Source organism: Pyxicephalus adspersus, chromosome 3 (assembly GCF_032062135.1).
Source record: "Pyxicephalus adspersus chromosome 3, UCB_Pads_2.0, whole genome shotgun sequence".
Taxonomy (NCBI): Eukaryota; Metazoa; Chordata; class Amphibia; order Anura; family Pyxicephalidae; genus Pyxicephalus; species Pyxicephalus adspersus.
In genome coordinates this window covers 117,324,751-117,381,932 of record NC_092860.1, presented here as the reverse complement: position 1 = coordinate 117,381,932, position 57,182 = coordinate 117,324,751, and the positions used below count along the sequence as shown (strand labels likewise).

General features: G+C 39.4%; 1 protein-coding gene and 1 long non-coding RNA gene across 5 annotated transcripts; both read left to right on the top strand.

Moving 5' to 3' along the window:
- The first annotated feature begins 562 nt into the window (after positions 1-562).
- Positions 563-17,033, top strand: DCTD (dCMP deaminase). 4 transcript variants are annotated; one of them, XM_072406105.1, is made up of 7 exons: positions 563-655; positions 1,193-1,304; positions 3,017-3,145; positions 4,723-4,858; positions 12,531-12,647; positions 14,365-14,461; positions 15,852-17,033. In XM_072406105.1, the coding sequence occupies exons 1-7, from the start codon at positions 633-635 to the stop codon at positions 15,931-15,933; spliced, it is 696 nt and encodes a 231-aa protein (XP_072262206.1). In that variant the 5' UTR covers positions 563-632; the 3' UTR covers positions 15,934-17,033. The 4 variants fall into 4 exon arrangements, with proteins under 4 accessions (XP_072262206.1, XP_072262208.1, XP_072262207.1 ...); XM_072406106.1 differs by lacking the exon at positions 563-655 and adding an exon at positions 680-1,115; XM_072406107.1 differs by lacking the exon at positions 3,017-3,145.
- Positions 17,034-34,138: 17,105 nt separating this feature from the next.
- On the top strand, positions 34,139-43,063 carry LOC140327794 (uncharacterized). Its single transcript, XR_011920131.1, has 4 exons — positions 34,139-34,262; positions 36,033-36,134; positions 40,696-40,729; positions 41,615-43,063. It is a non-coding gene; the product is annotated as an uncharacterized lncRNA (long non-coding RNA).
- Positions 43,064-57,182: the final 14,119 nt, after the last annotated feature.

Sequence of the window (57,182 nt, the reverse complement as noted above, 5' to 3'; positions counted from 1 at the left end):
ACGCGCCTCTCCACTACGACCAGAACAACGTGCCTTTCCACTACGACCAAAAAAACGCACCTCCGCGCTACGACCAGAACAACGCGCCTCTCCGATACGACCAGAACCATGCGCCTCCCCACTACGACCAGAACAACGCGCCTCTCCGCTACAACCAGAACATATCACTCAGCTTACATTGCTCCTTACCCTGTTACCACAAAACATCTCTCAGTGGGCCCTACTATCACACTGATCCCCAGAACACTTCATGCTAATCTTCAATAGCAGTAACATATCAAGCTGACACTTTGCACCTTTCTACCAGGATGTATTTTACACTCACCCTGCACCAAAATAGACTAAACTACACTTTACCATGTAGCCCACATTGCACCGCAGCCTACACCCTCACTATAGCCGCCTTCATGTCACACTGCCCTCATTACATCTGCCAGATGTTCTCCTCCCTCACTTCTAATATTCTTGGCTGAACGCTTCTAGCCCCGCCCCTTCACCTCACCGTCTGGTCACATGACGCCACCATCACCACTGTCCTGTTACTAAGTAGGATGTAGGAGGAGGCAGCGGCACACAGGGAAGAGAGGTCACGTGTTGTGTGCGCGGAAACTTGGAAGTGTGCTTGTGACAGCATGAGCGAGAATTGTGCAGCCGGGTAATGAGCTCTCTGTATGAGCAGGTTGTATAGCGCTGCATATATGTTACATGGTGCGGGAAGATTAGACTGTATACACAGGACTTTGTATTGTGGTGTTCTATGAGTAGCTAGGGCCACTCCCTGTAACGTTTGTGAGGGCCCCACCTAGCAAATACCAAAAACATGTCCTGTTCAGGAAGATCTTTGTGCTCCATATACATGCATTGACATTTCTTCCCGAGATCTGCAGATCTCTGCATACATATCCAGCAAACCTTAGACAAGACCATGAAATGAGTAGTATGTGACCAGAGCAGGTTTGCTGTGTATGTTGAATATTGCTTTGATGGCATGCTTTACCCATCTCTTCCCTGCATACATTATGTAAATATGTTCATTAGGCTTATTTCCACTTCTCCTGGGATGTAAGGCAGAGGGTACCCAGGGAACTGAGACTTGACCTGAATCTAATTGACAGGTATCAATATTAACATTGTTTATCGTAGTTATTTTTAAGGTTCACTACACTCCTCCAATTTACATTTTGCTTTATAGGCAATCAGTGGATGCAATGTGCAAAAAGCGGGAAGATTATATAGAATGGTGTGAATATTTTATGGCTGTCGCCTTTTTATCGGCTCAGAGGAGTAAAGATCCCAGTTCCCAAGTAAGTGCATTGTTCCTTATTAACTCTGTTATTGTTAGTATTGGGGTCTTGGGGTTTTTTTTTACAGAAAAGTGTGTTCATAGAGAATTATTCAATTGGTCTAAAATGTAAGGGTGAAAAATACTTTACAATTCAGTGATTGTGTAAAAAGAGATTCTTCCCTGGGACACATGGGATTAAGACATGGCTGTACTGCATATTTTAGTATTTGTGTCATGACTATGTTTAACTTCTCTATCACTCCCCACCAGTGATTGGATTAAAGTCTTGTTACTTGTTTTACCACCAGTACCTGGATCAATTTTTTATGTAGACATTCAGGTCAACTGGAGTATTGAAGTTGGATGTAATGTGTGTAAAATTAACATGATACCTATGTGCTTTCTTTTTTGCAGTGTAGCATGACTTTGGAGGGTCAGACTGCCCCTACCTAAGGCCCTGTACAAATAGGTTTTGGCTTGAATAAGAGCAGTGTCCACAGCAAGCTTTTAGAAAGTATGCTTTTAGCAAGCTTTGTTACATAGTTTTATAGTTACATAGTAGGTTAGGTTGAAAAAAAGACATAAGTCCATCAAGTTCAACCACTAGGGAAATAAACATATCTCAGATATAAAACCCTATAAGACATAGTTTGTGCAGAGGAAGGCAAAAAAAAATCCTGGTACAATTTGTTTCAACGTTAAAAAAAATCCTTCCTGATTCCATGAGGCAATCCCTGGATCAACAGTCTCTGTTAATTTTACTTTAATTCCTTAATACCCAGGTATATTCTGTGCTTCGAGAAAAACATCCAGCTTTTTCCTAAACCAATCTATAGTAGTTGCTGAAACTACTTCCTGAGGGAGCTGATTCCACATTTTCACAGACCTTACAGCAAAGAATCCCTTCTTTATCCGGAGCTTAAACTTCTTTTCCTCCAGACGCAAAGAGTGCCTTGTTCTTGTAATGATCTCAAAGTGAATAATGAGGAAGAGAGTTCTCTATATTGACGATTTATATAGGGTGATCATATCCCCCCTTAAACATCTCTTCTCAAGGGAGAATAGATTCAGTTCAGCTAATCTCTCCTCATAGCTGAGCAAGAGATGGGTCTTTTTTGTGAACTGGTGCCCAAAACTGGACTGCATATTCCAGATGTGGTCTGACCAATACTTTGTACAGGGGCAGGATTATGTCTCAATCTCTGCAGTCTTTTCCTCTTTTAATACAAGAAAGTACTTTACTAGCTTTAGATATTGCAGCTTGGCTTTGCATGCTGTTATTAAGTCTATGATCTACCAGAACCCCCAGATCCTTTTCCATTTCTGACTCCCCCAAATGTATTCCCCCCAGACAGTATGCAGCATGCATGTTGTTAGCCCCCAAGTGCATAACTTTACATTTATCAATATTAAATGTAATTTGCCACTTGGTTGCCCAATCAAACAGTACATCCAGGTCTGCTTGTAGAATATAGACATCCTGTATGAACTTACCGTATTTTTCGCCGTATAAGACGCTCCAGAATATAAGACGCACCCAATTTTAAAGGAGGAAAATCTAGAAAAAAAAAGATTCTGAAAGATTATTCCCCTTCTGATCACTCATGTGCCATTCATGCCGGTATTCCCCTTCTGATCACTCATGTGCCTTTCAAATTCCCTTTCTGATCACTCTGTGTCATTCAAATTCCCCTTCTGATCACTCTGTGCTTTTTTTCCACTGTACGGCAGTTAGGACAGGGAACAGCAGGTGGCGCTGTGCCGGCTTCTTTCACTCTGCTTTACAGACAGGAGAAGACGCGCTGGCAGAGGAGAGAAGAGACAGACGCTGCATGCAGCCAGAGACACACGCAGGATCGGGTGAGTATATTATTTTAATTATTTTATAACACATTTGTCGTATAGGACGCACTAACTTTTCCCCCTCAGTTTTGGGGAAGAAAAAGTGCGTCTTATACGGCAAAAAATACGGTAATTCCATTACATAGTTTGGTGTCATCTGCAAACACAGAAATGGTATTTTTTTTCCCAAACTCTATATAATTTATAAAGATGTTAAACAGTAAAGGTCCCAACACTGAACCCTGGGGTACACCACTAATAATCTTAGACCATTCAGAGTATAAATCATTAATTACAACTCTCTGGATGTGATCTTTAAGCCAGTTCCCTATCCATTTACAGATTGACTTTTCTAAACCTATTGACCCTAACTTGCATATTAACCCTCTGTGGGGTACAGTGTCAAATGCTTTAGCAAAGTGCAAATACACTATATCAACTGCTATTCCACTGTTTACCTGTTTATTTACTTCCTCATAAAAAGGGAGTAAATTTGTTTGTCTGTCTTTCTTAACCATGCTGAATATCACTTATAATATAATTTTCTAGCAGAAACTCCTCTATGTGGTTCTTTATTAGGCTCTGTAAGACCTTTCCAACTATAGGACCAACTTGTTGAAGCCTTTAAAGCAGATGTTTACTCTATTAATATTTTTCCCTTCATGGCCCCCCTTTCCCAGCAACATGCTAAAAGAAAAAATGGGATGGTTGAAAAGTTTCAATTTTCATTATATAGCTCATTTTGCAGAACTGACCTTATCATTGTGTCATTGTGCAATTTAGGCCGTGAAATTCTCTTGCGATTCAGGCAGAATATAAAAGTGCTGTACATCAGTGATCGCCAACCTTTTTGCAGCAGTGAACCACTAAATTTATGGGATCTAGGCCGCCCATGGGTGGTGAGCCAGGTGTCGCTTAAAAGGAAAGAAACTTCCCCTTTAGTGATGTCATGATGTCAGAACACAACCCAGAGACACAGGATGTTAAGTCTGAAGGAGTGATTATTTTTATTTACCAGGTTGCATTTGCATGCATTCTGTCTTTGGTAACACCCACTTCTAATGTTGAGCCTCTACTGAAAAACTGAAATCCAAAAAATAAAAGGTTAGTATGTCTGGGGAGATTATGCGGAATATATTTCAGGATAGGAGTAGGATCTAATTTTTCTGGCAGGCAGGTCTTTTTGTAGGATTTTTGGCTTCAGTTGTCGGGCCATTCTAGGTACTTGTCATGCGAGACACTGCTTTCTTGTCTGCTGGACGTCCCAAAGGTATTGGATCCCTGTGCTTTTGAAAAGATGAGAGAGAAAAGGGTTTTTTTTTTTCCCTTTTAAGCACTTGCATTAAAATATCTTTTTTCCTGGAGCCCATTGGGGTTTTGTGGGCATGTTTTTTTTTTTTTTTGCTAGTCCTCCTGAAGCCATTACAGCCCAAGCATAATTCCTGTTTCTCTCAATGGACTCCAGGAAAAGAATATTTTTAGTAACAGAAATCCACCTTTTTATGTGAAACATTTTAAGCTTCTGCTTATTTGAAGAAATTTGAATTTTTAATTCTGTATATGTTTTTTATTTATTATTATTATTTTTATTTTAGGTTGGAGCATGTATTGTAAATCCTGAGAACAAGATTGTTGGTATTGGATACAATGGCATGCCAAATGGCTGTCCTGATGATGTCCTTCCATGGGCAAGAACAGCAGAAGATAGACTTGATACAAAGTACCCATATGGTAGGAAATATGTTCAGTGTTCTCCCCAGAATTTTTTTTTTCAGCTGGGTGGTAAAAAAGTGAGCGGGGCTAGACACAGCATATTTAGAGCTCCTAGGTATTTATGTCATAGGTATCCAGTAACCCATATTATTGTGTCAGTGTTCTACATACCCCTATACTTTCCCCTATACGTTCCAACTTTCTAATGCCTGGCTTTTTAGAATGTACAATTTTTCCATTTTTTTTTGTATTAAGCCCCAACAGTCGAGTGCTGTGTATTTTAATCCAACTTCCTAGAGTTCCATGTTTTATTAGTGTCATCCATTGTAGTAGTGTAATATTGTGATCAAATTGGCTTAACAAATTAGGCTTGGTTCACATTGGCAGTAAAAAATGCCCCTCCTGAGTGACTACTTGGCAACTGCTGGGTGCCAGGGATTGGTAACCTGTGATAACTGCTGGGCGCTTGGGATTGGTAACCGCTGATAACTGCTGGGCGCGTGGGATTGGTAACCGGTAATAACTGCTGGGCGCCTGGGATTGGTAACAGGCGGTAAGTGCTGGGCTTTTCAGGCCTAGCAGTTTTTCAAACAGCAGTGGTTCCTTGCGAGAGGTAAGTGAGGGGTAAACGCAGCAAATGCAACCTTACTGCCTTTGTGAATTCAGCCTACCTTCAGATGTCACCTCCTAACGCTATACCTAGGTAACACAAAGAGCATCATGCATGTGATTGCAGATGGGGGCAGAACAGCCAGTGTCCTTCTCATCACTGCCAAAAACAAGAACGTCCTGTGAAAAGTAACGCTGTGTGAAAGCTCTGTGTGCAAAGTCTGCTTGTCAGAATCTGCAGCCTAAGTACCCATTGTGTTCAATCCTTTAGATCTCCTAAATTGTTGGTTGTAATTACCTAACATTTTTAGGGTACACAGGGGACCCTCATAGCTACTAATAACCAACATTTCTTTCTTTAATTTCAAGATTTTCAAAATATGGGGATCACGAGTTTAAAAACTTGTGGAAATTGAACATTTGGGTTGCTGTTTTATAAGAAAGTGCACCTAGGAGCCCAAAATGGAAAATGCAAATTAAGGACCCCCGGGGCCACTTACATAGCAGGATGCATTGGGGTGGGGCCCCCTAAATAGTTGACCCACCTTTCACTAAACTATAATTGTAATACTATGCTGCCCCTTCTGCTTCTGTTCTTTGAATCCAATTTTATCTGGAATGGGGAGGTGCAAAAAACTGAAAATGTAGGTGCAAGTGGGGAACAGATGTATAAACCCCTAAAATTTCATTAGCATGGCATCATTAGAACATAGGAACCTCTGCCCATCAAAATGTCCGCTTTCCTACCTAGAACCCTAATTTCTCTAGAATAGGGAGGTGCAGATAAACAATCAATGGTGCATGTGGGGGACACTTGTGGCTAACACCCCCAAACTTTCATCACCATGACATTATTACATAAACTCTGCCCATCAAAACACGCTGCCCTGTTACACATGACTGTACCCTACCAGTACCTGAACCCCAATTTCGTTTTGATGGGCAGAGTTTTTTATGTTCTAATGATGCCATTGTGATAAAACTTTTGGGGGGTGTTATCCAAAGATGTTCCCCTACATTTTCAGTTTCCTGCACCTGCCCTTTCAAGAGAAATTGGTGTTCTAGTGTTAGAAGTGGACAGTAATGTGTAGCAGGGGAGTGTGTTTGCCATAGTAATGAAATTGTAGTGTGGGGTTATCCAAAGGTGTCACACATGAGAGGAGCTTGGACGGGAAGTGAAGATCAAGAAAGAATGGCAAAATCTACAGTGCCATGCACCATATGGCTGCTTTTACATATGTAGTGGCCATGGTAATTTTCATTATTTTATGCTCATGAGATTCCAGTGTAAATAATTCAGATATATAATCTCTTTATGTTTAATTTTGTTCCAAGCCTAATTTTAGAGTTTAAGGCTGCTTGTTTGGTCATCTTTCCTATAGTATCTTGTGTGTGAAAAAAATAAAAGGCATGTGATGGAAACATTTTTTACAAACTTTTCACTGACACCTATGTGTGTTGGGGCACTGAATCCAAAACCAACCTCCATTTTCCCTTCACATAAGGTTTTCATTCAACGTGGCCATTTGTTATTATTCCTTGATGGTCCGTACTGTACTTTCAGAGTATTTAGAACTTTTCTAACCAAAACTACTGTATATTTTTCTTTTTAAAACAGCAGTAGTCATAATAAGACAGTGGACATGTAAATGCATGCATGACAGTGTTCAAGACAAAGGAAGTAAATTTCTGTACTAAAGGTTGTGGGACTCCACCTCCACCTGTTTTTGTTACATATGTGGGAACTATCTTGTGAAAAAACAGCAGAGGAACATCACTGCCTTCGTTAAAGTTTGTCACATATTTTGGACTGAAACTTGGTGATCAGGACAAGCTTTTAGGCTCCACATAAAGTCTTCTGTATTTGGAAGAACCTTGCCAGTGGTTCCAAGGTTAAAAATAAAATCTTTGTTTTGGGGTGCCCATTGTAAAAGAAAAAAAAAAAATTCATACCAAAATCTCTTATCCATTATGAGCTCTGTTCCTCATTCTTCTGGTATTCCCTAGAGGATCTCTCCATTCATGATGGCACTGATTACAAAGACAACGATTCTGGTAAAGAGTTCGGTGCTGGAACCAACAAGCCTTAACTGTTGACACAGCCTGAACTAAATTCCTGTCAGAGATTTGGATCTTCCTAAAAAATCAGAAGAATGACTAAGCTTAAGGCTGAAGGAAAACATTGTTAGTATCAGGTACCTCATTCTCTTGCTCCAGAAATCAAGAGGAAGATTTTGTTCCATATTTTTCTCAAGACAGTGAGACAATTTGTTTACTGCAATGATGTTGCTGGGCTGGGATATTCAATTGGTGACAAAATGATTAACGACTATGATAGAAAGGAATGGAGGTTGTTCATTGCCTCTTCAAAATGAAGTCTAAAGGCCATGCTTTCAAAAAGTCCTATCTATGGTTTTGGGACAGTACAGAGGATACACCAAGTATCCTTGTTTTTTATGTGGGAGAGGCGGTCTGGACAGAAGCCAACACTGGGCACGAAGGGATTAGCCAAGAAACCTGGGATTGGAAACCGGGAGTTAAATTGTTGAGGGCACATCTCGTGGACCCAAAGAAAGTACTTGTGCCTCCACTCTACATCAAACTTTGGGACCATGAAGCAGTTTGTGAAGGCTGTATCAGAACAAGGCAAGTGTTGGAAAAGTTGAAAGAGGTCCTGACATTTGCAAATTGATGAAAGATCCACAGTGAGACAAAAATACATGAGAAGGAAAAAGCCGGACCAAAGTGGTCCTTGGTAACCATATAAACCCAAACTTTACAACCATTGTTGAATATATGTTCTAGATCAGTAGTCGCCAACCTTTTTGGTCCTGCGGACAACTAAAATTACCGGCTCCTGACCGCGCATGTCCGGGGAGCAGGGTGTCAATCAAAGGGGCAGAAACCTCCCCCATAGCTCCTGGAGGAGCTTGTTATTAAAGCCCTTCATAGATATTTGTAGGGTAAGACAGACTTCTGTCAGCACTGTGGTTTCTTCCTCCCTTATCCTAGGAGACCTACAGTCTAGTCTTTTGTATAAAGTCTTTGTTCTTTTCCGCTAAAGCTAGTGAAGCAAGTCTGTATGAGATGGCAGCAGGGGAAGCATTGGAGATATAAAAAAAAAAAGCCACTTGGGACCCCTGTTGGATCAAATTGCATTTTATGCAGTGCTTAATTAAAAGTACAATTCAATCAGCAGCACATTGTCAGATCTGTTTGAGCTCTTAATGTGAAATGATCATAAAACAATTAAACAATATATATATATATATATATATATATATATATATACACTAGTTTGAAATTCTGCTTAAATAAGCTACTAGCTTGTTTATAATGACAACGACCTTTGTCCTTTAACCCCCCTGACGGTGATCCTGAGTGTGGCTCAGGGTGAATGTTATGTGCCAAAAGCGTTAACCCCGAGCTACACTAAGGTAGCAAAAAATACTACCTGCCCCCCTCTGTCCAGCGGCGTCCTTTAGCGGACCCTGGTCAGGTTCTGAATCACATCCTCAAATCTATTGATGCGATGCGTAAAGAGTCAGTACGCTGGGGAGGCGTGGCTTGGTGGGAAATTTAAAAGCAAATTACATTGTAATCTGCTTTTCAAAACATTGACCACAGTAAAAAAGCTTTAAAAAATAAATGTTTAACCTTCGAATCACTGTCAAAGCTTTGCAAATGTGTTCCAATATTTTGTGGTGCTCTGCTCCTATACAAGCTAAAGCCAGTTTGTACATGATCTATACCCACGTTTGCCAACCGGTAGCGTTTTGCCAGAACTGTGGACCATTTCTTCTGTACAGTTTGTGGGCTCGGGCGGTATGTTAGGTGTGTTTCTGGACACAACCCACCCACTCTCCTATCGCAGGCGGGTTCTGCCATTATGACATCACTCTGGGGGAAGTTTGTTTCCCTTTAAGTGACAAATGGCTCCTTGCGCATGCGCGGTCCAGAGTGTGTGCATTTACTGGTCTGTAGGTTCAAAAAGGTTGGGGACCACTGGTCTATAGGACATTTCCAACAGGGCTAATAGTGGAGTTAGGGGAGTTCTTACATTCTCCTAGAGAAATAGTGGCCCCCACACTTTTTGGATATCTTTATTACAAAGTCTTCAAATGATATACAATCAAATTTAGCTAGAGCTTAGTTGTTTTTTATGTTACAGTATGATTTTTAAGACCTGCTGCTTGTTTAACCGAATAAATATATGTACTAAATCTGTTCCCTAAAAGGTGAGCATTTGTATATGTCTTATTGCAATTTATTAATGGATGGTGGGGACACTGATTGTAACTTTCTTTCTAGTTTTTTAATTCAAGGTCCTTCTTTAGGTTAAATTTTGTGTGTAGGTCTACCTAAATTGCAGCCTTCAGTATTTATATACAGTGTGGTAAAGCAGAATGATTCTGTGTGTTTACCCCAAACTCACACATGCATGGTATAAGCTTTTTCATTTATTTCTTGACTTGTTCTTTGGTTTCATGAACCTGCACTGTCTTGCATATCAAAAGTAATGGCTGTCAGTGTTATAATGGTCTGTAAAGAAAGGCCTGACATACGTCTGGGAGCAGTGTTAAGTTTGCAGAAGGTCTACTCCGTTGAAAGCTGTATAAAAAAAATAAACCACAAATTCCTCTATATTTCTTTTCTTTTTTTACATCAGTCCCAGTCTTTTTCTATTATATCATGATCGAGTGCCTTTCCATTTCTTTTCTCTCACGCACAATAGCTTGATGGATGCATCAAAACAATCTTAACCAAATTTTGTCAGAACTGAGGGAGGAAAGGCTTTCTTGCCCTTTAAATAAGCACTTCTCATTTATTCTCTTTCCAAACTGCTGAAATAGAATTTGTGCTCTGGTAAAAATGAGCTTATTCGTGATGTTCTAATATTTCACGTAGAGCCCAGCTGCTGCCCCTTATGAATCTGCTATGTAGATGAAATGGGATTTTGCAACTTTCCAACTATATAGGTTTTATATTTTTTATTTCTGGAACTTCTTTATAAGTTAAATTGTGTTTGTCTTCAGGAATTGGCCACACAGGCTTTGTAATCCTAATATGTCCGGTGCATACTCTGATGAGTATTTTGGTGCCTTTACAACAGAAACAGATGATGCCCATGGAACATTTGCAAGTTCAGCAGCAAGCTAGAGTTGGTCTACTACAGGGAAAAAAAAAATATGTTGTTTTCAATTAGTTTTGGTATACTCACAATGCCCAATAGATTAACGCTCCACTCTGCTACTATGCTGGGTATGTGTTTATGTATATAGATTAAAAGCAGAATAACCTAATATAGTTTTCCTTGCTTTTGACCCTGGATTGGTTTAACAAGCTTTGTTCTTCTCTGACTGTGCTGTTACTCAGTCAATACTTTCTTCTTTGTCACAGTATTTTATTGTCTTCATATTGTGCAAGTGGAAAAAAACCCTGTGATACTCGCCTGTTCCACTGCCATCTTCCTCCTTTTTCTCCTCCTCCTTGTGATCTTTGGCCATCTTGATTGGTTGAGCCGGTATGACATACCTCGCAGGGCATGGGATTCATTCAGTGCTGGCAACTGCAGGGGAAGCTGAGGTGTGCCAGGTATTCTGACAACCAACCAGGTTTTGACGGCTCAACGGATCAATCAATCAGGTAAGAATGTTTATTGCAAAAAAGACATGACCTGTCCCTTTTTCAAAGATGCCCTGCTCGATCATAAACTTTTAAACTGGAACTTTAGTACCACTTTAAAGTGGTGCTAGTCTCACTTTTCACCATTCTTCTGGTCCCTGCTGTCATTCTTTCTGCTGCCTCTCTTCCATTATGGAATTATGAACAATGATTGTTGCTGGAAATTACCTACCCTCCCAGCGGATCTGATTGGGCAACGATTGTTCGCTATCTATTGTGTGTACGGTCGTTCAGTGATCGTGGATTGTTCTGTGGTACACTTTCTCCTGTACATGTCACTTCCTGCATTGTTCAAACAATCCTATCTAGTGTGTACAAATATTGGTGTATTATATTTGAATGAAGATATTGTTGCAGCATGTACAGAATCATGCACAATACAATCGTTCAAAATAATCGTGAATAATTGTTGATCGGTTGTTAATCGTTGGTTTTCCAACGACAATTATCGCACGTGTGTACCTAACCTTAGGACTAAAGTTTACAAATTAAAGCCATTGTGTAACTGAACTTTGGCAAACTGTATTTACTTACTAACCCAACTAAAATGTCTTCAATTTGTTTTATTGGACTTTAAAATTATATCTGACAAACTACACACTAGAAAAGCTGAGGACACAACAGTTGTGTGCACATGTCTTTGGAAAACCTTTACGGAAAAGGCTTTTCCTTTACTCCAGTGAATGCCTGCTTAGAAACTGGACATTGTGACTTGCTACCCCCATCCTCAATGTATTGTCAACCTGTGTGAGAGGTGCCTGGTTCTCAATATTGAATAAAGTGGAGATGTGTTTAGACATTGACTTCTCTAAATTAGTAGGTTGCAACTGAAGTTCAGTGGATGACTGAAGGGGCGGTGTTTTTGTTTCAATCAGTTTTATTAAAATTTTTTGAAAAGTCAGTACATAAAAGAAAATATCACGTATATGAACAAAGCAAAAAGGGAGGACAAAAAATCTCCCGTAATATCAAGTACAAACAGTATGAAAACACATGTGACATTTTACATTTAACAATTGTCTAACAGTGCAAATGAGTGCTTATACGTCTGGCAGAACATATAAACCTGGGGTAAGGGGAGATACAACAAGGGGCGGTGTTTTAATCAGGGTTCTCCCCAGGCCCTTTTAGCTGGGTTCACCACCCGGCACTTTTCAGCACCCACCCGGCTGTTTTTGGGTGGCTACTAATACATGGGGCTGCCACCCGCCTACAATTTCTTCCCACCCGGCTTAAAAAAATTTCTAGGTTTAGCACTGTTAATATACATATTTTTATTTAAAACATTGTATTTGCAGTATATCTGGTGGTGACTTTTTTCTGACTTTCATTGGTTTTCAGTCCTCTCTTTTGCCATCTACAGGTGTGCTATATATCTTGTATTTTATCTTAACAGTTTGCCATGCTGAGCTAAATGCCATCATGAATAAGAATTCTGCAGATGTAAAAGGCTGTGTCATGTATGTTGCTTTGTTTCCATGCAATGAATGTGCAAAGCTTATCATACAAGCAGGTGAGTAATTGTAGTTTCCAATATATCTTTGTTAAAAATAAAAGGGTAAAAAACACAGGTATGTGTTATTACCCTTTGTCATTCACTTCATCTTTAAATATATCCAGTAAGATTGTTAAAAGCTTGGTTTTATATTGATTTTTGTTTTTTTATGAATCCTTATACTTAGAGGTGGAAACCTAACTTTTCAGACAGATACAAAGCTTGCTCCATATTGTCCAATTGTATTGAAATTCATCTGGTTTTTGGGTAAACGGCATGGATGATGTGGTTCTGCTCAGCAAGAACCGTCTGCTACCGCCAGATGCGTATATATAATTATTTTCGATGTTAATAGAGCAAAAACAATCATTACAACTAAAACTGACCATAAAGGAGCTTAAATCTACTATATAAGTAAAAAGTGAAATTTTAGACACTCTTATAGCAATGATAATAGATTGATTATAGGTTTAAATTATCTTTTGCGTACAAACGTTTTTTTATATTTTTAAATTACTGTGCAGAACTGACTTGGGGCTCTCCAGCTGAATTGACTTGAAGCCCCTGTGGGGGACCCTGTTGGCTGATGGGTGTCCAGGGCCTGCATGTAGCGGCACACTTTGCACCTTCCTATGTCTGCCTGTGACTCCAACAATATCCAAACAAATAGGAAAAAAAAGTTGGAACTGCACCACTGGTCCTAGTTTTGGTATTTAGCAGTAATAATATTTGATCTATTTTATTAGGCAATTAAGCTCACAAAATAAACATCCTTTACTCTTAGGTAAATGAAGTAATTATGTATCATTACTCAATTGATACAACTGATGACCTCCCATGGGATGTCTGTGACATTACCTTATGTATGAATCGCTAACTTGTGAGATCACCCAGTGGCCTTGCTTGCTCCCAGGGCAGTTTCATATTTAGAAATTTACATTTGATAGCTGATGCATTTAACCCTGGCTCGCTCTTTTCAAGTTTGCTAAACTTTCCATTGTTGCATGCATTGCTTTATTTATTTGTTTGGAATTAGTGTATTATGGTTTTTTTGGTGATTTTTTTCAAGCAATAGTTTGTTTAGCTCCTATAATTTTATTAGTATCCAAATTACATTTTTGAGCAGACAACTGGGTTTTTTTTTAAGCAGTTTATTCTCATGAGGTTCTAAAAGCGTGTATTCAGTTCATATATACAAAACAAGAAAAATTTGATTTTTAGGAAAAGCCCTCTGTGTGCTATTTAATATCCCTGCCATTTCAAAGCTTGGTTGCTCAGAGGTTAGCTGTAGCTTTTTCAGCACTATGGTCCCAGGGTTGAATCTCAGCCAGGATAATATCTGCATGCAGTTTGCATGTTCTTCTTCCCAAGTTTGCCTGGGTTTCCCCCGGGTACTCTGGTTTCCTCCCACATTTAAAAAACCTGCAGTTAGGTTAATTGGCTTCCCCGCAAATTGCCCATAGACTGTATTAATGACCTATGACTATGGAAGGGACAATGGATTGTGAGCCCCTTTGAGGGAAAGCTAGTGATATGACTATGAAATGTGTAAAGTACTGCTTAATCTGTTGGCACTATATAAATACAAGTTAATAATAATTATTATTATTATTTGGCTAGATACAAGAGATACGATCTAGGAAGAGTACTCTGACCCTAGCAAACAATAATATTGTTCAGTATATGGCTAGCATTTCTCTCATCCTTCAACTGATGCAATATGTATTTTCTTTAGGCATTAAAGAAGTGATCTTCATGTCTGACAAGTACCATGACTCTCCAGAAATGAAGGCTGCAAGGCGTATGTTTGAACTATCTGGTGTCCAATACACGTAAGAGCAATTTTTTTTTTTTTTAGTTTAATGTTTTTTTTTTTCTTTTTGTTTGCAAATCAAATAGAACCCCAATCAATTCACCCCCACCCTTCAATGCCTATGCTTACATTATCACAACTTTGTTTGCCAATGGCTCATTTTTAAATTAAGGTAATTCTGGGTTTAAAAAACATGTGAAATAACATCTACCTTACCATGACATGCTGGGGGTCTGAGCAACCAGTTGCCAGACTCCAGCACACGTGAGATGGGTTTAATTCTATTTAGCAAGCCATTGCAAACAATACTTGGCATTGTCAACAAAAGTAGTTCCATTTGCACAGTGGCAGGCAAACAAGTGACTGGGAATTCAGTAAAGTAACTTGTGGTCAGTGGAGGGTGCTAGGAAAGCGGGGTGTTCAACCCTGTTGTCGTAATTAACTTTTTGGCAACGTACACTTGATGTCAACAATGTTGAAGCAAAAAATGTTTGTTTTTCGCTTGTTATGGTGAAAGGGAATTGCTAACACAGAAATTGAATATTCTCTGAAGACAATGAAGGTAACCAAAGCACATTTATTTAGCAGTGTGGGAAGGTTTAGAGTATTTGTCAGGTTTTTATTGCTTACTGTGTCTTGTTCTAATGCACTAGGACAGTAAACGAGGGGAAATGCTGCAGGCTTCGACCAAATATTCCATGCACTGTAGTGCCTAGCTCTATTCACTGCATCACCTAGAATAGGTATAGATGCAGGAGATGATGTATCTTCTGTATTATCAGTGGGCACCCAGTGGCCAGTTCAGCTGATGAAAAGTGTAATCTATCAAGTTGGCCACCATTATAGATACCAGATTATTGAATGATAGGTCAGTTATTGGTAGGGGGGAGATCGTGGCATTTCTGAGCACAGCTTCTACAGTTCAGGTCTTCTTTAATAGCTCCAAAATTCATTATATTTTCTAACAGGGAGGGATTGATACAGTTGCTGTGGTTCTAAATATATACTGTTGGTCTGCTTTAAGTTTGTGAATTAAGTTTAACAGAGCAATAGGGAAAGGAGGGGGGGAACGGGTAGCACATTTTGCACAAAGGAAAAAACTTTAGCAATGAAACCAACTCCTGGAGTTCAGTTGTTAGAAAATGTTTTCCTTTCCTGATAATTTATGATCTCCGTTAGCTGAAAAACACACAGCCTCAGCAACCCCATGTGTCTTTTTGTTTCAGTCTATCCCTTCTAAGGATTCTCTCTGCATGGGGCACTATAATTGGCTCCTCTAGAGAGAGCATGAAGCCTAGGCAATGTATCCATCCCCCCTCCCTTTTTTTTTTTTTTTTTTTTTTCTTCTCATTCTACTGTTGGAAAACTAGTTTCCGCATATAACTAACCTATATATTTTATATTTTAAGGAAATTTGTTCCCAAGCGAAAAAGTATAGTCATCGACTTTGATTCGATCAATAAGAGCAGACCGAGTCCAACACAGTTGTGAAGACGTGTTGCATCTTCTGTTGCCATCACATGATATGACTTTGTAGCTGTCACTATTAAGAGAATGTAAAGGGTTAGGTGTCTGTATTTCTCTATACAAAGGGTATACTAGCTAAATTTTGCAGAATCCTTTTAGTGACTGTCATTTCATAGATCTAGCACACTCCTGGTGGTGCCTTACCTTTTGCAGCGTACTCAAGAAATGTCACTAATGCCCATGGTAATTAGTGCTGCTCAGCGATTTAAATTTTGTTAACCATGTGCTTTTATGGCAAACCTAGTATATACTACTTTGCTAAAGCTTACACTTTATTTACAGACATGTGCAAATGTTTGACATGTTTATTTTCATTACAAGTGCAGTTGCAATAGAACAACCTTGTTGCCCAATAATTATTATCCAGTATTTAAATATTATCTATTAAACTATACCAACTACAATTGCGGTTCATGTACTTGGGTTCTTTAATTGCACTATTCCATTTTACTTTTTAATGGTTTCTAAAAGCTGCAAGCAGTGACTTGTAGTAACCTATAACTTTGGATCAGAGTTCAAAAATTTTAGATGCTGACACAATCCGACCATTCATGTAGGTTTTTCTCATTTGTTTATGCTCTGCTAGAGAGAGGGAATAAGTTGACAGCCAGCACTCACATTTTGAGCTAACGGTTGATGTTTGCTGCTGCTGCCCCAAATATTGCATTTATTACAGTAACATTGGACTAGAATTGCCTTATGTTCATAGTCGTATATTTTGTCTAGTTGGGGTAATATTTTTCTGAATATGGTATAGGTTACAGTTTTAATCTTGTTAGGCAAAGGGTGAATTTATTTTTGTATAGGTTTTAGTTCTGTACTTTTATTCCTTTAATATTTTTCTTATTTTCATAACATCTGTTCCTAATCTTTATGATGGTGGGATCATTTTAGCCGTATGTATGTTCTGTTGTGTAAAGTAGTATGTTACATTTTTGTAAAATGTCTGTAGATAAGTGTGTCTTATTACTTCGTAGTTATAATGTGCTGCTAATAAAATGTCTTAATTATGTACTGTATATTTTTTACTCTTTTACCAATAAAACAATTCATAATGATATGCAGATATTGCAGTGTTGCCCTGTTGATTCTGAGAATAAATTGTGAAAGTCTTTCTCCTGAACAAAATAAAACCTTGTGCTTTATACATATCCTGGAAAAATATAATGCCGCATAACACACAATTGCATTTTTGGTACTCCTACAAAAACCTAGAAAGCATCACTTCGCTGGGTCTTTGTTGTGACAGTGCTGCACCCAAAACACTTTAAATCCCAACTGCAATGAAAATAATTTCAGGTTTGTGATAGAGGTTATTAGAGGACCTTTTTAGTTTGTTTGATTTATTTATTTATTTTTATTCTTCTATAATACTATTGGAGAGATTGCAGCAATCACCAGCACATTGTATACTCAAATGTGAGCAAATTATTATTCGCATAATACGCACTGCAACATTTCTGAGCTCTAACCAGCTCTTACCCTCAGGCAAATGTTGAATGTGCTGTTTGCCTTAAAAGAAAGTTGGTTAAGGCTTCAACACATCACACTGCCTATTTTACTGTTGTATGAGGATCTGATGATTGATATCTATGATTTCTGGAATAGGAACAGTTGCTTCCATTGTGAATTGCTGCAGCACTCACAAGAACAGTCAAGAAGCTGCATGATCCTCCATTCATTAATATGTTTTGTCTGGACAGGAGGTGATTGGAAATCTTTTTAGACTTAATGCGAAAGAAAAAGGGAGATGCACCGCACAGCTGAGGGGTTTTTTGGCAAAATATTGTTTGATACTATACACGTTACAGTTTTTAAATCCTAAACAGTACATTAGTAGTAGTACAGTACAGTGGTGTACATGCAATCTGATATGCCCTTTTCTCCAGAAAAACACCCTAAGGTATTATGTCATTTGAGGGGTCCTACAAATGGCATTTATTCTAGGAAGGAAGTTACTATTTTATAGAAAATGCCTATTGGCGTAGGCTTGCAATAATAAAAATGTTAAGGGACAAATAAAGTCACAGTACTCACATTAAAGTTGAACTCCAAGCCTACTTCCTGGTGTGGAATTAGTCTATTTCACCTTTGCAGTAAAAAAGGGTTCTTCTATGCATACATCTAGGTTAAAGAAATGTTAACTCCCAGGACACAGCAAAAGCTCTACTTCTTGGACACTTTTCCTAATCTCAATTAAGCATATATTGTATACTAGGTATTTATAAAGTTAGGCCAACCACAGCCTATTGGGAGTTCAGAGTAAGTTTTGGCAACACCAGTGATAGTTTAATACAAGACTGACAATGTATTCAGTCAAGAAATAAAGACGATAACTTAATAAGTGTAATTAAATCTTATTTGCAGGATACTGGTATACATAGTAATCCAGCGTTTACAATTTTGCAGTTTATTAAAATTGTAATCATTTTTTAAGAAGAATTTTCTTTTTGCATTGACAAAATTTGCCGGTTGAATTGTGCTTACTTATATCTCATCTTTTTTGTCCTCCGCATTCAAATTGCTCATCTCTTGCTTTGATGACAAGTGCTGAAGTCCCTTACAAACAAAACTACAAATTAGTAGAGCAGAACACAAGCCTTCATAATGTTCTTTGCTAGGAAATAACTAAGACAAACATACCTTCACTGTAACATTTATGAACTGCTGAGAGTGCCTGTAACTTAGTTGTAGAGCATATTTAAATTCATATTCAGTTCATAGCAACTGAAACAATCTAGCTGCTGTAAAATGACTGTAACTGCAATAAGGGTATAAATATTTGGGATATTAATATCCTTGCTTTTAATATTCACATTAAAAAAAAAAATAAAAAAAAAAACACATTTAGAATTTGAGGGGAAAAACATAATTATATAGCATGGCAAATACCTGTCTGACCAATTATGCCCAGAACTAGCCTTGATATTTGTTGGCTAGATAAACAGTTACATGAAACCTGTTATCCAAACAATATTATTCCTCACTGCAAACACATTTCTATTTTAGCTTTGGCTAGACTATTGAAGAGCTAACACGGTTTTTTTTTCATGTTTTCTTTGTCCTTTTAAGATTTTTCAGACAGCAAAGATTTTAGCTGTTACTTAGGTTGAACAGGAATAGCAGGGATGGTCTACCAATGGTTCCAGCTAAGGAGGGATTTCCTTATAGGGATGAGCGATATTTATCACTTCGATCTCACTGCAAATCGGGCCTATCCCGCTTACCGATCATTTAAGCGAGAACCGCCTTGTGATTCGCCATAAGGTTGTGTTCTCGCCGAACAAACAAGGGAAAAAGCAGGGGGCGGGAACATCCACTATTTCCGGAGTGAATGGCATGCCTGGGAGTGAATCATTTGCTCCCAGGATGCGCAACAAGGCCCAGCAGCCCAATCAAGAGAGATCTGAGCACAGGCATATATACAGGGAATGAGGGAGGGGTCAGTCACTCCATCTTGTGCTCTATGTGAAGGATAGAAGCAGGGAGAGATGTGGATTGTGACAGGGACAGGTTAGGAGCCTTCTTTATATCTGTATATATAAAGATATAGCATTTTTTGATGCAACCTGGTCCTATGTACAAAATAAGCCAGTTTTCTACAGAAAAAAAAAAATTCCTACTCTCAAAAAAATACAGATATTTCAGTGTTTAATACCTCTTGCTATTTACCAAAGGTGAGCGTTTGGTAAAAAAAAAATTCTGTCCCACTATATAAAAAATACAGGTGTTTGAGTCTTTGATACCTCTTGCTATTTACCAAAGAAGACCGTTTGTTAAAAAAAAATTCTGGCCTACTATATGTATTGAGAGGGCAGAATACAATCATACAGCCAGGTTATTTGGAGAGTATTGTGGACTGGGTCTCAGGGGCCTCAAGTGCAGCAGGCTTTTTTTCTTTAGCCACAGCAACCAGCACAGCCGTGGCAGGAGCAAAGACAGGAGTTAGCGTGGCTAATGTGCCTGTACCTTCTGATGACACTCCCTTGTTGTTTGACGAACAGCCTAAGGATCTGACGAATTTCAGAGCAGGAGCACTTGCTGGGCGAGGGTTCTTGGTCAGTGGCTGCATTTGCAGATGTTGGCTTAGATGAAAATGAGGATGATGATGACTGTCATGTCACCTGGGAACCATGGGTGTGTGTCAGGGCTAGCAGCAGTTCCAAAACAGACGTAGAAGGAAAGGCAGCAGCAACAGTAGCAGCATCAGACTGGGGATGGAAGTGGCCACAAATCTGCCTCATGAGAGTGCCAAAGAACACACAGACGAGTGGGCACAAGCAGGGGAACGATTGGCCAGAGAAGATGTGACCGCGGGGGAGATGGAGCTGGAGCAGACGCAGGGCACCCAGCAGACTCAGAGGCAGGTAAAGAAATACAACAGCAGAGTGGTTGCATGCACTTCTCCAGCGTGGTCCTTTTTCAAGCTGAAAGACGATGACGGGTGCGTAGCAATCTACATCCTGTGCCACAGGCACAGTCGCAGAGGACAGGCCGAATCACATTTGGGTACAACATCCCTGCTTTCCCACATGCGCAAGAACCCCAAACCAAAGTGGGAGCAGTACTTGCGTTCTCTTGAAGGAGGTGCAACCACGTCATCCTCCCTTCTTCCACCTACAATGACTCCTTCTCCACCTCCAACTGTCATTGCTACTACGTCTAAGGAGGTTGGTGCCAGCCAGAGTCCTAGCAGTGATGAAGTATCAGCTTCTGCCCGCAGGTTTTGCGGCCTCAGACGAAATTTGTTGCCGCAAGATGGGTACTCCAGTGACCCCTTCAGCTCCCCCAGCTCCCAGTCCCTTCAGCCCACTTCACAGGAATTCTGCGCAAGGAATCAGGCTATGGGCCCAACCAACAAAAGAGTAATTGAGCTCAATTTGCATCTAGCCAAACTATTAGCCTTGCAGCTACTACCGTACAGCATTGTGGACTCTGCTCCCTTCCATGACCTGATGTCCTGTGCCGAGCTGAAGTGGAATATACCAAGTAAGCATTACTTCTCCTGCACAGCTGTACCCAGTTTACATGCACATATAATGGGTAACCTCTCCTGGGCATTGGCAATTTCGATCTCCAGCCAAATCCACGTCGCCATGGACAGCTGGGCAACCAGGCACGGAGTGGGACGCTACCTGTCATTCATCGCTCACTGGGTGGCCTTGCATCGCTCAGTGGGTGGTAGTCTGCAAGAGGCATTGCAGCACCTGGTACCCCCACCGAGGGGTGTCGTGGGAAAGCATGGGCCACCCTAGTCCTTTCACTCCTCCTTCTTCATTCCTTCTACTGCCAAGCCCTCTCTTTTCGACACTCCTCCTGAAAGCCCAGCAGCGGAGGACACTGTGGTTAAGCGGGCACGCCACTATGGCTCCCTCAAGCACACGCGCTGCCAGGCAGTGCTGAAACTGGTGTCCTTGGAGAGAAAAGTCACACTGCCAAAGAACTCTTGTCCACTTCACAGAGAGGTGGAGGCCATTTGTGACACTGTGATTGGATGGAACCCCACCCTGCACATGCTCCAGCCTATGTGTGAGCAAAAGCTAGCCATCCGCCATTACTTGGTCAGCGTGGTGCATGGAGGCAACGGGGCCCTTGGTACAGCCACACAACTGAGCTATTTTACGCTGTGCAAGGTACTGGCCCCCTTTGAGCAGACCACAAACGTTGTGAGTTGGGAGGGGTCAGGCTGGGACTGTCCTGTCATACCCATCATCTTTCTGCTTGATAATACCCTGTGTGGCCTGATGGAAAGTGGTGATGGGAGCGGAGGGGAAGAAATGGGGGGAGGAGGAGGATGAGGGTGACATTACACTCCATAGTGCACAGCCAGCATCAGGAGGAGCAAGAAGAGACACTGGCCAGCATCAGGATTTTCAAGAGGAGTAGGAGGAAGATGATGATGATGAGGGAGACCATGTTGGGGCTGCTGGACAGGACCTGTCCAACCCGCATTTGTGCTGTCACCCCCCAGGCATTGTGCGAGCGATGGAACAAGAACTGCTGCAGCTTAAAGAGGAGGAGGTGGGTGATGAGGATGAAGATGTTTTGGCACCTACTGAGGGACAGGGAGAGGATGAGCCCAGAGAACCCCTCTTTCATATGTGTGTCCACATGTTGCAATGGAGGAACACCCGCATTTGCAGCATCAAATGATTACATCGGGATGATTACTGGCTTGCCACCCTTCTGGATCACCGCTACAAAGACAAAATATCACAGTTTCCACCCAACCTGGCGCAAGAGAAAGAAAAAAGTGACCCTCCTGAGCAGAATATCATGCAACCAGCTGTGTGAGGAGTTCCGCGCACCACATTCCACACAGGGAGCTCAGGCGGACACTGCCTCCACCGTATCCTCCTGTAGTGGTGGCAACAGCAGTAGTGGAAGCAGGCCGCACACATCCAAAAGTCTAGGCCAAGGCAGGGGGGACTTTCTGGATGCCTGGCGAAACCTGATGTGGCCAACTCAAACAAGTGAAGTGCAGGGGCATAACCATCGAGAATTTGTTTTTTTTCTCTCTGTTGGTGGTGGTGGTGTTGACGACAGCAGTTATGTGGAGTTTGCCCGTCCTGACAGTAGTGACGTCATTAATTTTTAGGTCAACAGGCTTGAAATCTGCCCTCAGTTGCCACATTATGCCATCCAGCTTCTTTCATGCCCGGCATTCCAGTGTTTTGTCTGAAAGAACCCTCAGTGCCGCTGGCGGAGTGGTCACAGGCAACCGATCACGACTGTCCTCGGAAAATGTCAATCGCCTCACCTTTTTGAACGAAAGGTGGGTTACTAACAACTAACATATCCCCACTGCAGATCTCACTGATTGACTGACACAAGTCTTCCCTGGCCAACCAAGATGCCTCTGTGAGCCAACACTGCTCCTGCCGACTATCACCAACACCCTGTCAGCTGAGCCTGCCTCAGTTTAATTTTTCCGCTAGTTATCGCAACGTCCAGGGGTGGCATTCATCACCAAGCTCGTGCTTGCCATTGTGCCAGCTAGCATAATACTTTACATTTTTGCTGCTTCCAGGAGGCAGACAAACTGCAGATGAAAACCCCCAGTACTGCCACACTGATAGGTACCATTGCCTTTGCCTAATTTTTTAGTATTAGGCAAAGGCAGTTTTTAAGTATTGTAGGATTGAGGGTTGGCATTCATGTCATCCACTTCATGATGCAAGCTAGCAATATCGTCTACCTTCCTTCCACTTCCGGCACCACAGACCACAGCAACAGTGCTGGGGCACAAAACATCTTGCTCTGGCCCTTCACAAATTTCAGATATTTGTATTACACACTTCTGGGTGGCATTGATGATGCACTACACCCAGCTCTAGATGCCAGTTACCAATGCGGTCCACGCTCTGTCTCAGGGCCCACCGCCTCCTCCTGCTGCTGCTGTCACCTGTCAGTACTCCATACAATAAAATTGTACACTTCTGGGTGGCATTGATGATGCACTACACCCAGCTCTAGATGCCAGTTACCAATGCGGTCCACGCTCTGTCTCAGGGCCCACCGCCTCCTCCTGCTGCTGCTGTCACCTGTCAGTACTCCATACAATAAAATTGTACACTTCTGGGTGGCATTGACGATGCACTACTCCCATCTCTGAGTGCCAGTTCCAAAGCGGTCCCTGCTCCTTCTCAGGGCCCACCTCCTCCTGCTGTTGCTGCTGCCGCTTCTCAGTACTACATTCACTAAAGTTGTGTTACACACTTCTGGGTGGGTGGCATTGTCAATGCACTACACCCAGCTCTAGATGCCAGTTACCAATGCGGTCCATGCTCCGTCTCAGGACCCACCACCTCCTCCTGCTGCCGCCTGTCAGTACTCCACTCACTAAAATTGTATTACCTAAAATTGTATTAGACACTTCTGGGTGGCATTGATGATGCACTACACCCAGCTCTAGATGCCAGTTACCAATGCGGTCCATGCTCCGTCTCAGGACCCACCGCCTCCTCCTGCTGCCGCCTGTCAGTACTCCACTCACTAAAATTGTATTACACACTTCTAGGTGGCATTGATGATGCACTACACCCAGCTCTTAATGACACCTACCAATGCGGTCCCCCTGGCGATAGCTGACCAGAGGCCATACACTGCTACTGCTCTCGCTGACCCACGCTCCGCCTCTGGTCCTCCATCCTTTTGCCTAATGTCACCACACTACTTGTCCGCAACTTTATGGGTGGCATTCTTAACACATGTCATCCAGGTCATGATGCCAGCTAGCAATTATTAATATTAATAAACAGGATTTGTTTAGCGTAAACAAATTATGCAGCCATATAAATTAAATAGGGGTGTGTACATTAAATAGCAATGTATTTTTCTGCTGTTTTGACAGAAGAGACTGTTGCTAGTGGGTTGAGTTCACCCTTTTTCAATGTTCTAATGTTTATGCTGCCTTCTGGATGCTGTCCTTCACGCAAAAATCCTATTTGCCTGCTGTCACTTTGCCTGCCATTTTCTGGAAAACCCCACGGTCTTTTGGGACTTTTGTATTTGTCCCTTGTTGTCACTGTTCTCCTACACATACCTAGCAAATTTGGTGGTTCTAACATGTATAGGGGCTTTACTATTAATGTTTAAAGTCGGCTCATTGACTTTAATGGAATTCGCGAAATCGAATTTCACGGACCCATCCGAAGTTTTCGCGAGACTGTCAAAGGCCTTCTCGCTCATCCCTAGTCTTTACTTTGTCTCAGTTTCCTCTTGTATCTAAGTGACAAGACAGTAGTTCTCTATGGGACACATTTTAAGAAAAAAAATCATATAAGCTGCTTAACCATTTCTTTTTGTAGTTTTGTAGTGTAAAGTATTTTCCAGTTTAAGCTAAAGAAATATGAATGTTTTTTTTATTCACAGTCATCTTGTTGGAAGCTTGTTCCCATTCTCTTGCTAGTAAGTCAAACAGTTGTTTAGCATTTTTTAAAATACTTTTTCAACACTTTTTCATGCCCCTGTTTTTCTTGTCTGATCATTTCTTTAATTACTGATAAGCCAAAACATAAAAATCACATGCCCAGTATTGTGTGTCTACCTTTTGCGACCAAAACAGTGGTGTATCAAAACATGTACTAATCTACACACACCCATGGACATGATCTTAAAGAAAACAACTAATCAGACAAGGCCACCTTCCTTTGTTCCTCCATTGTCCAGTTCTGATGTGCTTTTGGCAGTGGGCAGGGGGTCAGTATGGACCCGCTTGTGGATATGCCAGACCTTTCATGGCCAGCAATTTGTGATACAATAGCTTTTTTGTGAAACTGGACCAATCAGAAGCCACATGCACATCAATGAGCATTGGGTACAAATGACACTGTCACCCGGCTACCAGTTGTCCTTCCTTGAAAAAAATCTCACCAATAGGGTCACAGACAAAGGATAACGTTACTCTGTCTATAGCTAAAACAATAACTGGCTGAAGCTAATTTCCTTAGGAAGCATGTTTGTTCTTCAGAAATATCTACTAAATTGCTATAAATTGCTATGCTAAACATAGGTATATTCAGTGAACAATATATTTTTAATATAACCAACCACTTTCTGGATTCTGCTAAAGGGTAGATTACGCACCAGTCATATTAGCTGTAGTATCTATTCATACCTGCAAGACATAGATACAATACCAGCTGGTAATGAGTGCTGTTTAGGCGGCACTTTGGGCACGATTTTATAATCAAACCGATCTAGTTGTATTGTATACTGTACTATCAGTACTATCCAACCTTATCCTAAACAACAGGCACCTGACACCACAGTTGCATGTTACCCCAGATTCTATATGGTTAAATGCACCTTTAAATCTGTTATTCATTAAAAAAATGTTAAATAAAGGTTTGTATATGCATTTTATGACTTCTACAGAGAATCACCTAGCTTTGGTAAAAGGAGTCACCCCTTTTACCATATTTCACTTTGTATAGCTGTTTTCCTTTATTATTTTATTTATGTAATTTTTTAATTAAATACATTAATGTGCATTTTCTCTGTAAAAAAACCCCTACACTTCTTTCAGGGATTTTTTTTTCAAATAGTTTTCTGACATTACAACTGCCTGGTATATGTTTGAAAAGAAAAGCTTTTTCCTATCAATAAACAGACTAAATCAACCATAATATGCCTTCTGACATGCCTTCTGAGACACAGTTATCGTGTTTGATATGTGTCTTCAATAAAAGCAAAGCCGTTCGCTTTGTAAGGTCTGTGTCACTTTTTTTTTCAAAGAAAGATGTTCATTCTATATTTAATTCCAATCTCGCACTCCAGTCCTGGAGGAAAATAGGACATAAGGCACTCTAGAAAGAGAAACCAACACACTTTCATCCAGTGTTTGCTCTTAATATTGGAAGTTGACTACATCCATTTTTTAAAATTATTTAATTTTTATACAGATGATGTTATTTTTTATATTGGAAACAATAGATGGATGACAACGCAAGAAATCTGAATTTGTCATTTTTATACTAGCATTGATATTATTTAGAATAAAAATGGAGACTGTACTTGTACCAACAATCTGCTTTATGTTACAGAAAGAATGTAAGGGTTTTGGGTCAAACTTTCTTAACATTAAAGCTATCGATTTTTAATATGTTTTATAATATGTATAAAATCTTTCTGGAGTGTAACATCAGACCAATACAGCCCCCCATTCCCGCAAAAAACGTTCTCTGTAACCCCTAGACCTAGAACTATCAACTGTGAAATACCATATCACAATAGAAAACATGCATAAAAAAGCCGTTTTCACCCTTTTACTGAAGGTCTCAAGGAACCCCTGCTAGAATCAATTCATTGGTTGTCAGTGCCATTTACATTAGTGGTCAGCTAGTATAATGTTCCCCTTACAGTGGTGGTCTGCATGCTACCCTAAAGACATCTAAAATGATCTCTGGTATCATGCTGTTGGCTTTAAAAAATATCTAAGAAAAATCTAAATAATCAAGAACTAATCTAAACACCAGTAAATGGAAGGGTAATCGTCCACAGCTCAATGAACCATTACAAAACCCTTGGAGGAACCCTAGAGTTCCACGTAACCCAAGATGAGAATGACTAGCCCTGATTAAGAACAGGTAAGATGGAGAGCTATTGGCACAACCAGTACAGGATCGATTAGGGCAGGGGTGTCAAACTCAAATACACAAAGGGCCAAAATAAAAACTTAGACAAAGTCGCAGGCCAACCCTTAAATTTATTTTTCCTTCTCATTAGATATAAACCCTTTTCATATGGAAACAAAGAGGTTTTGCTTCACATTCAATCTGGAACAAGCTTATAATAGAGACAGAGGCATAACATTTTTTTTTAAATTTTATTTAAGAAAAAAAATCTTATGCCTCCTTCTCTATTTGTAGTCTTCTGAATTAAATTTCAATGGTAACCTTTTTGCACAGGTTAACAATATTAACAATATTCTTCTATGAAAATCCAACCATTCAAGTCCATTCCTTAGAGTGGCAAGTAAAAGTACAGCTGAGGGGGAGTGCTGGAAATGCCAGATGTGGCCAATGCGGAGCTAAATCTTATTGAGTGGCCCGCCGCTGAAACTCCATCTTCATTGAAATAGCACGCTACTAAAATTCCTGGCATTATTTGCATCTTAAAACAGTCCAATGCGGGGCCATGCATAGGCAGAGAGCCTGCTGGTCTATAGACGAGAGAAATGCCGGAAACTGTAGTAGCGGCGTTAAATCAATGCAGCGGCAGGTCAGCTGCAGTTCATATTTAGGATTCCGTTGTGGGCCAAAAAAAAAGGACCTATAAGACCAGATTTGGCCCCCGGGCCAGAGTTTGCCACCCATTCATTATGGGATCAGTGCTGTGGTTTCTGTTGTCTAGGAAAAGGGAGGCAGCAGTGCAGGAAATTTACTTTAAACCATGATTTTACCGCCAGCTATTGTATCCTTTGTAGATCAATATTCCATTTTCAGTTCTCAATAGCTCAACACTGAACCAAACGTGTAAAATTAACTCCTGTTCTCTCCCTTTAAGGGGACTACTAAAGTCCTAAATTCCAACTTACCTATGAAATAAATATTTGTGTATGTACAGCAAAATACATATAAACTGCATGGCTGGCTATAGTACAATAATATTCATATGTAACAATTTAGTTCTGGGTATAAATAAATAAGGACAAGCAGAACCACTACACATTTACTGTCATCGACTGTTGACTCATTCACTGTTTATAACATCACAGTTATAAGACAAGAACTCCAGACATTCATTTAAGCACTTACTGAAAATAATTCCTCAAAAATTATGCTTAACCCATTAAAAAAGAAGCATATTTGTGAGTCATTTCTCCTAACTTTTATGCAGAGGAATTAAATAATGACATCTTCTCCCTGAAGATTCCTATATATATATTCTCTTTATAGGATAAAGTATGTTAAAGCAGAACTATCACTAATAGAAAAAAAAAATTAAAAAAAAATGACACCTTTACAGGTGGAAAGTCTTTGATCTCTCAGCAATCCTAGTCAAGTCAGTCCGCTGGTGTCCTGTCTTCTTTCTTGATCCCGGCATGGGTTGGACCCTGGGCACCACCATCTTTTCCATCTTCTTTCAGGTTCTTCTACCTATGTCACTCGATCTTGCTCTGCACAGCAAACTCTGTATGCACATGCGTGAGATCGACACTTTTTTTTTTTATAATGGAGGAAAGCACCTTTTGCACATTCCTGAAATCACAGTATAAAAGGGTTATCTACCCTTTTATTTAAATTTAAAAAATGTAACGATAAGTCCAATTTAATGTTGGACAGCAAACTAGTTCATAGCTGCTGTCATTCTAATAATTTAAGGCAGGTAAGATTATCTTATCTAAACATATTTACTATGTCTGCGTAATTCAGCTTATTGACTCTACTATGGTAAAATAGAATAAAACATTTCCTGGTGTACTGGACTGTAAAATGAATTGGTGGGGCAAAGCTTCAGAGAATAGATTAGGGCCTCATTAAAGTGTAAGCAAACTCAAATTCTATTTTTAGTATGATATGTCTCACTGTGTACAGTTTTCTTAAGCAAGTCTCTTATTAATTTGTTACAAGGATACTAACTTGGAGGTCTGTAATAAACATCACTTCCTGAGTGTTTTGAGGGAAATAAATCTTCACAGCTAGGACAGCTGAACAAATGCTGTTTGCTGCACAAATAGGATAAAATGATCTGTGGCTAGTCTAGTAAAAACCCTGAAGATTCTTTCTGTGCACCTGATGCCAACTTTTGTAGATGTAAGCTTTGCCTAGGCAGCCTTAATAAAGCCACCCCTTCACCCCCAGGGTGCCATGTGTAGTGGTCAGTGCCACATACAGAAAATTAGGGCGGCAAGGGGCAGCAAGGTGTTGTCAGCTGTCATTTGAAAATTCAGTTTCTATTCTTGACTGTATTGCTTATTCAATAGGAAAACAAGAATTTTTATTGTATTATTCAATAAAAAAAGATAATAACCAGACCTTCTATTTCTATCACAGAACATTTTTACCAACACATTCTACCAAGTTAGGTTAGCACAGTGGAATCCAGGAGTCTGTGAATACTCCATAAATGTGCTGCAGATCGTTTTCTTCCAGCACTGTGTTCCTCTATCATATTTTTCAGAAAACTGTATTCTATTTTCAAGTAATCACCACACAAGCATTTGTCATTGGTGCTCATAAATATCAAAGCCTTCTTCATTCTCTTGCCCAAAGCAAAATTCTTTGCTGTGTTTTGAAGGAAAGTAAAAAAGAGGTATCCCGCATTCCAATGCATCTCAGGAGAAATAAGCTTTTATTTATACTTAAATTAACTGAACGAGCCTCTAATGTGTTAGTGTTATAAACAACAAAGGCAAGAAACAGTCAATGATAACAGGGCAATAAGACTTTAAAGTATGATCATAATCAATATTATCTAAGTAACACATAAAATGCATTTCTGTGTCTAAACAATCTACCAGTTCAGCATGTTTTCTAGCCAATAATAAAAACTTCTGCTACATAAAGCCACTGCTAAAAAGACTATGTGCTCTGTCAGTTTGGAATAGTGCTAGAGAGGGATTAAACAACCTCTTCCAGCTGGATTTCCGGCACAGCAATGAAAAACAACACGGCTGTGTATATGGAGTGTATATGATCTCTGGTATCTCCGTATCGATAACAAACACATTTCCAGTCTGTATTATTTTTTCCCTTTTATAGCCTGTACTTTGTTACAAATCTCTGCAGTACAGTCTCTGCCTGCAGAGCTCCCTGGCAACCTAAAAGTTTCTGCCAACGTTGTGTGAAAACTTTGTGATGGGGCCTCCAGTCACCTACAATTTTCTTGTTTTGATGATTACATTTCACAAAATGTTCCTTAAATTTAGGGAAAACAAAACAACATATAAGCAGTCAAAATGATCAAACAAAAACAGTGGATCAAACAAAAAGACAGTTTGGAAAATGTTGGTTTGTTAGTGGTGTGATTGTATGTAAATTAATTACATTGTCTTTTTCTTCCTTTTGACATGCATAGGCTTTTGTCAGGAGTGGTATTTTAAGAATATTTGAATATTTAGGAATTTTTGAATATTTATTGAGGACATCTTAGTTTTTTTATTGTATGTTGATAGGGTCTTTTTTATTTTTACAAATGCAACAATTCTTTTTAAGAAAGTTTATTTTTTTAAGGTTTTTCTGATTTTTATTGTACATTAATAGGACTTTTTTAGGTTGGGGTGCTTAGTGAGTGACATTACCTCGTTATGAAGCAACTGTTTTTGGAACCAACTTTTGTTCACATTGCTTCATAGTTTAAATAAAACTGAATTAAAACAAAAAAAAGTGCAAAAACAATGTGTACCCAAAACCAACTCATACCATATCATTCATGTTTACTGCACATTTACAAACGGTATAGATGGATAAAAAAAGTTAGGTCCATAACCCATGATTAAACTGTCCTGCTAATTGCCAATTTTGTACAACCATAAAAGAAATGTTAACATTTTTTTAAAAAATAAATCCACAGTCAAATATGAGCTGGCAGCACATTGTGTTGCCAAAACTGTCTGTAAAAATCATACTATTCTACAACATGCAGCTTTATGGCATCATCCAAACATCTTATTATATTGATTTGGGAATTGTTTTGTTCCACTTAAAGCTGCCTAAAAAAACTCGCTTCCTAATGTATAGTATTTATTATTTATTTATTTGCGTTGGACCTCCATGGCTGCGCCAAACTTACCATGCATTTTTTGGCAGTAGTTTACATATTAGTCTATAAAACGAATATAATTTAATAAGAGAATGTGCCCTTTCCCCTATGACTTTATTAGGATTTATCCAAATTGGATTAGCACATCCCTTGGAAGAATCAATCCAATCAATCAATAGATTGCATTGATCTTATCAAATATGAAATCACATTATAACACAATGGTGGTACAATAAAGTATCTGTTTGCAGTAGAAAGATGTTTAAGAAAACCTGTGCCATATTTGACCTCTGTGTGTATGCCATATCTGACCTGTATATGCATGTATCAGGTGAGTCGAGGTTAAATGAAACTTGAGTTGAAATGGAGCATGTGTGAAGTAAGATAAGTTAGAAACCCTACGGTATTGGGTGCTACTTTAAGGAGGACTGTTTATGTACTTGCTCACTTCATGCTCCTTGTATTGCACTCTTTATTTTTTTGCCTTCCTATGCTTTCATATATCTGACTTCACACTTCTCTGTGACGCAGGTTCACATCAGGTTTACTCATAATCCTTAATTCCAAAAACACTTTATATATATATATATATATATATATATGTATGATATTCTGCCTTTCTAATAAATTTGGAAAGTCCTGCATAGAAAGCTGTTGGCATTCCCATAAGTAGATGTAGATGTAGATCTGTCTAATCTGCAGAAATTGTGATATTTAGAAAAAAACCAAGCAATCATGATTCATAAATTGTATATTTCTATGCAAAGTGGACAAAATAGTATGTGTTAGTATAATAGAAACATTCCCAATCAAAGATTTACCCAGCCTTTGAATTGATTTGCATTGCATTATTTTGTTGGTTCATTTGGCTTGGTCAGAATAGATTTTTAGTAATGGGGACACACATAGTGGCAGCATCACCTTAAAGTGCAGACTGTATTGTTCAACAGTTGTTACGTAAATCATACCTAAACATTTATGTAAGGTAAAAATTCTGTTGTTTGTTTTTTTTTTAAGTGCAACACCCTTTTATTAAAAAAAAAAAAAGTAGAACAAGAATGAATGGGAGCGCAAAGCCTTCCGAATACCTACGTCACGCAACAAGGAAGGCTCTTGAGTGCTCCTTCTGTGCATGCCCGAGCATCCCCGGCATGCACAGTAGGAGCCTTTTCGCGCAATTAAAAAAATTTGCAGATCTAACGCATGTGCGTTGAGATCAGCAAGTTTTTTTCCAACCTACGTCACCGATCTTGCACTTGGGTCAGGTGAGGTAGGATAAAGAACCAGAAAGAAGAGGAGAAGATGGCGGTGCCTGGAGCACCGGCTCCGGGACAGATGCTGGGACCCGATGCAAGACACCCCCGAATGGATCGAACTGCCCTGTGGGCTTGAAGGTAAGTGTATTTTTTTTACGCACTTTTCAGTTTAGTTCTTCTTTAAGCTACAAATTAGTCTGTCTTGGTGAACAATACATATTCCAGCTCCTCTCTTAACTTCCATGACAAATACAATAAGTGCTCAAATTTGGGGCTGGAAGACTAAGCTACTAGACAATTCTGTGGTCATTGTCCACTACACTCACTCTCTTTAGCATTGTCCTTTATGTAGTATTATTGAACATGTCAGTCCTCTACCTCTGTCTGAAGTTCTGTGACCCATTATTCAAACACATAAACCTAAAAGCAGGTATGAAGAGCAGCCCACACATAGGGGAATTTTGCACATTCCCATCTCATCATAATATTAGACTGGACTCTGACATTGCTGCCAGATGCAATAGCTAATACTCACATCTATCATCCTTTTCTTAGTTGTAACATTGACCAACAGATCTGATGACTATTTCAGTTTACAACCAGAATATAGATGCTGATTATAATAGCTATTGGATAATTTACTTGACTTTCATATTCATGGCAAAACATTGAAACATTTTACTTGACCATAATACCATTATTGTTTATGTATTATATAAATGTATGCATTTTTTTTCTGACATATGCATTAATAAGGTATATATACAGAATATATAAAAAAAGCTATTCATACTGTAAAACATGGAACTTTTATTCTCTGGTTGTTCTATTTGGTTAGTCTTAGGTCCCTTGAACTAAATGTTTCGTTCTTTGTGAGGATTTTTTTCAGCTCATTAGCAGTTTTTGCCCAGCTAGCCATAACATTTGAAATATTTTATGTTGTTTTACTAGGTTTCACCCCACTGGCTGCAAAAGGTACAACCTTGAGTTTCCACATTTTTTTATATCTAATGTACTTTAAAGCTCTCTGCAGTCTTCACCTTTGAAAAATTTCTTCTATTTTGGTTTCAGTCCACTGCACTGAAACAGATACCAACACATAATTCTAAGTCTCCTTTTTCTACGGCTCTCAGTGGTAATTTCTATTGATTCCAGGAAGTCTGATCAACATAGAATCCCCACTGATAGACTGACTGAAGCCTCTGCATATATTACACTTGTCAGTTCGGTGCTGGCGATGTTGACAGACCTCTTTTCATACCAGCCAGCAACTTGTTTCAAATCCCTCCCCCGCAAAAAAATCCAAACTTATATTGATAACAACATCTATAACACCATGAACATTTCTAAATGCCAGGACTGACCCATATTGATAAGACAGTGCAAGTTGTTAGCTTGGGGGGTGGTGGGGGGGGGAGTTGTGATATGGGTCATTTTTTAGACCTGTGGTGAGCTACAGAATTCCGCCTTGGGCTCCTATTTGCGTAAAAAGGAGCAGTTGAGAACAGTTTTTGCATGCATCTGCAGCAGAGCACAGTGTGGTTTCTAAAAGAGACACGTGTCTTTTGGGCACTCATTTGCTGTTGAAACATTTGTCCCATGGTCACAGTCATGTGTCGATGTTTTTACTTACTGTGAGGTTTGTCAGCAGTTTGCTGTGCACATGGGAATGGAGAGCCGCACAGTTTTCACTGCCAGTGTGAAGGGTCCTAGGAGGTCTCTCACCTAATATAGAAGCCCATAAACCCCCGGGCTTGACCACTGAGTCTAAAATTGTCTGATTGCTCCTCTTTGAAGAATACACAGAGCCTAAAGCTAAATAAAAAAACGGTAAGTACAGCTTTGAACTGTTAACTATTTAATGTCGAAAGGACAGACTGGCAGACTGAAGATATTATCTTTAATGTGAGCTTTTTATAAAAAGTTTAGATTTAAAGAGGCTATGTTACTGGACCATTCATTTTAACAAAAATCTTTCCATAAGGTTTATATATATACTGTATCTACCTGGAGTTCAGCTTCACATATTGGTATGCAAAGTGATTGATCAGATGACCATCGGTAAAAGTCAGAATGTTTATAGGTTCTCTTTAGACATCATTGTGCAGATATGACTATAGTAAAAACAAATTAAGTAAAGTCTATAGTAAAAGACAAATATAGTACTACATTGTTAATCTATTTTTATTTAAATGCAGCTAGTGTAACTACCTGCATCTGACTTGATATCAATCTCTTACTTTCATTTGTTAATTCACTAGGAAAGGGATCCAAGCATAACAAACAAGGGACATGCTAATAGGATGTAAGGGCAAAGTGACCAGACAGATGACCCTATCTGTCTCCAATTGCTCTTTTACTGTCTACTTAGCAGATTGGGAATAGAGAGAGGCCCCTACTGTAAACCTTTTACTGTCTATAAATTTAGTTCAGCTTTACCTGTGCTGTCAGAACCCTATAAAAGGCAGTTTTTGATAAAAAGAACTTATAATGAACAATGTTACTGTTCAGATCTAAAATTTAGTTTCAGTTCCACAGCCTGATTTTTATATTAGCAACATTGATAGTCTTTTTTTATTGTACATTGTAGGCAGCGGGAGCACATCGTGTACAGTCAAAGGGTATACACCTATCACCTATCTTGCCAATCAAGTGGTATGACAATATTATTCAATATTCTAAATCCAAAGTTTTGTTTTAGTTCAGCTAAACAGACTTGGAGAAATTTGAGCAACACTAATAGTAAATTTTCTATTATATAACTGTATTTTATTCCTATACCAACTGCATGTTACATAAAAAAATTATATACGTATGGAGTATGGGTTCTAGTATGTTCTTGTGCATAATTTACTGTGTTCTTTCAAACTTGTCCTGTAACTGTACCCTAACCCTAAGAATAAATGCAAACTAATGGAGTTTGGCTTCTAAGTAAAAGTTTTAGAGGTCATTTATTTTGTTAGACCTAGCAATGTAAAGAACACACATTTTTACATCTTCTACATGCAGGTGAAGGGATATTGGTATTCCAGGTCAAAGAAGCCCATGTAAGACATTTAAGCTTGAGAGAATCTCTACAAGAGAATGATTGATATGTCAACTCATCCATGTCTGGAAAGTGGATGTTTCCCTTCCCATTAGCATAGGAGAGAGATTTTGATGTTTCACCCCATTAAATGCAATACACACAGAGATAAATATCAGGCTTTTAGTGAGGATGCCAAGCAGCAGCCTGATAAAAGAAGTGTCAGATTTACTAAAAACACCATATTATGCGGCAGCAAAAATATTATAGCAAAGAAGCTAATATGCAAGTGAAAGAACTCCGGCAACAAACCAATAAGAGAAGACTTTGATTTCCTGAAGAAACTTAGAAAGTACTAAACATTCTTAGCTGTGTACCATTTCATAACTTTAAATGGGGAGAGCAACAATATTGTAATCCCCCTAGTTTTAACCAGTTGAGAAGGTAATTGTGTCAGACACAAGTGTTTAGTTTTGTAATAATTTCTGCAAATCGTGCAGACCAAATAACCTTTTTTATTGGTTTTAACACTATTTTATTTATTCATGTGTTTGTGGAATTGCTTCCTCCCGCAGGCTGAAGATGAGGAATCCAGTGTAATATTATGTTGTACATCCTTTTGTCTTCCTTGCATCCAGGTCATGTAAAGAAAATAAAAGAATTATACAAAAGCAGAGGTAAAATTTCTCTTCCACAACCTGCTAATTGCATTTGTTTGTACTGGGATTTCTTTGTGGAACCTTTTGCTTCAGAGGTCTTTTACACATAGCACAATGAATTGATTCCACTGCCATCCATAGTACAAGATATCACAGTGCTGGCTTCTCAGGAAAAAACTCATAATGTTCATTCTGCCAGAGAAACTGTTTCTGCCTTGTGCAGTTTATTTATTATTATTGTTTTAATAGATACTAGTGTATGGTATAGTTTCTCATTTCCGTGCTTAAAATGGCACAGACATTGTCATCTAGAAACCTTCTGACCTTCTAAAGGCCAAGGTTACAAAATACTAGATGGAACCATGTTTGTCTTTCCGCAATAAAGGTGTCAACCTATTAGATCTTAATAATTCCTCTTTGTTCGTCTATTTCAGGCAGTATGTTCTTTCCTAAGTAGTGCTGTGAATATAGGCCTTAGTTCCCATGGAGTGCAACTTACCTAGGATGTGATATAGTACATTTATTTTTGAAGATTTAACAGAAACACCATAGAAGTAGTGGTAAAACAAATTTAGTACATCTTTGATCCATACATATTTCCCCATTTTGTATCATTTAAAAAACACTGCAAATGCAGAAAAATACATGCCAAAAATCTGTTGACCTAACTGTCTGTTTGATCTGACAATGCACGGTCTCTTCTGCACTACAACCGTGCAGCAGAAACTTGTAATATGCAGGAAAAAGAGCATAGGTTAAAAAAAATTTAGTCGGAGGTCAGCAAAGTGAAGTTTATGGAGGTGGAGGTAGTCAAAAAGTTAAAAAGGTCAGGAAGAGAAAGTGAGGGTCATTTTCAGAAGAGACAGTGTGCAACCCTCCCTGTTGAATGATTGGATATGGTTAGCATATCGAGTTATGGGGCTAAATAGGGCTATTTAGTTAGAATTGTGGTGTAGGCGGTTGAGGACCTCAAGGGGGTGTGTTGGTTGATTAAAAATGGCTATGGAATTCGGGACCCATCTACGGTTCCTGTTTTTTGGATAATGGTGTTGGCCTTCAAGGACCAACAACCAGTAAAGCTTAAATTGGGAACAGTATTGTTTATGTTTAATTGTTATTTAACCACCTGGGCGTTAAACTCGACATAGTTCGGGGTAAAAACACTTGCAAAAAGTGTTAAACCCGAACTTTTCCCAGGTGGTTAAAAATTTAAACAAACATATTGCAATCCGATTGTCATACATTGTATGACAATCGGATTACAACTGTAAGAAAATACTTACCCGGTCCCCGCAGCTCCTCCGGACACGTCTGTCTTCTTCCTTCTTCTCCCAGCGAGTGTAGTGACAATCTCCAGGGTTTCCCGGTGACGTCGCTGCATGCGTCGGTGCGGGAGGCGGGGCGGGAAATTTAAATTTTTGTATTGAACTCAATACAAAAAAGCTGTATTGAGTCCAATACAAAGAAATCTTTATATAATATATATATAATTGTATTATATAAATATTATATAAGCTACTATACAGTTATATTACATTATACACTATTTTTTTTAATTTTTTTTTTTTTAAAGATTTTTTTTTTTATGTTTTATAAAAAAAAATTTTATTATTAAATTTATAAAACTTTGGACATATTTCAGTGAGTTATGAGGTAATTTGGTGAATTATAAGTAAATAATGAGTAATTCGGTGAGTTATAGCCTACAATCTAAAATAAATTTCCATGAAAAAAATGTAACACTTTTTGCATGGAAGTACAGAAGTCCGGAAAGAATTGGAACACCCGGCGTTCGCGTACGCCTCCCTCGCCCCTCGGCGATTCCTTATGATGTCCGGGCATGCGCCCGGACATCATGATATCTACTATACCCTTGTTCGGACATATTTCTGTAAGTTACAGGTCTACAATTTAAAAAAAAAGATTCATGAAAAACAGTGTACTGCTTTTGGTACAGAAATCTAGACATCAGTGAAACGCCCAGGTAGTTAATTGTTTTTAAGCATTATTTATTTATGTTTATATTTACATTGGTTATTTATATTTGTTATTTAAATTAATAAAGTTAATAGGTAAAATTTTGTTATAATAAAAGCCCTACGAGCTATTCAACCAACATATGGTGGTGTGTTTATTTGGGGGTTTGTTTGTTAGGTGGGTAAGTGGGTATCAAAACGGGGGATGGAAGGTGTTTTTTTAGTGATGGGGAATGAAAGTCTGCGTAATGTTCTGCCACAGTCAAGTCTTGTCAGCCCTACTCACTTCTTCTGGAAAGAATAGTCTTCTGTAGTCCAGCAATATCAACAATACTGCCTAGGCTGATTTACTGGAAAACTAGAAAATTGAGAATTGTTTCCTAATATACTTTATTATTATTAACTTCAATTTCTCAATCAAATGAAAAGTATTGTTGATATATTTCTGTTGCATATGATTGGGTATTTAAAGTAAAATGTTATCAGTCAAAGCAGTACTTTGACAGTTAGGGGCAAAAATGATGATCTTTGACATACTTAGCACCTTGTTCTGAACATGCTAATATTACTGTGTTTGTGATGAATTAACCCCTTTCATTATATTGATATTTGTATTCTCCATTTTATATAAGTTTTCTGTTTAGCGCTCTGTTATAAGTATTTTTTATAGATCGTTATTACATTTTCCAATCAAGGGGGTAATGTCTTTTTTTCTTTCAATTCCTAACCCACATGGTTTTTCATAACACCTATAATTACATTTGTCACTTTTTGTTTATCCTTCGTATAACTTATTAGTACTGCCTAATGCTATACAAAGCAGCTAGTACATAGGTAATTTAGTTAGTTTATTTAATATTAGTTAATTTGTGCTTTTTGGCAAATACCCTAAACAACCTAAACAATTATTTACCTGTATTTAATATGTAGTTTAACCTCCTGAGCGATATTCTAAAATGTGGCTTGGGGTAAAAAAAAAACATGCTGAAAGCGGTAACCCCGAGCCACACTCGGGGTAGCTAAAAAAAAAAACAAAACACTTACCTGGTCCCATCGGTGTCCACCTGCATCCTGCCCGTCGGATTCCATCCTCGGGCTGCGTCCTCTTCCTCTGATCTTCCACCGGCGAGTGCACTGACGTTCCCCGGGAGTTCTCGGTGATGTTGGTGCGTGCGGGAGGCATGGCGGGAAATTCAAATAATTTTGTATTGGATTCAATACAAAATAACTGTATTAAATCTAATACAAAGTAATCATTATATTTTATATATAAATATATTATATAAATATTATATATGCTACTGTACAGTTAAATTACAGGTTTCAGTAATTTTATGCACCCTTGTTTTAACAGATTTTTGTGTTTTTTTATTTAAAGTTTATTATTACATTTAATAAATATTGAACATATTTCAGTGAGTTATGCCTACGAATTATAGGCTTACAATGTAAAATACATTTTCATGCACAAAAATGTAGCGCTTTTGGCATAAAAATACTGACATAATTAGACTGCCAGGGAGGTTAATTGTGCATGTAACACAGGGTAAATTGGGTTTTGCCCTCTAGAGCAGTCTATCTCTACCAAAGGTGTCAACATTAAACACCAACATCATTCAGCACAGCCTGGGGCATAAGACCAGTCTTCTCTTGTTAAATAGTAACTGCTATCACTGATTGTTTTCGGAGTCTGTGGAAAGGAAGGCATTTTGTTCACTGAGCACCAACATAAGGGATATTCTTCCCACCAGACCACTAAAGTAAGGGGCATACTTGTCAATGAACCTGAGTTTAGGGACCTTTTTCCCAATGGCCACCAATGTAGGAGTCATTGTTCCTATTGACCACCAATGTATAGGTAGCACTTTTCCAATGACCACAAGTTAACAAATATTTAGGGAGACTAAAGGGAGACTGTATGCAAAGCATACAGAGGAGAGGGAATTCACTTCAAGGGGCGTTCCTGGTGGGGGTGGAGCCATTAGGACGGGACTCAGGGTCCGGCCTAGTGTGCTCCCGCCCGCCCCTGAAATGGCCTAGTGGCCATAAAAGTTTTCTGACCCCTGGTGTATTCTCTCCAGCCTTGGAGAGCTTTAGTAAATCTGGTCCTATGCATATAAAAGGATTCCCTGATGGGTTAGCATAGAAGCTCTTGATTTACATCCTCTCTATTCTAAAGATCCCAAGGCTTATCCTAGGGATAAGAAGGGCTTCACAAATGACATCAATCCCTCTTTTAACATTTTTCATTTCTCTACTTGCCTGTTTTAAAAATCCACATTCTCCAGGTATGATAATATATGCTCAAATTATATTTTAAAAGCACAGCAGACTTACCACCATATACACATAATTATACTATGGCTGCAGAAGTCATAAAAAAGAAATAGAAGCAAATTTGGGCAACAACTAAATTGTTTTCTCTCAATGTTTCTGCCATATAAAATAATTATACATTTAATGGCTATTGGTATTATGTTTGCATATACATAGTGGCCTATGTATTGGATGTAATATGTCATTTTTAAATATTGTAAACAACCTGTTTATTATTATTACTCCAGATACTCATACTGTTGTCTCATGTCCTATATGCCTTTCAGAATAAATAAACTTGACACACCACTCTCCAGGGATGTAAGTATACAGCTTCTTTTGTACAGGGGGCTGCTAGTGCAGGCGTTTCCTCCTTGCAACAGGAATGATTTATATCAAACAATTAAATGTACATTATACATACAAACCTCCTGTTCCTCCAATGAATTCTGGATTACAATCTGGTAAATTATAGGAAACTTCTTCCTTGAAAAATGCAGCCGTTTGATTAAACCACTCCGACTGATCTGGTGTCCTATTTGATTTCCAGTTTTTCAGAATCACAAACCTAGCATTCATTAGTAAAACAGTAATTGAGTTTGAGTTTCTCTAAAACTGAAAATAGACACTTTCTTTTTTTATTACATATTCTCAATATTCTAAATATGCTAGTATGCTATGAACTGTAAATGTTATTTTTAGTAGGGGTTTCTGAGATCTGACCCATATTTCAAGGTTACCTCTGTGGTAATGAGGTTAAGGAAGGCTGCTCTAGAGGGATACATTTTTCCTTTGAGCTACATCATTTACCAATATGTTAATTATGAATCTGCTAGTCAATATTTTTTTTAATTTAAATTGTGTTTTGCTTACAAATCTTAATTCAGCCTTGCATTCATTTGATTTATTCAATTTTATTTTTCTATAAAATACCTTTTTTCCAACAAAGCAGCTAAGAATAGACAGGTGCATGTAACACACAGGGTCCCAGGGGCTTCGAGTTCCTATTAGGTGGAAATGTTCCATATTCAATATTTCACTTCAATATGTCACTATAATTTACTTGACACTGAAAATGAAATTTGGAAAAAAAAATAAAACGCAAAGCAAAATCATTCTTTGCTCCCTTTACGTATAATGTAGTATTTTTTGAATTATGAAAGTGGGAATTTGTATCATTATTTTAATTTCTATTTCTCTTTCTAGTGTATACAGTGGTACAGAACCTCTATCTGGTACAGAACAGAACCTCTATCTGTAATGATGTACTGTAAACAACATCTGTAATTGGTCTCCTGCCAGTCAGGTCTGCCCACAACACACACACAAAGACAGTAGCCAGTGCTGGGCTTTCCTATTAGAAAGCCAACCATGCTTTGAAGCCTGTCCCTGTAATCTACTGAAATATATGTATGTGTAAAACAGATGGAGAAACATTCTTCTAACCCACATTATGCACATCCCACTTTTGATTCCCACTAATTGGTATGCATTGGAAGACAGTGGACATGATTAAGGTGATGTGTTAGCAATACCACCATTCTACACTGTAAATTGTAAATCCAAGACGTATCCAGTCACTTCAGGAAAATTGTATCTTCTTCTGGACCAGCTGTGGATTAAAGATGCATCTGTCTATAATAACTGTAAATAGGTATGTGTTACAATACCTTTGCCACTCAAGCTGGCCTGTGGAATCTAGGCACATTTAAAAAGCGAATTTAAGTGTCACCCGCCTCCATAACACTCTCTTCCTTTTTATTTCCTTTTGTCCCAGTTTTTGTGCCATTCCCTCCTAATCTGAATATATTCCATATATATAATATATAATCCAAATATAATGTCCCTTGGGTGGCTCTTAATTTCTGTTTGATTCCAGCCATTATAAGTATGCAGAAATAGGAATTATACAGTAGTGGTTAGTACTCTCTATACATATACGTGAAAAATGTAATCCATCAAAGAGCTACGCTACTCTACCATTACTTTTAAGCAAATAAAAAGCATATATCCATAGATGTAGGCAGCTGAGGTTTTGTGCAAATATAAACTTTTCTTCATAAATTTTATTAGGTGAGTGTAGTCCAGACCCTATTTACCTCGGAAGTCTCCCTATTTGGCATTTAATGTAGGGAAATTGTCAGTGTCATTGTCCAAAGGGAAGACTGGAACGTGGGAGGAGTATGACAGAGATAGATATTTAGAGAATAGTTTCATATCAATTCATCTTTCTATATCACTGGTTTTAGTAATTGTTTTGACAGGCAGTTTTCCCTAAAGTAAATACTGCTCATACTTTCTTTGTTCAAGCACTTTTGAATTGCCTAGGTATGTGACAATGTTTAAATTGAGAATCCTGTGTCCACTAAAGCTATACAATTGCAGTAAACAATGATATTCAGTTTTTTTGTGATTGCTGGCAATTTATTCAAATACTAAAAAGACTCTGGTAAAAATACAGCATTTGCATACTACTTAGGCCTAAATTTGTGTTTTGTGGCAATGGATCAGAAGCCACATGCTGAAAAGGAAGCAAATGTTAGACCTCAGATGACCCTATGACATAAGCTAAAATGTCAAACTTAAATAGAATAAATAAAGCTAAAGGGGGGAAACATAACTGTTTGATAAATAAGACTGAATTGAAAAACATTGATAAAACCAACTTTCTTTACTTTATTTTATACTGATTATTATTATTATTATTATTATTAAACAGGATTTATATAGCGCCAACATATTAAATACTGATGATGCAAGTTCATGTATGTATGTATGTATCTATCTATCTATCAATATCTGTCTATCTATCTATCTATCTATCTATCTATCTATCTATCTATCTATCTATCTATCTATCTATCTTTCTGATCAAGATAATTTCTAGAAAATTCAAACAAATGACCTTGCTTACTATACATTATAAAATAAAAATGCTTCCTATTTCCTCTCTGTTTAATGGATACCTTTTCCAAGTAAACATACTTAATTGAATGCTTATAGTATAGCAGACATTAGTGAAGCAGTGTTCACATTATTTGGTTTGAATGGACACAGAGGATGTTTAAGTGCAGCATTTTGCAGCATCTGTCTCCATTCATCTTCCTTGTTTTATAAATGCATTGAAATTCTTCATGGTGTTGCAAGTGAGATTTTATCCAAGGCCATCTTTTTCTGCAGACTAAAAGAAGGCATGTTTATTAAACATGAATGGAGATGCTAGAAATGAATAGTTATCCCCCAAAAAAAGAACAATAAAAAAAATGCAAAATATTATTTTTAAGGCTAACAGATGTTCAATGTTAAGACCCACTTTGGAACTGACGTTACAATTTATCCTTGGAGGATTTATCAAGGTTGTGGAAGGAGCTTTGATAGGCCACTTGAGTTCCTCCACACCAAACTTGTCAAGACACGACTTTATGAAAAGCTTGCCTTAACTGTTGTCACAAGATTGGAAAGCCACAATTGCCTATTTTTTTTTTATTATGCTTTAACAATAACATTACCATTAATTAGGAAGTCAATAAAACTGCCCACAAAGTTTAGTTTGAAGTGGAACTAAACCCCACTGTATTCACCTCCCCTGTTCTGTTACATGGCATTACCAACTTCTTCACTCTCTTCCTGGTTGTGATCACAAGTGCATGGGAGTTCATGTAGTCTCAGCAACCACAAAGGGAAGCCAGGATTGCTGGGTATCATGGCAACCAACACATGCGCACCTCACCGATTAATAGTTCCACAGAGAGATCAGGTAGTTAAGAATGCCTATTGCTGAAGAAACATTGTTTGTCCCTTTCTGCAATAAAGTCCCTTTTTTATGTTTGGTAAAGATAAGCACAGAGCAACAGGTGCACATGTAAACAAACACTTCATCTCATATATATAAAAATACACATAACAAAAGTCATTTCTTTTTTTAGCAGTATATGATGTATAGTAACTGCAAAAAATTCCCTCTGTTAAGCATGTCAAATAAATTATTATAATGAAGAGAAAATGGTTATATCTCTGTTTGATCATGATAAAGTTCCTTATTAACATTAGTATAGACTGTATCTGAAGGACAGACCAACATTTGTATACATCAGAGATCAGTGTATATTAGAAGACATTGCCTGATTCATAATAGTCAAACAAAATAAGAATAGGGAATTGTATAAAATAAATGAAATGTACAGTACTCTTAATTATCATATTCACTCAAAAGAAAAGCCAACCTTAAGACAGCACCCAAAAATAGACTACTAGATTGGGAAAAGACTCCTTCTGCAGAGGGTGAAAAACCTGAAGGTGATTTAACAAAGGACTAGGCTATAGGTTACTTTGAAAAACTGGATTATGATCGCAAGGGAATTTTCACTTAGCTTAGAAAATGAGGTGAAACTTTGCCGACTTCAGCTCTCCAATTGTGTGCAAGCCAAAATACCCACTAACGCCTTACAACTGCCAGCCAATGGAAACCCTACTAGCTATTTATTTATTATAGTTAAAATAAAATGCATATTCATATTAACAACCTACCTTCTGGCTGGTTACTAACATACATGGCAGGCAGCATTTCCATTGACTTGTGGTTGTCAAGGCTATATAACCCCTGCCAACCTGTAACCAACAGAAATGATGCCTATTATGTACATTAGCTACTGGCTCCTCCAGCATTACCTATCGATAAATAAAAATTATAATCAAATTAGCCAACATTTGCCTGTATGGGTGTACAGTTGGGTTTCCAAACAAGCAAACATGTAGAGTTTGGCTGAACATCATCTCTAATCTTAATACTGTCCAAAAAATGAACTGTTTCTGATGAATGATAAAATCATGGCATGTAGGGAGTTTCCCCCAAAGCACTGTGACTGTGGCACATGATGGCAATAATCAGCACCCAAAAGGAGAGTCCGGCTCCAGTGTATTTAAAGGAGGGTGAGCTGTGCTCTTGCAATGCTTTTGACAGCTCCTAATATTTACCAGTTTGTGAATTTTCTATGACAGTCACTCTTTTTTCTTTAGGCCTTCTTTAAATCTTTCTGTTCTTGTGCATTGCTTTTGTTAAGCCAGTCCATTAATTTCTAAAACCTGCAACGCGTCAAAACATGCTTGCACCTTTTTCCTGACAAAACGTTTTAAAGCACTCCACAGTGGTTTGCGTTGGTGGGGCTTTTTAAATGCATGGTATGCACATTAGCATAATACATTGCTACAAATGTGAAAATAAAAAAATTACACTTACCTTTTCTTGCGCAGATACGTTGATCCCCTGGAGCTGTCTTCCATACAATCCTGGTTTCTTGCTGGGCCTCGCCATCTTTGTCCTTCTTTTTTTTCTGCCTATGTCACCTAATCTCACACTGCACAGGCGCGAAATTGGGTGATATGTGCTGCTGTATTTGAAAAATAAGAGAGTGCCAATCTCACTGTGCGTGTATGAGATTAGCATATTTCTTTTTTCAATGACAGAAAAGTTCCTTCTGCTCATGCCCGATATTGGGCATGTGCAGAAGGAGCAGCCCAAGCCTTCTGGGATTTTTTACATGCATATCTCTGGAGGCCCTGGGCTCCCATTCAGTCTTTACTGCCGCGGTGGGCATATACCGTATATAAAGTAATATATATATATATATATATATATATATATATATAAATATATATATTATATATAGTGTTTATAAAATATATATATATATATATATATATATATATATATATTTAGTAAAAAATTGTGGTGATAGGTCCACTTTAAGATTAGAGAACATATCAGTGATATAATATGCATTTCTGATGAATTCTTTCTACATTAAAAAAGTGTGGATGGGAGTTCACAGGTCAGTTCAAGTCAGTTATGATCAACCTGCCTTGTGATTGCATTCTTCCTGTATAAAACATCCACAATCAAGCTAAACCTATTCAAGCCAGTACGTGCTAGAAAGGTAGCACTTTGATTTTGGAGCAGGTGGTCGGACACAAGGGAGGATATGGGAAAATAAAGGCAGCATTCAGGAGGCCACAAAAGGTTGCTAGGAGGTACAAACTATTGAAAGTTCACAATTTCCATTTGCACAACTGAAAACTGGCAGAATTTGAGGCAAATGCCTATGCAAGAATTAGTTCCATTATCTTGATCATAGCAGAAATGCAGCACTAAGTAAAACATTAACTGGAAAGTATGATATTGAAATAATTGCTGTAACTATAATTAACATCAACCTCCTTTTTTAATTGTCCCTGCTATAGTCACTGAGCCAAGTCACATCTGTTGGCGAGCTATTGCACTAGCTGAATTTTTAAACTTCTGTATGTCTGAGCTTTGAATCAAGACATTTTACATTCAGATATATTTAGGATTGTTTTAACAGAGCACTTGTAATTTGCATATAAAAGGTCCATCTTAGTGGCAGTATTTCCTTTTGCCGTCTCATCATGATGCTGAAATGTATAATGGCTCCCTTCATTTCCTTTAGTAATGAATATACCTTACATCCTATATTAGTACCATTTTGCAAAAAGACGGATCCTTTCTTTTTCTAAATTCCCTGCTGCTTTTCTTTTGGTTTTAAAGTTTCTTCTGAACAACAATTATTCTCAAAGTTTTATGACACCTTTAACCTCAATCTGAGAGATGAATGCCTCTTGCGTTCTACAAAAATAATGTTCATTTTCCATAGGATTTTGGAAAGAGAAGTTCAGGGATAGAACTATGACAGAGATATAAGACAGATATAGTAAGAAACCGCTACACCATGGTGTGACAGTCTGCTGTGAAAATGTGCAGGATACACTGATTAAAATATTCTTTGAAGGACAAAAAAATTGGACAAGCCTTGGGTTTAAAGAAACATTCTATGGAAGCCTTTGCATTGCTACTAACCAAACTTGTTTAAATAATCACTGATCTTTAAATGCTAGCAGATCCATGTTATAAAACAATAATTCATATATTTCACATATTTTTAATGAACAAAAGTTCTGGAAAAGGAAGTGGGGTCAGTAAACCCTAGGACAGTGGAGGAGAAAGCTCCCATCTGCCCTTCCAAGAGAGGGGATGTGGTGTGCACAGGCGTGGTTGGGGGTGGTGGTGTTAGGTCCTCGAGGGCAGTATTTGGTAAGGGTTGGGGACTCATCTGAAGAGTGATGTTCCTGTGGTATTAAACTGAAGGAGGTGGTTACCCTTGGATGTTTATGTTGTGTGGGGGAACTTGCATGGAGCTGATATCCTTCCCAAGGCGGTGTGGTTTGGCCCCCCAGGTTGTATGTAATAGGTTAAAAGGTTGCCTTCCAGGTCCTGCAACCTCAGTGGCAAAACATTAGCCGCTGTTGTTAATTATGTCATAGTAGGAAATTAGGTTCAGATGGTTGACTATTTTATGTAAATGGTTAAAGTCTGTCTACTTTTATTTGCTAATATCTGTTTTACAATAAACGGCTGTCATAGCCATTTAACCCACAGCTTGGTGTGTTTTTTGGGGTTTGTGTGAGGTGTGTTGGATGGTTTTCAGCTGTTTAGGATGGGGGGTGGGGTGGGGGAATTAAACATCTGAGCTGCATCAGTCATGTTTTCAATCATTTAAAATCTTTACATAATAAAACTACCATGAAGGTCCTTGGTCAGGCACTTTTTATATAAACTGACAACTGTCTTACGGTTGTAATTGTGTGTTGTCACCTTGCTGCCTGCATTCCTTATGGAAACTACAATTGCCTGTGTCACACCAGCCTTGGCATGACCTTTATTATGTTATTGTTACATATAACTAATTATGATATTCATGATCATTTCTGTTTATGCTTTACTGTACAGACACTCTGACTCTCCTTGCACATCCCCTGATGAAGCCTTCTGGCGAAATCCGTCGGTATTGAGTTTTGTGAGCTTTGTGTACCTTTGTTGCAACACTTAGTCAGACGATTTTTTATTTAAGAAGCAAGGCATATCCCTACCAAGGCATGCCTTCATAGTCTAATTGTGATTTTACCATGTTTGCTTTTCTTTCACTGATTTAATGAAATATGTGTCACCCACGTTGTACTTATTTGAAAAATACACTTTAATTTGCTGCCAAAAATCCTTGTTTCTTTTCTACTTTTTTCATACTTTGACAAATTACAGGGTTGGCTACTACATCTTTTCTATCATAGGTGGGGTCTCCTCCTCTAATTTTTGCATGTCTTTGTAAATACAGTCAATAAATAATCGCCACTCTGTACCCATGCTCTTTTTTTGAAATCATGTGCATATAATGGGGTGTCTAAAGGGAACACAGCTTTACTTAGCATTCCACCTATGTACATGGACACCATATTGGTTTTGGGTCAAATTTATTTTGTTCTTTAATTTGATACAATTTAAAGAATTTGTTCAAGCTATATTTAACAAATAATTGATAAATTTGGGATACACACATGACAAATAGCTCATAGAGCATTGGATGTTTTCTATAGAGACAGCACATTAGACAATGTTTCATTTCATTTCCATTTTGTCTCTGAAACTTCCATTGGAGCCATACAGTGGAGCCAGTCACTTGTGTGTGTATGTTTTAAATTGAGCTATTGAACTCTGCAAAGCTAAAGAATTTGATAAAAGTATATAATTCTGAAATATATAAAAATAAAGCTTAAAACCCCACCTGCTGGCTCTATGTAAAAATACCTAATATTCATGTGTAATATTACAATTTACAATACTTTCTAATTGTAATATTTTAGCTCTGTCCCTAATAAAGAAAAGCACCTCTCTGCTGTTTCAATACCTTTATTCAAGATTACCCGGAGGATGCACTTTGATAGTGGAGGCCATGGGAACCTTTCATGTCATTTAAATGATTATCTAAGATACAGAAATTTAAAGAGTAGAAAGATAAAATGTTTTTTGCTGTTTGTAAGTAGAAAACATATGGGTTATTGGCAATCCCTAAACCATACTGGAGCTGATTGTGCTGTTATCAATGATCATCTGTTTCTTCATCTTCAAATAGTCATGGGACCTGATTTATCAAAGCTCTCCAAGGCTAAAGAAGATACACTTTCATCAGTAACCTGGGTGATCCAGCAAACATGGAATGGATCTGGTTGAAAACATTTGCTAATAAATAGCAATTGACTTTTACAAAATCATGTCCAGGTTTGCTGAATCACTCAGGTTTACTGATGAAAGTGTATCTTCTCTAGCCTAGGATAGCTTTAATAAATCAGGCCCATTGTGTGGAGTGTGGCACGTATTTATTTAGTTCTTGTGTAGTAAATATGATGTATACATATGTAAATATGTAAAACGTGAATAAAACCACAATGCATTTTTTTACAAAAATCAACCCCACAGAAAGACAATTTAGTATGAACTCTATAACCAGGTTTGGAACACTGCATAATAAATCATTAATGTACTAGCGTCATCATTCGGAAAAGGTACACTTAATCTTTGTTTTAGCACCTATTTGCCAAATATACAAATGACCAGACAATATCCAAAACAAATCATAAAAGTTAAATAGGTAAATAAATAAAATAAGGTCATTGTTAGCATACTGTTGTCTACAAAAAAGTATACAAATGTAGAGTATATGACCATAAAGGGTTAAAGTTTTTTTTAACCTTGCTAATGTGAGGCTTCTTTTTCCTACTTATTTAGGAATTTATTTTCTCACATTGACTTCAAATGGCTTGACATTGATAAAATAATGTAATCGTTAATGTCCTGTTGTTGAATATGCAAGAATAGTGAAATTCACAATCTCTGGAAAACATTCATCTGATTTACATCTCCCATAGCTATAGGAAAATTGCATTATTGTTGAATAGCTGGCAAAGACAATTACATTGCTCTATACAAAGCCCAATATCTATCATGTTCAAATTACCCTGAAACATGTCCTGAAATCATAGTTTATTTACATCAGGCATTAGAAAAACTGCAGAATTAAGGAGGTGTTGAGATCACATTTTTCAAATCTTTGTCATTTCTGCAATACTCAGGAAATTGCTTTCTGTAAATCTTGGTTAAACAGTACTAAAAATGCATTTTTTTCCCCCAGTTGTGACGCTCCTGTCACTGATATAATATAGATATTGTGTACTGTGTCTTGTACAAGCCCTGATAGAAACCAATCTGCGGTCTTGGCAGATCATATCTTTATCACAAAGTTCTATTCAATTACAGAGTGAAAGGGGCTTGATTAATATACACAGAAGGACAATGGGATGTGATCTCTGCACAGTGTACAGGTGCGTCTTGCTAATGTCTAAATCAATGTTCTGGGAATATAGAAGCAGCTGCATTTGTTTTTGTAGCACGGATAACATTTTGTGGATGCAATATTAAATATACTTAGTCTGTGTGTCTGTAGCTGCAGGGGATCTTGGTAACTCAATATTCCCCATTGGTTTGGTTTGACTCCTCTGGTAGAATCAAGAAGACATTGGAGAAAGAAGGTGAATGCTGGTATGTTGCAAAATCAACTGAAAAAGTAAAATAAAGTAAGCATCCTTCCATGGGGCTTATTAAATGATCTCTTACTTAGGCTGTGTCAAGACAGGAGAAGGTATGGTTACAGCTTCCTAACTCCATTGAACTGGTGCCTTTGGGAGGATGCTACATGTTGTGTTTTGCCTGCCTTGGTCCAATAGAGAGAGCTAAGCCTAGAGCTGAAGACAAGGAAGTAGGCATAGGGCTCCCATGGGGGCTCAGGGAGATGGAAGGGAAAGGGTTAATGATGGAGAAGAAGGTCATGTGGTTTCAGGGAGCTAAATGCATGGTGGGGTCAAAGAGGGGAGTTAGAAAAAGAAAGGGGGGGGGGGGCGTGGTAGGCTTACTTTTCCATGGAGCAGCAGCAGGAAAAAGTTGCCTGCCCACCCCCTTTGGAGGCTGGAGAGGGTGCTGGGTGTTAGAGTGGTTAGGAGTCCTTCAAGGCAGTAGTAGTTGGAATATGGTTTCCGTGGCTGAAGGGAGCCATCTGAGGTATATGGTCTCTAAGGAAAAATTATCAAGAGGCTGCATGTTTAAGTTATCTTTACCGAGTTGGTGGGTTGCAGCTGAGAGCAGTAAGGTGATGTGGTGGCAGACCCCCCACGTTGGTGGTAGTCTGGGCTTTCGAGAACCTGCAACGTCAGTGTCTGATGTTGGGTAGCAGGTATTAGGAGTTCATTTAATTTCACAGTTGTTATTATTATGTGGGTAATATTATGTTGTTGTTATGTTAATAAAGTAAAAAGAGAGTGAATTTTCAAACAAAATGACCGCTACGGTCCCAACCCATTGGAGGTGTTGAGTAGTTATTAGGGGAATAAAGGGGAGGCAATGGGTTTGGGTGGGAAGATGTGAAGAGGATGGCGAAGGTAGGTTGCCCTGGTCTTGGAGTGGGTTTACAGTAAGAGAAGGTAAACTTTGACCTCCCCCAAGTCATAAAAATTGTGGAGGGGGGGAGGGAGAAGGAATGCTTTAGTATTGCTCATTGCTACCTACTATGAAATCTGCAAAAGCTGTTTTTTTAAGAGCCAGTGCTGTGGTGAAGATTGGCCGACTGTCTGGCAAAGGTTCAGCCAAAGGGAGCTGTATGAGAACACAGGGTGTAAACTTGTCTTTACAGCAGTAGCTTATTAGAGAATACAGCACCGCACGTAAAGTGGAACTAGAGTTTAGTTTATTGTTAGAAAATACTTTGTATCTATCTTCTGCCCATAAAAATCACCTGTTAGATGCTAAGAATAGAGTCAAGTTTTGGAATAATGTAGCTCCAGTCTGCATGCACAGGTGGTACAATATCAGTAGCCACCAATGGTCAAAGAAAGAGTTAATCAAATGAATAAAAAGAAGCAGAGAAGAGAAGTGGTGCTGATGGAGCAGGGATGCTGAGTACAGACCTGCCAGTGGTGGAGGAGAGAAGAAAAGGTAAGTAAAGTATGCACTTATGTGCAAGTTTGCTGTACACACTGCCAAATTTTAACAAGCCGCCACTGACTATGGTTATACTTTAACTTAGTGGTTCGCAAACAGGGTTCTGTGGAACCCTCAGGTTTGCTCCAGAGGTTTGGGGTCCTTGAGCAATGAGCTAGTCAGTTTAAGTGACACTTAGCACTTATTTTTGTTTAGGTTTACTTTCACACAAAAAAGTTATTTTATTTATACTGATTGTGAATTCTCCAGGTTTAATATACTACCTTTTTTAATTATGTCAAAACTGAAAACTAACTAAAAAAGATGTGTAATACATGCAAGGGACACATCCTACCTGCTAAGAACTCCAGATTTAACCAGGCATTGGTGTAGTTTTCCACATCACCCCACACTCCATGACTAGGGTAGCCCGTATCCCGCCCTTCAGCCTTCCCCCCATTTACCCCCTAATACCAACCTTTTACCTTTCTCCTTGCCAGCCCCACTCTTCCCCCTTCCAATAAGACTCCACACCTGTATGCATTTAAATTGGCTGGCGAGCAGCCGTTTATTTAACAAATTAACCATTTAATAACATCATAATTAACTTTATGTAAATAATTAAGATAACAAACAACAAATAAATAACTTAAAATAAATTCAAATAACATTTAAATAACATTTAAAGGAGCATTTAACATAAATATACTCAACGCTATTAACATTAACCCTTAACTGACCAATCTATCACCCAAAACCACTAGGTTGCCGGTCCGGAAGGCAAAGTCCGCCACCACCACTTTTCCTTGATCACCACCATCATACCATTCTGGCCCCCCAGCAGCACAGCACCACCAAGGGGCCTCCAACATTCCACTTAACCAAAAGAGGGAGGGTGGTTCACCACCACCTTGGGTGCCCCCCCCCCTACCCGTAATTAAACCAGACTCTTACCTTCCACCAGCCACAGCGCACTGGTGGGAAATCTCACACCCGTGCGCCCCTCCACACTCGGATTGCTCTTTGCACACCATCCTGAACACCAAAGCACCACAAATCCGTCCCCACATCATTCAAGTGCACCCCATCCTTCCGCAAAAAACGCCAAGTATCCTCCTCCAGCTCCCTATGCCGAACTACCAAACCACCATTCCGGGCCACAAACCTCCCCACCTCTTTATTTACTTTGATTCTGGCTTTGTTAATCCTCTCAATCGACCTCGCCCCCCGCCACACCGACCGAGCCACAATATCAGACCATACAAAAACAGTACCTGGAAATTCCAACTGTAACCGCAAAAAATCCAAGCGCACATCCCGGACCAAACCTTTCATAGCCCTCTTCCCCAAATCATTACCTCCAGCGTGCATAACCACTACGTCCGGAGCTCTATCCAGCGCCGCACATCTCCTCAGTTCCGGCACCATCCTGCTCCAAAGCATGCCACGCACGCCTATCCAGCGAATCGACACTTCACTCCTGGGAAAGCCCAACTGACGTCCCTCTGGCCTGACATCTGCCCTCTTTGCACCCCCACCAGACGTAGGAATGCCCCATGATCCAGACCAAGCACCGCTGAAGACCTACAAAACAAACAAATAAATCACCAAAAATCACCCCCAAACCCCCCCATATTCGCCACACCCCACATACCAGTACCCTTACCATCCTCATCCACACCCCCGAACCTCACAACAAATGTGGCCTGACATATAACCGAAACCTATTCGATTCCCACCGACCGATACGTTTGATTGCTGCCTCATTCAACCCCCACCGAGCTGCTTCTGTAGCAGCCCCGATCCGAAAGGAATGGGAAGAGAAAACTTCCCCATCCCTGCCCAACTCCGCCAAGCATTTTTTAAAAACCGCCGTGAATTGAAATCTAGACAAGAAAGACCCATCCACATGCATCAAAAGAGGGCCCCTTTCCAGCCCCCTTACTGCCAGCAAATCCTCCACCGCCTGAACAGGGAAAACCTCAGAACCACCCCCCAATCTAAAAACCCTCACCCCCAAACCTTTACCACTTTGATCCGTCTTAGAACGCCTGATCCACAGGCTAAGCTCCTCCCCCGAACACTCCATGTCCTCCACCAATATCCCTCCTGGCACCACCCTTGTTGGGCTAACCAATTCACTTATCCGCATGGCTCCAAAGAATGCTAAACAGAATGCCACCCTGAACAACACTCGTTCATAGCCACTACTACACACACCCCTTAATTGCCCCACTAAATCCTGTAATAACCCAAAGGACACTGGCCTCCTCCTGTCCCGACTCTTACGCCCACTCTTATAACCCTTCACAGCCTGCCGCACTATAAAGTCCTTCGTCAGGTCCCGCCAACCCTGCCTCTTAAACCAAAAGGCCATCCCCGCCAGCAATCTGTTAATGGCCGAGACCGACACACCCTGGTAAATTCCTGCACCAACCAATACAACAAAACCTGTACAGCTTCACTTACTGTGCCCCCAAACTCCAGCCGCTCACACATACCTTCCCATTCCGCCCAAACCGCCGAATACGCCCCCCAGGTGCGCTCACTCACTGACCAAAATCCCAACGCAATGTCCCATAACCGCTCCGGACACGGCCAACTGCATTGCTCCGCCTCTGGCGCCAACTCTCGAAACTTGTCCCACTGCAAACGAGACAAAGCGTCAGCGATAACATTATACACCCCTGGAATATGACGCGCAAAAACAAAAATATTATGCTGCATACATCGAAGTACTAACTGCCTCATTAATCTAACCGCCGGCACAGAAGACACAGAAAACTTGTTAACCGCTTGAACCACCCCCAGATTGTCACAATAAAAACGAACCTTCTTGTTTGCCAACTCTGCCGCCCACAACTCTACAGCCAAAACAATCGGAAACAATTCCAAGACCACCAAGTCCTGCACCAAACCATTCTCCACCCATGACTTAGGCCACACTCCCGCACTCCATTTGCCTCCAAAATATGCTCCAAACCCGGCAGCCCCCGCCGCATCCGTAAACAATTCCAAATCGACTGCCTCCACGGGCCCTTCCAACCACAACGCTTTGCCATTAAATCCAAAAGTCCAAAAACAAAAACCAAAAGTCCAAAAGTGCCATTAAATCCAAAAGTGCCATTGAGTCCAAAAACACCCGCCAAATTTCCAGATCCGCCCTCACCTCCCTGGACAACCGCACAAAATGCGAAGGCGCTTTGACCCCCGCTGTAGCTGCTGCCAAGCGCCTGCAAAAAATCCTACCCATCCGAATTACCCTGCAAGCAAAATTAAGCTTGCCCAACAAGGATTGCACCTCTTGCAGACGCATTTTGTGCCTCCCGCAAGCCCTTTGTACCCCCTCCTTCAAATCCTCCAACTTGTCCCGCGGTAACCGACTTTCCATGGCTACCGTGTCCAGCTCAATGCCCAGGAACGTCAGCACAGTAGCCGGCCCTTCCGTCTTGTCTGCCGCCAAAGGCACCCCAAACCTATCCGCCACATGCTGCAGAGTTGCCAACAAAACCCTGCACACCGAGCTCCCAGCTGGCCCAATCATTAGAAAATCATCCAAGAAGTGAATTTTTGAACCCACTGCGGCCACAGACCGCACCACCCATTCCAAAAACGTACTAAACTTTTCGAACAAAGCACAAGATATCGAACAACCCATCGGCAAACAACGATCCACAAAATACTCTCCCTCCCATTTGCAACCCAACAACCGCATGCAACCCGGATGAACCCGGCAACAACCTGAAAGCCGCCTCAATATCAGCCTTGGCCAACAATGCCCCTTGCCCATACTTTCTAATCCACCCAATTGCCGCATCAATAGAAGTGTATCCCACCGCACAAACCTCAGGAAAAATTCCATCATTCACAGATGCCCCCGGCGGAAAGGATAAGTGCTGAATCAAACGAAACTTACCCGGTTCCTTCTTGGGAACTAACCCCAACGGCGATACTATCAAACCCTCCAGCGGCAGCTCGCGAAAAGGGCCCCCCATTCGCCTCAAACTCACCTCCTTTGCCAATTTGTCTGCAACCACCTCCTTATGTTGCAAAGCTGATTTCAAGTTGCGCTATTCCGCCGGCACCACCCCCACCCCACTTGGAATCCAAAACCCCTCAGTAAAACCCCTCTCCAACACCCTAGCTGCTTCTTTATCCGGGTACTTACCTAAAAAGGGGCGCATCTTTTCGACTTTCACCGGCGTCACCCCCTTTTCCAGCCCCATCACTGCCTTTTCCGGCCCCTGCCTTAAAACACCTGGAGACCCCATGGTTGCCACCGCATCCTGAACACTCATGCTTAAATCTGCAAGCCCCCCCGAATTTGCAACCCCCCTCATTGAAGAGCCAACAAAGCCCTTTCTTCCTATTGGCCGGCGCCCCTGCTGTCTGATGACCGCCGGCCCCTCCTGGAAAAAACTGCTGACCACCCCCACCCCCAACCCTAGGACCAGACATCAACTTCATCCACAACCCTATATCTTTATGATCCCAGCGCAGCGATTGCCGCACAGCCATCCTCTGACGAAATTGCTCGTCATATCGCAACCATGCCATCCCCCCAAACATCCTATGCGCCTCCCTGATTGTGTCCAAGTAACAAAACAGCGACGCACACAGTTCAGGCCGCTTTTCCCCCACCACACTAGCCAAAATACTAAAGGCCTGCATCCAATTCCAAAATGTTCGCGGAATCAACGTATGCCTGCGCAACTCAGATTCCTCCTTCCGCCCTTCCCCACCCACCGGCTTATCCAAATTAAATCTCTCTAAAGGCAACAGGGAAAAATTGTCCACATACTCACCTTTTATAATCCGCTCCCGGAGATCCTCCTTAAGGTGTGCTCCTAAAGGGCCCTCAAAGCAAACGTACACTTCTCCTTTTGCTGCATCCCCAATACC

What these genes read in the sequence shown, in the direction of transcription:
- DCTD (XM_072406105.1), top strand. Translation starts at nt 633, where the DNA reads ATGAGCGAGAATTGTGCAGCCGG. An exon ending in AGAGACACACGCAGGATCGG is followed by an intron (nt 3,146 to 4,722) that starts GTGAGTATATTA and finishes TTTTTATTTTAG; the next exon opens with GTTGGAGCATGTATTGTAAA. An exon ending in TGATACAAAGTACCCATATG is followed by an intron (nt 4,859 to 12,530) that starts GTAGGAAATATG and finishes TTATCTTAACAG; the next exon opens with TTTGCCATGCTGAGCTAAAT.